The sequence below is a fragment of the Protopterus annectens genome, chromosome 2.part2 (assembly GCF_019279795.1).
Source record: "Protopterus annectens isolate FY-2018-M chromosome 2.part2, PAN1.0, whole genome shotgun sequence".
Lineage (NCBI taxonomy): Eukaryota > Metazoa > Chordata > Ceratodontiformes > Protopteridae > Protopterus > Protopterus annectens.
The window spans coordinates 829,099,144-829,171,232 of NC_056730.1; positions in this window are offsets into that span (position 1 = coordinate 829,099,144).

A 72,089-nucleotide genomic window follows, 5' to 3' on the forward strand; every position below is an offset into this window, starting at 1 on the left:
GTATGCTGTATTTTTGGCTTTAGAGAGTGCAGCTTTCACCAGCATAGTTGTGATTACAGGGACTCTGCATTCTTCCTGTATAGATATGGGCCCTTTAGGGGGTGAGAGAGGAGTAAAGTTAGCACTGAACCTATCTGCCAGGATGTTGGCAATATAAGTTGGTTCTGTAATTTTCATGCCGTTGTGCTGTAACTCAGAGCAGATCTGGGTGTTACCATTGAGATTCTTGACATAGCTATAGAATGCTTTGTTGTTTCCTTAGAATCAGTGGCGATTTTGTTTTTGTAGCTAGCTTTGGAGGATCCTGTAAGGGATCTCAGCTTCTTACTGAGGCTGACCATGGAGCTCCTCCACTCATGGGATTCTACTCTCTTTTGCAACAGTTTCTTCCTTCTGTTGTAGAGTTTGTTTATGGCAGGGGACCACCAGATTGGCTTCCTTTTTCTGGAGGATAGCATCTTGGTTCTGTTTGGGATAGCATGATCCATGCACTCTTGTTAAGTGCTGATAGAGTGTATTTGTGTATGATTCAGAAGTTGTAACTGTATTGTCCATCTGCATGGGTGTCATGAAGTTCGCCACTTCTGTCTTAAGAAGCATGAAGTTGGCTTTGAAGATGTATACCAGATCTGGATAAAATACCTCAATACGTTTGAAAGCCTGTTAATTAATCTACTAAAACTGGAGTCAGTAAATATAGACTTTTACAACCTTCTAGGTATATCGAACAATCTGAAAGTGCACAATGATGCACATGTACACAGTTCCAGACTACATATTAATTTAATCTGAATGTATCTGAGGAAAATGTATGCAGGGGTCAACTGGCAAATAGCAAAATTAAAGCATGCACATACACACACACACACACACACACACACACACACACACACACACACACACACACACACACACACGCACACACACACACACACACACACACACACACACACACACACACACACACACACACACACACACGCACACACAAACAAGCATTTGTACTTATCAGTGAAAGTACTGAAATTAAAGATAAAAGCAGCACATATACCTGCACCACAAATACACCTTTCCCTAGTTCTATTGTTTCTGTGGGTGGCATCTAATACCAAAGCAAATAAAGCAGCTATTTTAACTGAGTGTTAAAAGGGTGTCAGTCTGTCTTACATATAATGCAGCCGATATGTCTATATACAAAGTATGGTTACTGAGATGGAGATGAGTTATGGATGTTAACACCTGCACAGCTATTAAAAATGTACATGATGGAACCAGCAATATGGAGTTTGAATCCCACCACTACTATTAGCTAATATACAGAGGACTGCTGGCTTTAAAGGTGTATGCTAAATGTGCACTGCTGTCTTGCGCTTTTCACTATACTGCTACTGTTCACAGTTATAATCACTGGATGTCACCCACCAGAGGCTGAGCCAAGTGCCTTCCAATACAATCTTACCAATAATAACTAGATCTTCATCAACCTGTTTTCAAAACAGACACACCCACAGCCACCCACATTCACACACAGATACACACACACACACACACACACACACACACACACACTTTCTACAATGGAAGAATATTAATGACAGCTTCACAACATCACTCCCTTTTTGTGCTAATAATACCTCTCAACCTCTTAGAGCAAGAAATCTGGACAAAGCCACAAATAATGAGGGACAAAGTCCCAAAAATAGAGACATTTTTTAAATATTGTTTTTGCAAACTTAGAAAGTAGATAGAACAACAGAATTAGCATTAGCATACATTTTCTGAAGGGAATGAAATCTGAAACTCAATTGACTATCATTATTTTCTGACTTCAATCCTCAATGATTTGCCAGAAAAACACTATTTTATGAGAAACAGACCAAAAATATGAAGCAAAAATCTGGACATTCAACAAAAATCTGTTTAGCTAAGCGGCAGGTATGATATTGATCCTGCCAGTCTACCAAAAAACTTACAATGTAGGAACACAACTTACAATTTACAATTAAATAAGGCATACTTTATTTAAATGGTAGGAATTATCCATGAGCTATTTACCTTCAATGCGTGGATACAACTCATTTGAAAATAACAACAAAAAGCATAAATCTTTAATGCTTTTAACAAATAGCCACAATTATTTAAACATAAATAATATAGTTTTTTACTTAATAAGATAAAGCATTTCTGCTACAGGTAAATGTGCAAACAGTGCAACACTTGCACAAGGAAATAACAACAAGCAAAATAATGGACAGCTATAGTTCAGTAAGCATTAGCTTTGTGCTTACTATCTGACTTTCATAGTCACTGTGAAGTATTACATTCTTTATACGCAGTTTAAAAGTTGTGGTTTGTCTCAAGTGTGTGTTTCAGCAAGCAGACCCAGTAATTGAATAGCAAGATGTTTTCCTCTTTCACAGTTACATAGCCAAAGGAGTAGGGAAAGGTGAAACGCATAGCTAGGATTGGACAAAAGAAGCAGCTGGTACTGCTGCCTGGTGTTAGGAGGCATTATGGGCAGATGCCGGTGTTGGGGGAGTGCATATACCAGCATTCAAAATGGCACTGTTGCATCTTCTGGTCAGATTTGAAGAGCTGAAGTTCATTGTACAGTAGAAAGCTATTTGTTACAGTCACATTAAGCAGCATGTTATACCAGTGGAAAGAAAGGAAAAAGCTTTTTGTTTGTTTGTTTGTTTGTTTGTTTGTTTGTTTGTTTGTTTGTTTGTTTGTTTGTTTGTTTGTTTGCTCTGTGTGTTGTGGATGGTGCCACTTTTGGGAATTGTACAAGGTGTCAGATAACTTAGCTATAATTCAGGGTCAGAGTCATCAAGTCAGAGTCCACATAAGGAAATAACATTCGACCTTTTGCTGAACAGCTCCAAAGAAGCATGGACCTCCCCGTAGTACAGACATTTGTGAAGCAAGGATTCATTTAATTTTTAAACTGTAAGACTTTTTCCAATGGCCTCGTATCTCTGGATCATACCTATTCAACCTGGTTGAGCTTTTTGAAAAAAAATTACTGATAAATATTATTGTACACATCTTTGTCCTTTTAACCTCTGATGCAAAGATAACTGCCAAAGATATATTTTTGGATAGTGTTTTCATAGCCTTGCTGGAGTAGATGTCATATATGTCATATACTTATAATGGAAACCAAATATTATGTAAAATTTCAGACTGCGGCATTAAAATGATTGCATATGCCTACAGCTAAGAAGAAGCAATCCAATCCACATTACAGTACTTCCAAGTTGAAGTTCAGTTTGGTTGCTTGTTTTTAAAACATCATAACCATAAAAATACACATAAATAGGATACACAGTAAAACATCCATAATGTGAGGTAAACAGATATTTTGGTGCCTTTGCATAATTTTGGCCCCTCTACTGACCTTGGAAATTATAGAACAGTTAAGGTCTCTAGTATTATTTACAATGGAATGTATTATAGCTGAGCTAATAAACAATGATATAGGTGGTCTTACATCTCTGGATCATAACTATTCAACTTGGTTGAGCTTCTTGAAAGAATTACTGATAACGCTGATTACAGTCACACAGTCTATACTGCCTACCTGGACCTTGACAAGAGATTTAACAGTACCCACTCTGCTGGGATTATTGAAATACTCTCTGATATTGGCATTAACTATATATAGTGTGCTGGATAGGTAACTGGATGTCTGTTAGAACACATACCAGTATGGTTAGGGCTCCTCACTCTGGAGAGAAATGCGTCACTAGTACGGTCTAACAGAGCTCTGTCCTTGGCCCCTGCCTCTTTAGAATATAATATGGAAGCTAATATCACTGGACTAGTGCTAAGCTAGCTTGTTGATAATTACAAACTGGGGTCAGCTATCACATATAATAAATATATTCAGATGCTCAGGAAAGAAACAGACCAAATACTTACTGTGTTAATCATGGTCTTATCCTAAATGACCAGAAAGGAAACAGATCATTCTTTTGTAAATTTAACATTACCTCTGCTTACTATATGGGTCACATTCCATTTAAATGTGACATAGGCAACAGGGAGATAGGTATGATCATGTACCTGCAGTGGTTACAAAATCTTTCTCCCTTGTACAAGTTATCATTTATGGTATCCTTTTAAGAGCCACCAAAGTTATGGCCACACGTTATTTTCTCCTTATTTGGCCACATATTGAGTTCAATATCTCCTTCGGCATCTGCCATATTTAGTACCTAAACCAACTAGAGATAGCTGGATGCTTCCTCACCAAAATTATCTCAAGCATCACTTCTCCTGTCTACTCTAACCAACTAAAAACCCTATCCCTCTCCTCAGTGACCTCTATGTAGTCTTCCTTTCTATGAATAACACCTTTATTTAAAGATAACCAGTAGTAAAGCAGACATCCACTCTACAGATACCACAGCAACAATGAAAGTTGGTATCACAGATATCTAACCCAATTTACCCCCCATTTCTGGAATAGAATGGCATTACCTATCAAGCAGAGTATTTCCCTAGCTACCTTTAAAAGCAGTCTGAGAGACTGGATACAAGATCACAGATTTTCAACTGGATATGTGTGAAAAATACTTAATGGGGGCTTAGATGTTCTCTCACATGTACAGGGTGATCTAGCTGAACATTTCAATTGCTCTCCTTGACAGTAAGGTTAGTAAGAGCCAAAGAACATATGAACCTCGTCTGACAGGAACCAATTAACTCACAATAAAACAATGCATAGATAAAAACAAAAAAACACAAAAAAACTGAAGAAAATATGGTTGGATAAAACAGAAGGAAATGGACATGCATTTAAAAAGCAAAATCAAATATTTTAAAACTTCTGATAATGTAAGTGAGACAAAGTGGGATGAATTAGGACAGAAATAAAAGAGTCAGATGAAAAGCTAGGGTGGAATGTCATACTTTAAGTAACATAAAAATGTTTTATCAAATATATAACATCAGTTCCCTCTATCGTTGTAAAAGTTATCTAACCACTGAATCTCAAATTGCAATAGCCAGGACCAACCTCCTATCTACTCTACTTTATTCTAACTAATCTTTACAAAACTGACCTTAATAAACTTTCCATCTGTTGCAACAAAATCGCTACATTCGCTACCAATGCCAAATCACAATCCCACCACTGTCTTTCCCTAAACGCCTTGCACTGTCTTGAATTTGTGAACCTATTAAGGTATCATTAACTCAGGCTAGCTAATCTAATCTGTACTATCCCGAGAAAAACCCTGACCTGACTGCCATGCTGAACTTCTACAATTCAAACAGACAACTTTGGTCCTCCAACAAAGCCTTAATCAAAACCATCACATGCAAAAACAACTCTGGAGAATCACTATTTTTGTTTTATCAAATATCTTTTTATTGAGTAATTTTCTTATATAGAATGCAAAACAGAAAGAGTAACAGGTCATAAAACATAAGAAACCAGTGATGTTATATAGTGCTTAACATTTAGCAAGTTATTTAAACTAAGTATTACACATTTCTACTACAGAAATACAAACAAGCTAAGATTACACTTTGGATTACAATGAAGCTATGCTATGTTATGTCATCATCAGAACATTGTTATATTATAACAGTTCACTCCTACCTAACGTTAACAGTCTACTCTACTATACTCTATATACATATGTACAAGAATGTTACTTTAGTCAGTGGTGTTAGTACTCTCAACTCAGAGTTGTGTTTACTATCTATGTGTAATTAACATTGTTTGCCATTTATGATAAAATATCAATTAATGCTATGCAGTAGTTTTGATAATATGTTTGGTTCTTTTGGCTTTATGTATAAAGCTTCTTAGCCAAAATATGTTTTTGGCCACGTTCTTGTATTCTGACCAGGATAGTTTGGATCTGTTCAACCAGTATTTTTGCTATATAAAATTTTAATAAGTTGCATAGTGTTATTGTTATATGTTTGGAGAAACTATTATTCTTACTTTTGAATATATGCAGTAGTGAGCACCATAGTTTGCAAACTGTTTTGCAGTGCTGGAATATGTGGAGGATGTCAGCCTGTTTATTAGGGCAAAAAGGACAATAGGGTGACTTAGATGGATTGATTTTTTTACGGTGTACAGGTGTATGATATGCATTATTGAAGATCATGATCTGGGTGTAAATTAATTTTTATATGACATCAGTTTCATAGTATTTCTAATAGCTAATTCCTTCTGATTGTCTGATATGATGCTATGTTTTCCTTCCCAGAACTTTGAAAACAGTATTGTATTTTGATATTTAATTTTTACTATTAATTTATATGTATTTCAGATAATTTTCTTTTTGTATAAAAGCAATTTTTGGATTTGTTGCACTAGTTTAATATCTTGCTCATTTACAATGATATCTTTGGTTATAGTACTAAGTATAAGATTTGTTTATCACCTTATAATTATTGCTTGCTCTAATTAGGTTCTTGATGTTTTCCAATGAAAAGTTTTGTAGTTGGTAGAAGTCCCATACTGTATAGTTTTTAATTGTGTATTTATTCAGGTTTATCATAGAGTTTGCTAGTTTTATATCAGGGTGGTTATGAATTGGTTGTAGAACAATAATCATGTCTTTTAGATTTATTGATATCAGTAATTTCTTGAATATTCCAGAATTATTAATTAAAACTGTAGTCTTAAGACTTTCATGATTAATGAAGGGAATCGTTTTTTTGGTTAATTTTAGATGTCATGATGTTTTGGTGGAATAATTTAATCCATATTGAGCACTATTCATTACCTATTGGGTCATAGTTAGTTATTTGCATGATGTGACTAGCATTAATAATTTCGTAGTACAGTTGAAAATCAGGAAGGCTTAGACCTCCTTTTTCTTTTGGGGGTATTAATTTATTGTAGCTATTTCTTGTACTTTTTGGGTACCATATAAATGTTGCTAGTCGAACTTTTATCTTGTTGAAGAAGGTCACTAGAACTTTCATGAAAGTGGCATTCAAATGGTATAGAAGCTTAGGCAGTATGTTCATTTTGACAATTGAGGCTTTTTATAAGGTAGAGAGTTTAAGCTTTCCCCATTTGTTAATGTTACCTACTATATTTGTCCAAGTTTTAGCTATGTTATTATTGAACATATCTGATTGTGTATGGCTGAAAACTATACCTAAATATTTCAGAGTATATTGCATTTTATCATTAGTCTCTGGAAAATAAAATTCCTTATGTCCCAGGGGGTTGATTGGAAATATAATTGGCTTATTGGGATTGATTGCATAATTTGATACTAAGGAAAACTTATCAATGGACAATAAGATTTTATTTAAATCAGTGTTGGGATACTGGAAGTAAATATTCAGATCGCCTGCAAAATCTGCGTATTATATTTGGGGTTTAGATACTGAAATAAGGTGGCAATATGTTCTCTGAGTGATTAATAGTAATAATGCTTCTATATAGAAATTGAACAGATTTGGTGAGAGTGGGCATCCCTGTCTGGTGCCATTAATAATTTGTATTGGGTTAGATGTTTTCTTGTTTATATAAAGAGTTGTAGTTGCTTTACAGTATAGCGTTTTGACCATTTTATGTATTCTTTTGGGAAACCAAATTGAAAAAGTATAAAGAGGAGGAATTTTTGATTGACTCTAAAAAATGCTTTTGTTGCATCCACTGATAAAGCGTATTTTGGGAATTTGTCCCTGGCACATAGGTGGGATAGGGCATCTATGGTTAGTGTGTTGTCCCATACTTGTCTTTGACTCATAAAGCCTAGCTGTTCAGGTGCAATTATTACTGGAGCTACTTTCTGTATCCTGTGTGCTAAAATTGTTGAAAATATATTTAAGTCTATATTTATCAGAGCTATGGGTCTATAGTTGTTAGGATTTGTGGAGTCTGTATTTGGTTTTGGGAAAAGTATTGTTTTAGAGTTGTTCAGATAAAGGTCTGATATTCCAACTTCTATTATAAAGTTGTATAGTTTTAAAAGTATTGGTGTTAGTTGTTGTTTAAAATGTTTATAGAATTCTGCCACATACCCATCAGGGCCAGGAGATTTCCTAGGTTTTAGCCTCTCAATAGCCTTTTTCTACTTCCTGTTCTGTTAATGGACTTTTGAGACTTTTAGGTTGTGATTCATTAATCTGAGGGAATTCTAATTTATCCGCAAAGGTATGGAACATGTTGTCATGTATATGATCATGTGGACTGAAAATGGTTTGGTATATTTCTTCAAAAGCCCCTATTATTTCATTATCTGGGCTATAGGTTTTGTCTTTATATTTTATTTCTTGTATTTTACATGTATGGTTCCTGACATTTATAAGTCTTGCTAACATTTTGGAAGGGGTCTGAGTCCATTCCACATATGTGTGTTGCAATCCTGGTTCTGAAAATGTATATTGTTGCGTTATGATATCATTTAATTGTTTTTGTATACTTGCCATTTGTTTCTCAAGAATAACAGTGTGATTTCCTTGTAATTCTAGTTCAGTCTGTCTTGGTTTATCTTCAAGGTTACTTATATTTTCTCTTTTTTGCTTTTTGTAAAATGATGTTTTTTGAATAAGGATACCCCTAGTCGTGGCTTTAAAGGCTGCCCATTAAATATCCAGAGGAGTATACTTTTTGCAAGGTTTTCATTTAATTGAATTAGAGAGTTTATACTTTCTTGCTCCACTTCTTTAATTTTCAACAGGTTTGAGTTTAAAGTCCAGTTTGAATTATCGAGGGTGGTATTTCCAGTTTTAGTTTGTGTTATTTTTATATTTATTTTTGAGTGATCTGACAATGATCTAGGTTCTGAGTTATACTGTACTTCATACATAGCAATGCTTTGAGAAATTAGAAAGATGTCAGTTCTTGACCAGGTCTTATGGTATGGGGAGAAGTATGTGTATCTGTTACTAAGACTTTTGTGTTGTTAAGTTCTAAGGGATCTATAAGGTTGAAGTCTTCAATTAATTCTGACAGAAAAGTTGTGGCTTGAGGCAATTGAGTTTTATTTTTATTTGATCTATGTTTGGATGGATTTATTCCTATGTTCCAGTCTCCACCAATTATAAACAAATGATCTGGGTGCTTTAGTAATACATTATAGATTTCAGTTAGAAAATCCAGCTGATAGGACCATATACATTACAGAGTAATGTTTTTTGTATGTTGGGTGCGAGCAAGTGAAATAACACCATCTACCTTTTGTACCAATACTATGTTTATTTTATTTATTTTATTTTTATTTTACATTTGTTGACTGGGGTAATCCAACTGGACATATGCCCATTTTCAGTGGAGGCCCAGGAAGAAAAGCTCCACACTTCAGAATAGAATCACAACAACATAGGTACATTACTAAGATTTTGCAAATTATAATAGTATATTACATTTTAGGTTATGAGTAAGGAAAAAACATTCCAAGCTACATAACACGTATGGATATACATACAACAAAATATAAGGTAAGTGAAATTGAGCACTATTTGAACTTTAAAAAAGTTATACACACATTAATGTTAGTAAAAAAGAATAACTAGTTTGTGTGAGTGAGAAGATTAGAGTCTGGAGACAGTGGAGGTAGTTAGTCTGGGTTTGCACAGGGGCATAGTCAGTGTGATTTAAGGTATGATTTGAGTTTGGATTTAAATAGGGTAATTGAAGGAAAGGAGGTTAGATCCGTAGGGAGGGAGTTCCAGGTTTTACCCACTGTGTTAGAGAATAGAGAGTCTCCAGCCAGATTGTTGGTTTTACTTATCTTTACCATTAATTTATTAGATGAGCACAGGGTCTTCAGGTTATTGTAGGAGATGATTAGATTAGTTAGTATTGGAGTAGATGTAGGATGAAACAGTATCTTATGGGCAACAGTTAGCTGGTTTGATAGAATAGGATTTGGCAGTTCTAACCATCCTAGTTGATTAAGATTATTACAATGATGGGTTCTATAGGCAGACCCAGTTGCAAATCTGGCAATATTATTCTAGGACCTAGCCAACTTGTTCAGATTGCTTTTGCATAGTTTGGTATAGATAGGGGACGCATATAGTAGGGTTGAGATTAGGTGCATCTGGGCAATGCTGGTCCTGACTAGTGGGGTAAGAAAGAGTTTGATCCTATAGAGGGAACCTAGTTTCTTGTTTACTGTTTTTATAGTGCTGTTAATATGGGGCTCGAAGGTGAGGTTGTTATCGATTAGTACTCCAAGTAGTTTTGTAGTAGAGTCGGGAGATATGGTTGTACCATTGCTAGATGTGACTGTGAAATTCAGTGAGGGGGCTCTGCGGGTGGGAGTAAATAGCATTTTTGTTTTGGTTGGGTTCAGGATGAGACATCTGTGAAGAAGCAAATTCTCTACTGTGCTAAGGGGGTCTTGGGTTAGGAACTGAAGTTGTGATAGTGAAGAGGCTGAGCATATTAGTGTGGAATCATCCACGTATTGGATACATGTAGCTTGAGGTAATACAGAGGGTAGGTTGTTAGCAAAAATAGAAAAGAGGAGAGGACCCAATATGGAGCCTTGAGGGACACCAAGGACAACTGGGAGGTGGGAAGACAAGTTATTCTCCCATAGTACAGCCTGTTGCCTGTTATTTAGATAGGATTGGAACCATTGTATAGCAAGTGGATCCAGTGAGAAGTTTCTAAGTATGGTTATGAGTAACTGGTGATTGACCATGTCGAAGGCTTTTGACAGATCAATGAAAAGGGCTGAGGATAGAGTATCATTATTTCAATTTTTATTAATGCAGTCGGAGAAGGAAAGAAGAGCAGAAGTGGTGCTATGAAATGGTCTGAATCCATGTTGGCAGGTAGCTAGTAGGTTGGTTTCTAGGAGGTGGTTTAATAGTTGCTTATGAATGCACTTCTCCATAATTTTGCCAGTGGGGATAATATGGCTATAGGCCTATAGTTAAAAAAATCTTTGGAATTACCACCTTTATGCAGGGGGATGATATGTGAGATTTTCCAGATTGATGGAATAGTTTCTTCAGAAATAGTTCTGTTAATGAGGATGGATATGGGGTAGGCTATAGCTTTGGCTGCTTTTTGCAGGTTTTCTGCAGGTAGTATATCTGCAGAGAGGGTGGTGAGTTTAAGTTTCTTAATAAGGGTGCAGACAAAGGATGTAGGAACGGGTTGGAAATGAAATATTGGGGGGCTGTTAGGGATAATATTGGAAGGAGATACAGTGTCAGGGGATAGCTGGCTGGCCAAAGATTGAATGGTGTCTGTGAAGAAAGTGTTAAAAGAATTGGCAATTTGGTTAGGGCTGTGGAGATTGGAGCCTGAGGAGGTGGGTGTGATTGAGCAACCTGGATGCAAAAGTTTATTGATACCTGACCAGAATTTTTGAGGTTTATTTTGGTGGGTTTGTTGGAGGTGACAGTACAAGTTTCTTTTATCTGACAATATGGCTTTTTTCATTTTGTTGCTTAATTGTCTAAATTTTAGTTGATCCATCAGGTTTTTGGTTGCATGCCAGCTAGCCCAGAGTTTGTTTCTATGAATGGTTTTTTGTTTGGTCGTTTTGGAGAGCCAGGGGGCTGGTTTAGACCTACTTCTTACTATACAAGTTGAGGCATGGTAGTCTGGAATGGTTAAAAATTTAGAGTTAAAGTATTTAACGTCTTATTCTAATGGTAGGTGTTTCAGGGGTGACCAGTCGCAAGCTACGAGTTCTTTTTGAAAGCTGTCAGGGTTAAAATTTTTATTAGACCTTATTTTCTTATATATGGTTGGGTTTGGGGTGTCAGTCTTATACCTGATTAAGAAGGTGAGTGAGTGATCACTTATATCTTCTGGGAGGGTCCCTACTTTGTAAGAATGGTTTTGACTGTTTGTGAGAATCCAATCTAGGGTGCCGTCATTATTATTATGTGTATTGGTGCTAGTGGGGGCTATAATGGTTTGTGTAAAACCATGTAGGTTGATGTGGGTAGAAGGCTGTTCTGATGTGCAAGACATCCAGTTTATATTAAAGTCACCAAGAATTATGGTTTCTTGTGGGTAGGTGGTGGACAGCCAACTTAGGATAGCCTCTAAGGTGTTGATATTGTTGCCTGGGGGAAGGTAAATACAGTTTATATAAATGGATTTACATTTGTTAAGTTGAACTTTGGAGATAAGAATTTCTGCATTGCTAGTTAGGGGAGGTTTAGAGACAACGGAGGTGACTTGTAATTCAGATTTGTATAAGATTGCTACTCCTCCACCTTTCTTAGAGTTATGATCAAGTCTCAGGATACTGTAACCTGGGGGAATAACTGTAGTATCTTGTATTGTTGGCTTGAGCCATGTTTCAGGGAGGCAGAGGATGTCAAATGAATGTACATCCATGAGGGTGTGCAGGTGGGCAACTTTATTGTTTATGCTTCGAATATTGAGATGGGCTATCAGGAGAGAGTTGGAGGGTCTTTGACCAGATGTGCATTAGTAGAATTTGGGGTGCTAGGCTTTATGGTAGTGGTAGAATTTGGGCCAGAGTTTGGGTGTATGTCACCATCAATTAGGGAGTGGACTTGTTTTGCCAGAGTGAGTATTAAATCTTTACATATTAGGTTCTGGGGTTTTCTAGCTCTAGGGCTGTAGTATGTGATGTGAGTGAGCCTATGAAATTTGGCTGATAAATACTTTGGTGGATAGGATGTGTAATTGTGGCTATGAGGGATGATGACTATTTGTGTGGAGGTTTGTTCCATGGGGTTATGAAAGTGTAGGTAGTTGAGGTGTTCATAGAAAGTAAGTAGATAGGGTATAGCTAAAACAGGTAGGAGTGATAGTAGGAGTAAGGGTTTAAAGTGTATATAGGTAGTGTTAGGTGACATTGTAGAAGTATTGTGTGTAGGTTAGTATACAGGAATGGGTGCTGATAGATAATGAATCGTGTAAGGTAGGTTGTAGCACTTTAAGAGGTTGGTCTATGTGATTGCTTGTATTGATAGGGGATGTGGTTAGTGTGTAAATCTAGAAGCACTGGGTGGTGGGTGGAATTTGGGGGCAGGGTAGGGGAGCAGAGTAAGCCTGCAGGGTGAATGGAACGGGTAGATCCACAGAAGGAGTGAGCCCTAGGAGAACAATCAGTGGAGAGCTGTCTGTTAAGGTAAGTGAAGGTGGAGGAAAGGTGGGAGATGTTAGCCTTGACAGTAGGGATAGAGGGAGTATAGCTAAATGATACAGAGTAAAAAGATAGAGAGATAGAGTAGGACTATAACTCTATGAGCTAGAGATACTATGTTCCTGAGAGAAGAGTTTCAAGACAGAATTATAGTTTTAGAACAAATGCGCCACCTAGTAGCGGCCAATGTCGATTTAGCTACAATAGTTCCCATTAGGAGGTAGCAGATACTGGAATTTGAGCAGGAGGGAAGAATATTATATATTTACAAGGATATAGGAGAGAAAGTGGGCTAGGAAGGAGGAAAGGGATGGTAGTGACTGCTGGATGCCCTAGCAGGGGAGTATACGTCAAGAGCTACAATAAATTATACAATGTTACTTCTATTGTCAGAAGTTGTATAACACATACTTTCTTCAATTGTATTGTCCTTGACAGGCTGTTTCGCAGGGCGAGAGAAGAGGCAAATCCTTAGTTTGGGGTGAAGACGGCAGTTATTGGTAAAACGTTGCTGGCCAACAGGACAGGGCAGTTCCACAGTTATAGTGCCTTACGAACAGGTAGGGCAACTGATTGCATGAAGGGAGAGAGAAACAAAGAGGTTAGATAAGTAGGATGTTAAACACAGATATTAGGTAACAAAACATTTAAGGTAATGCACATATTAGTACAAACAAAAGGTATTATTGGTAGCTATTCTTCAATATATTGAGGTTCAAGTAAAAATACTAGGTCGGGTACATAAATTTACATAGCAAACACATTCCAGTTGCAATTAGCATTGTCATGAAGCCAACACCATAGGATTCTAAAAAGCTGGGCACACAGGTAGTATACATCAGTTATAAGGTCAGGAACAAGGTGTACAGCATGTGTGTGGGCAAAGGGAGGCTCAACTCAAACATGGGACATTCTTATCTAAGATAACATTTGTAACATTTGTAGTGCCAATGTGAGTAAGCCAACACAGCTGATGACATTACCATTTACAGTCTTTTAAATTCAGAATGCCTCATATGTAGGGTGAGAATAGTTAGAGCGCTATGTTAATACTGCATTCCTGATGTAAAGAGGGAACTATTCAGCTTTCACCAGTTTTATCATATACAATAAAGTCCAAAACGCACCCTAATGTGAGTCTAAGGCTAAACAGTACACGCGTTACTGAATCATGGCGTTTACTACATGAAACTCTGTATTATACAAAATAAAGTCCAAAATGCACTCTAATGTGAGTCTAAGGCTAAACAGTACACACACTACTGAATCGTGGCATTTACTACATGCAACTCTGATATCCGACCCAATAAAGTAATCACTTGAGCATTTAATAGGTAGCTACAGATTTGAAATCTGTACCATGTGCTGCATGCAGCCACAGTCAGCCAGTACCAGTGGTAATATCACCGGAACACTCTTGGATCCATAAGGAGATGCTTGCCATTAAATGTATATGTTATCAGGCAATGCGACAGTAAAAATGTTGTTGCAAGTCCTATAAGTATGCCTTTCAAACAACAAAAAATGTCACTGGAACACTGTAGGTGATGCTTGTCACTAATAGTATCCCTTGTTAAATGATTTAACAGTAAAGAAGTTGTTACATGTCCTACAAGCATGCCTTTCAACCAACAAAATATTCCAGGGGTAACTGGCATTCAAATCGCTAAGATCGATAGAAGTCTCTTATATAGTTAGCTGGTACTGGCGGATGATAATGCCGATACACTTTCAGGAGCCATATTTGTTATATCTAACTGGAAAGATACACCTTCAGATACTCTTGCTAGTGAGTAACATATCTAGCAGCGGAAATACATAAAATACATTCCTCAGTCACATTACAAGCAGCAGATGGTCATAAAACACAGTCATTAGTTGCTAACTATACATATAACTGCATATTAAACATTACCAACACAAGCGTAAGGCTTGTTTGGTAGTACAACATACAAAAAATTACCGACACTATATAGAGCCTAAGGTGTGTTTGGTAGAGCAAAATACAAGCACGTGCTGCAAACGCTAACACAGTTAGCTGGTAACAGTGATAAGTATCAGCAGCATATGTTGAAATTATTACAGTATCACCTTTAACTGTGAGCATGCCTTTTCCTATAACTGATTAGGCAGCCAGATTATTTAGCAAACAGAGTAAAAAATCAATAGGCGCTACTTACGCAAAATTTGTACACCGGTGCTGGGGACTCACAGCAGCCAAGGGGTAGACTGGGGTATAAAGATGGCAGCTCATGAGGAGAGGTATATTTATAAGGTAGGTGTTGTTCTATGAAACGAAGGGGAAGGTAGGGATAGGTGGGGTCAAGTAGTGACCAGAAGTGATGAGTGTAACACAGTAAGCAAGGAGAGCACAGGGTGGTTAGTACTAAATCAATATCAGTAATGTTATACTGCCAAGCCTAAGGAAGAAGGGAGTGATGAGTAAGTAAAAGAAGGGACAAAGGGGGGGGGGAGTGGATAGGGTTAGAAGTAGAGTATTGTTAATCAAATATGGGGGAAGGATATTAACCAGGGTTAGAAAGCAAACCAAGAGCCACAGAAGGAGTGAGCCCTAGGAGAACATTCAGTGGAGAGCTGTTTATTAAGGTAAGTGAAGGTGGACAAAGGTGGGAGATGTTAGCCTTGATAGTAGGGATAGAGGGAGTATAGCTAAATGATACAGAGTAAGAAGATAGAGGGCTAGAGTAGAACTATAACTCTACGAGCTAGAGATACTATGTTCCTGAGAGAAGAGTTTCAAGACAGAATGATAGTTTTAGGACAAAGGCGCCACCTAGGGCCAATGTCGATTTAGCTACAATAGATCCCTTTAGGAGGTAGCAGGTAATGGAATTTGAGGAGATGGGAATAATATTATGTATTTACAAGGGTATAGGAGAGAGAGTGGGCTAGGACGGAAGAAAAGGATGGTAGTGGCTGCTGGACTCCCTAGCAGGGGCGTATACTTTAAGAGCTACAATAAATTATACAATGTTACTTCTATTGTCAGAAGTTGTATAACACATACTTTCTTTATTTGTATTGTCCATGAGTGGCTGTTTCTCGGGGGGGGGGAGAAGAGGCAAATCCTTAGTTTGGGGTGAAGACAGCAGTTATTGGTAAAAGGTTGCTGGCCAAAAGGACAGGGCAGTTCCACAGTTATAGTGCCTTATGAGCAGGTAGAGCAATTTCTCCAATTGTATTGTCCTTGAGAGGCTGTTTCTCAGGGCGAGAGAAGAGGCAAATCCTTAGTTTGGGGTGAAGATGGCAGTTATTGGTAAAATGTTGCTGGCCAACAGGACAGGGCAGTTCTACAGTTATAGTGCCTTACGAGCAGGTAGGGCAAACAAAATGTGTGCACTGGAGCTGAGGACGCACAGCAGCCAAGGGATAGACTGGGGTATAAAGATGTTTATTGAAGTATCCTTTAAAAGATTTTTTAACTATTGTAGCTGTCCCTCTTGATGAGGTACTGTCCTCTGCTGCTATTATTTGTTGAATCCATTTAGTGTTTTTTCTGTGTCCTTGTCCCATTGTTCCATAGTCATATGAGTTTCCTGCAAGAAGATTATGTCTGACTTCGATTTGTGTATGAGGTGCATAATTAGCCTTTTCTTTTTATTGTCTTGTAAGCCATTTATATTCCATGAGGCTATGTTAATCATCTTAGTTTATAATTAATCTGAAAGCCCTGTAACTGAGTTATCTGTGAGTGCTATAAGGGGAGTCATTGGCAAAGCATTGCAAATAGTGATTGGTGTGTGTTGAGAAATCATAACATGAGAAGAGTTGGTGAAATAACACTCTTTCAGAAATTCTGTAGTGCCTAATCACTTCTCACTACCCTCTGAAAGAGAAGGATTAAACCAGTAGGCAAGTAATATATACATCTTCCTAACACTGAAACAACTAAAAATATATACAATTTTGACTATCTTACAATAATTATTACGCACTCCAAAGAGCATCACCTCATTGCTAGGGTAACCAGCACCCAGCCAGCAACTTAAGTTGTGAGTAACATAGGTGTTGCTAACCCAATTAGGCATTGGGGTACCTTGTAGCTTGCAATGATCCTATTTCAATATAATATAAAACCTTGTATTAAGTTCTAAATGAATAGTTGTGTTCTTTTATCTTAAATCTTCTTTTGAGTAGCTAGAAATTACAGGAATTAGAGGAAATCTTAGTATAACACTGAACTCATTTACTATAGAAAGTAATAGACAATATGGTATGAACATATGTTCTATACTACCATTCTTATAATTAGCCTGTATAAGCAGATAAAATATAAGACCACTATGTGCTTCATATTAAAATGCAACTAATATATCATATTATTTTGTGGCCATCTATAAAACTCCAACTGCTAATAAGCCAGTATGAGAGAAAAAAAAATCTGTTGAATGGATATAAAGTCAGGTTTATTTGTAAGAGTATGGTGACAGAGTTCCAATGTTGTAATTCTTCTTCTTTTCATGAGCATTCTCATTCTGCAGAGACCACTTTAACTTTAGTTTTTTTCTTACTATTCTTGTTTAAATCTTGCTTTCTTTCTTCCCATCATCTAGGCTGTTACTTATTAAGTATATATTCTTCTTCTATATCAGTCTTTAAAAACCTACTGTTAGTTGTTCATGTAAAAGTTTGCAGTACCTGTGAGATTTTGGGGCTAGAAAATTATTCCAGTTCATTAGATGTAGTTGTCTCTCGTTTTTCAGCTTTGTAATACAGCAGCTTACTTCCTGGATATCATTCTGCTGGAACTATTTGTTCTCTTAGTGTATTCACAAAGTTTTTTGAATCTTTTTGGGACTTCTTTGCTGCCGTAGACTTGATTTGGCTCTGACATCACTGCATGAATTATTTCACATTTGTGACATGGGGTCAAAGGTCACTGGACTTCTGATGTGACTCGGCTTCCTGAAAAAACAGCTTTAGAATGTTGCAATGGAAAGGAAAGCTTCTGGGGATTTTTCTTATAACATAAAGGTAAGAAAACTCAGAAACCTCAAAATAATGCATAAAAATACTAGCGACATCTGTATTAAGTCGGATTTAGGTCATTTTACCATTTAGCTGCATTTTAAATGCTGATAGAGAGAGTAAAATTATTATTTACATTTTGCTGTTTATTTTGGCGGGATCTCATTGAATGCTTTAAGGAAAGCTGAATTTGCTTCATCTTTACATTTTGCTTGCTATTTAGATCCCTTGTATTGGAATTGTAAGGAAGCAGGATACTTCATTTGAAATTTTGTTTTGTTTTTTATTAAGTATGCACAAAAAGGTGTTAGGGTAAGTCCTGTGCAATTGTTATTTTATTTCCCTTCCAAATAATTTGTTTTTTAGTTTTACCAACTTGTATAATCATATTAGCATGAGTAGCATTTAGTATTCTCACACAGACTTGCCTTGGGGCATCAAGAGTTTGTGATTTTCTTAAGGCTCTGTGGAATCTCTCTATTGTAATATTTTGCACTGCAGCATTGTTATCTAAGAGTAGCTCAATGACTTCTTTAATGGCTGTATGTAAAAAAGTTTGTTCATAGGTTTCAGGGATACCTCTACTGAGCACATTATTTCTTCTTGATCTGGCCTCTAAGTCTATTATTTTTTGTTGGATTTCAGACTGTTATTTCTGGTAAGTTAGTTCTTCTCTGGGTCTCTTCTATTTTATTTTTATTCTCTACAACTTTTTTCCTCATTTGTCTCCAGTCTAGTTAGTATTTGATCTATATTTTTTCCAAAAGCATTTAGTTTTGTAGAAAAGGAGTGCATTTCTTCTTGTAAGGGAGTTAACGTTGCCTTGTGTTCTTCCATAAAGAGAGGTTGCTCTGTCTTTGTTTTGGCAGCCTGTTTTTGTAAGTCTGTTTGCTGTTTTACAGTTTTTTTTCTCTGTACAAACTTCTTTCTCCAGTGAGATTATTTGTGAAAGTCTTGTTTTTGATGAGTGAGCTTCAACTGAGTCCATGGCTCAATATTTATTGAAAGTTTTTATTTCTTTATGTAGCTTCCTGTAGTTTATCATTGAGGCCTGAAATGCTTGCAGATATTCCCCACTCAGCACATGTTGATCTTGCAGATAAGTATATAAATTCTGTATATTTTTACAAATCTGCTGAAAGGATGCTTTAGTATCTAGTATATTTCAGTATTCTTTGTTTTTGATGATTTAGCAGAAATGCTGGAGCCCTGATTGGGTTAGATTGTAGATTTTTGTTAGGAGCTGACTGAGAAGTGTGCTTCTTAGCTGTTGGCCATCTTGGAATCTCTGGGGAATCACTATTTGCCCATGAAATAGCAAAAATATGGAACCTGACCTCAGACTACAAAACTCCACACCCTCCTTCAAAAGCCTACTTAAAACATACGTCTTCACCAACCATCTAAGCAACTGTAATTGACCTCCTGAAGCCTCATCCACTCATTATTTCTACACCCATCTGTCCTGGACAACACAAACAACACATTCTAACTATACCTAGCCATGTGTGAGCAATAACCTATATATGAGTGTATGTACATGAGTATGTAATGCTCTTACATGTATATTTGCTTGAATGTATAAATGGAAACTTAAACATTTATATTTGGTTATTCAGTTGTGAAATATCTTGCAATGCTCTACCAGGTTCTTATCTACTCCCATTGTATATTTTATACACTTGCATTTACAACCAAAAGGGACAATATCCTCTTATTGTATACTAACTGCTGTGAAGTCTACAGTCTGTATGCTACTACTCTATAATATCTCTTTTGTAAAATTTTCTTTCTGTAAACTTATGGAGTTTTCTCCCCAGGACTTTACTGAAAACGGACACCTGCTGTCCAGTTGGACTATCCTGGCAAACAAATGTTAAATAAATAAATAAAAATACATTTATTTAAGTACATATCTTATTTATCATGCTCCTTGGAGCCCAGATTGTGGCTGAAAAGAGTAAAATGACACAAACCCAGTGATCAAACAGACATTGGTAAATAAATACTATAATAAACTAGGTAGAAAAAAGACAAAGAAAAAAATCAGAACAGAATATTTGGAAACTGAGCTACTCAAAACACCATAGAGCTTCAGTTCTAGACTTAGAGCTGCCACTATATCTTAATCTTCATTTTGACTGTAACATATTGCCCTTCTCAACACATTGAATTTACGCTATATGTTTGCAGCAAAAGGAATGTACCTTATTAAATACAAGATGCTAGTTTCAATGCTGTAATGATTTAGTGCAAGTACTTGTGTCATGAGAAGTCATTTCCTAACCTGAAGTAGAAACTGAGCATAATGTACCTATATATACTGTGATACTGGAATAACTGTGCATGACTATGTCCAAGAAACAATATTTTAGCCAGGTGTGTCAGTTCTTATTAAATTTTCATGGAATTTACCTTTAAAATTCATGTGTATAATACACCTTTCTGCCAGCAAGGGTGTCAGTAAATCTGAATTCTGATGTTGGGTACAGCACAGTGCTATTTTCAGCACATCAAATTAGACCATGACAAACCTTCAGAAGTGTTCCCTTCTTTTGGTGAAATATATTTGCTTTTTACTTCTGTTATAATGACAGCTTTATGCAGATATATTGTGGACATCTTTTGAAAGCATACTTTTGGAATGATCCATATACCCACTCCTAGTAGCTGCATGATTCCAGATATGTGTGAATCCATTTATTTATTTATTTATTTATTTGCTTATTTATTTATTTGCTTATGAATAAAAATGCTTGAAAAAACTGAAACAGGACAGGTACAAAAATGCACTTATGATTGCTGTTTCCTTAAACAATTTCAGCATAGCTCTGAGATGAATATAACTGAGGTGTACAGTCCCACTCAACAGATGGAGCTTTGGTCATGCTAATTCTGCAGTCACACAAAATGTTATCTGCCTTATGAAACAGACATGCTTTTACTTCAGATTTAGTGATACATTCTAAATACAGGCTATTGTCCTCCAGTTCAAACAACAGTCACAGTTGGCATATATAATGCAATTTGCTAGTCTGCCACTTTCTAATGGCAATGTTGGATTATGGACGGTCCTATGAATAGAGGGAGTTATATCTCTTATGTAGCAGATTGACATTTTCTAGTACATTTATGACAACACATCTCTATATTCAGTTTAAAATGTAGTTGGCTTGTACTTTTAGGTATTAGAGGAAATCAAGCAGCTGCTTGCTGAATTTCTGAGTGCCATGTCCAGAAATGCTTTCTAATTTTGTTTCTGTATTAACATCTCACATATTGGGAAGCATGACTTTCAGACCCAAAAGACTGAGTGAGTGTATACTGTATACTCTAAACCAACATATACAAGGTGATCTTTACTCATCTGTAGACTAGAAGCACAAAATCCTGAGAGGATTTGAACTCAAAACCTTCTCCACTGACATTCTACTAAGCATTTAGTTTGCAAGCTGAGGAATGTAAACAGTGACACTGAAGGTGTTAGTAAACCACATAGTAGATGATTGCATCACATTTACAGAACAGAAGCATAAAAGTCACAAAAAGCATAAAACTCTGAGTGGTATTGAGCCCTCTCCCATCTTTGTTAGCATTTTAAATGTCACTTCATTTACACAACAAGCAATGCAAGAAATCACAGCAAATAGTGAGCTTTACTCTATTTTGCATTTTTGCACTGCTACACCATGACAGTCACCTCATTTATGTGATCAATGGCACCCGAAGCAAATTTGTATAGTAGATGACAGTGATTGGACTTGATTGCTGCTATACAATGAGCAGTAAGATTCCTCTTTGATTTTACATGGGCATCAATGATACTATGCACAACCCATTACAAACAATATGATCAAAAAAGACAACTTATTTAGAAGCCCTATACAGGAATATGTATAGTCTGGTTATCTATTTTAAACCCCATTAAAGGTTGGAAATGGGGGTATAAGAAAGAGATGAAATGTGGAACAAGCAGAGAATAGAACAGAAGGAGAGTAAATAAGGAATGAGCAGCATGGAGGTGGGGAAGGAGGACAATACTTTTTTGTGGGACTGGTGCCCATTTTATATTTATGAAAAGAAGGATAAGTTGGGGAAGGAGAACACAAGAGGAAGGTAAAAAAGTTAGACTAAATATCAGGGAAGATAGACAGACATGATTAACAGGGTGTGTGGTAACACAATAAGGGAGGATGAAGATGGAGACCTTGCCACAAATGACTAAGCCAGTGCTGGACAGGAATGCCACTCAAAAAGTCACTGAAGAAGATTTTTTATTTGGCTGAGTTGGGGAACCAAGCTCCTCTATATGATATTTACCACAATTTCTGCCAGTCAATGGACAGAGGCATCACCTCCCCTTGGTCTGCTACTGGTAAATACAACTCTTATAGCATCTGGCTCAAGGCCAGCTGAAGTGGATTGTGCAGGTAGGGCAAGAGGTGCAGAGACATCTGAGGTAGGCTGGGACCCAGATGTGCTGTATGCTTCTGGCAGTGATTGTGGTGATGGTGGTGACACTGCTGTGGCCACCTGTGAGGGACCAACATGCCTTGCTGGTGGGATTGGTGCAGGTCATGATGCTGATGCATATAATAAAAAAAGAAAAGGAGGGAAACAAAGCAGTAAACAAAATAAATGGATGTAACAGAGAGGACAGTGACAGGGGTACTATAAATATAATGGAAAACTGAAGTTCTCACTATGTGACATGAAGTCTGATAGATACAACATCAATGTTATGAGCTGTTTAGACAGACCTACAGGTGTATGTACAAATGATGTCTGAGGCAAATATAATTATTCAAAGAAAAAATGTGTCCAGACTTAAATGTCCTCACAGGTGGCATGAAAAAGGAAATGACCTTCTCTTTCTTTATTGAAACATCCCCACTCAAGTAGTAATGATGATCTTACATGTTTGGTCTGTATAATGCTGTAATAATAATAATAATAATAATAATATTAATAATGGTTCATAAAAAACAAACCTTAACAATTCATCAAGATAATTCAACTATGGTGGAGGGATTGAGCCTACAAGCATCCTCACAATTGTAGGACGAGGGCCTTGATTTCTTGACCCACTTGTCCACAGATACAATAAGATGAATGCACAAACACGCCAATAGCATTTAATAGTCATACTGTTAATTTTGAATTATGGCAGTACTGACAGACATGACACTGATATATGAAATGTGTACATTTTTGGAATTAATCCTTACTATGTTGTTACTAACATTAGGTTATCATGAAGCAGCCATATTCACCAGGGCACTCATTTATGTGCTGCAATCTTCTCATGTGCAGCTGCTTATTATTTTAAATATTTTCAAGGGCTTTACACATAAAAGAGCAGTGTGTAGTTTATCTGCATAGCATGCAGTGTCAGTTTAAAAGTGTAGCTATCATAAGAGGTCTATTTACAGTATATAGGTGGTATTTCATCCACCCATTGACATGGAGAACAGGATTTGGCACCTCATGTCACTGCAATGCTCATGACAATGCTCCCAGTGCATGTAGTACCAGTAGCATGCGTGACAGCTTAGATTAAACTATTCCAGGCTTCAGCTTTATACTGAGGCCTTTTATATCTCTCCTTCATAAGCCTCCAAATGCAATCCTTACAAAGGAGGTAAAAAAATATCCTTGACTACTCCTCACACCACCTCTGTGCTCTGAATGGAGCACTATCCACTCATTCTCTAGCTATAATATCTTACCTTGAGGAATCTAAAAGAAAAATGGCAGAATACTGACACCCAAATGAGGCCTTACATGTCCTATCAGCCTCACACAGATGATCAGCAACATGCAACTTCTTGGTGCAATACATAGCAAAATCAGAAAATAGAAGTACTGTATTACAGTAGGTACATACAATACCTTTTCTGACTCACCTGCCAGGGGTGAGGAGACCATCCATAGGCACAGTCATCTGCTGCACCCACAGATGTCGGCCAGTGTTGCCACGTGTGACAAAGATCTCACTTCCATAGTAATACTTGTTGTGGAAGTGTCCACTCCCATGAAAGGCCATCTTACCTCTCAACCTCTTAGCTCAAATCTGGACAAAGCCTTAACTAATAGGGGACAAAGGCCCGAAAATAGGGACAGATTATGAATATTGCTCTTATAAACTTTAAAAGTTGCTAGAATAACAGAACTTGTGTTAGCATTAATTTTATAAAGGATATGAAGTCTGAAACTCAAATGTATGTCATTATTTAATGCCTTCAGTCCTCAGTGATTTGGCACAACACCAGAAATTTTATAATGAACAGACCAAAAATAAAAGGCAAAAATCTGGACATAATGTGAAAATCCAAACATTCGAGAGGTATGGAGGCCATCACCATGACTGTGAATGTCATCATATTGGCACATCTACTAGCAGACATCTCTCAGTGTCACACAGCATGCCAGCATCTAGCTGGCATCATGGTACATTCAATGCAACTCCTGTTATAGCTGGCTCTCGTGGGTGAGGTGTGCATGGGATTCTGATCCATCTACCAGACATGTCCTAGACCTGTCAAGTAGACCAGGCCGCAGTGTTGCAACTACAGCTGAGGCTGTATCACTGCAGATCCACATTCTTGCCTCTCCATCACAACCCCATCACATTACACACCTTCGCTGACCCTTGCCTTTCTCAACATTAAAGCCTCTGCACAACAGTAGTGGCATTTCACATAACGGCACTTTTTTATTTTTATACTCTCAGCACTTGGACTCACATCCTCCCAGTGAAAGTATGCAGTTCTGTGCTCCCTTCTCCACTTGTGCAAATAATGAAGTCTGTGCCCCACCATTTGTTCATCGTGACTTAGGTTACCTATGTCTGATACACAGCATGGCCAGCCTATGCATGGGTGAGCACAGCCTGGTGTTGGTTGTATATGATTGCTTTTACTGTAGTTTACCTTCTTACCCCTTTTATACTATGTTGTATATGTGCAATCCCTGCCTTTTTGCTAGTGTCACAATAAGTTATTCCTAACTCTGTTTTGGAAGATCACCCCCTATTGGTGGTCCCTTCTCTGATTACTTGGTTAACTCAGGCTCTACTGCCTGTCACGCTGAGAATTGCAGTACCTGCCAGTGCCCATTCAATTGTAACAGCTTCCTAACTATAATATTGTGTAACACTGCACACCCATATATGGCAGGATCATACTGCAAGGCATCACTGAATGAATTCAGACAGCAAAAGTGTGCCTCCAGCAGCTCAAGCACATGCTGAATAATACTTTTTGTCTGTGATTGTGCCCTGGTTGCACCCATGACCTCTTTGATTTTGTGAATGTCTTATGGGTAGCATGAGCCAAGGTTCAATGGCATATCTAGCATCACCAACAAGATGACCCTGTGGGAGATCACTACTTACAAACTATTGGGACAAGTCAGAGGTATGTCATATGTAATTGCCTGGCTAGAATGCACAGATATTGTAGATGATACCCTGTACATTGCAGACCACTTAGCAGGTGATGGATTGATACCCTTTGTGGTTCACATAGTTCTTTTCTACTTCCCCAAGTTGCACCTTTATTTTAATGTGGATACATCGATGGCCACCAATATATCAGAGAAATTGGAAATGTTGGAGAAATCCTGCATGGAGTTGGCTGCATCTTCTCAGGTATGAAGGAACCACATTTGCTCCCCCACATGCTGAAAAATGGCATCAAGAGACTGATGGAATATTTTCAATGCAGATGCCTGAGATGCCCCCACTATGCCCCAGTAGGTTGCTGAAACATTCCTCTAGTTTATATATGTATACACACAAATACACACACACATATCTATCTATCTATCTATCTATATATATATATATATATATATATATATACAGAGAGAGAGAGAGAGATAGGTGCGTGAATGTATGTGTGTGTATATATATATATATATATATATATATATATATATATATATACACATAAAGACACACACACACACACACATATATATATATATATATATATATATATATATATATATATATATATATTAAAGCTATGACAATCCCTAAAATTATATTGTCATTTATTAAGTCTGAACACAAGCATTTAGTTAAATTCAAATATACAGTGGGAACAGCTCATTTACACAGCATTTACAAATTTCTGCATTGCTCTACCAGTTTGTTTTACTTCATTATCATATGCAACAGCTCAATGTACAGTCATTAGCTTACACTGTCTTCTTGGGGAGCCCATGTCATGAAGCTGTTTTTTCTGTCTGCTTGTCATGCAAATTTGCTTAACAAGATACAGAAAAGTTTTCTGAATCTGGGCCAAAGTGTCTGCTTTCACTGATGTGTCTGGTCAAATGGCTGTACATCACTGGTTAAGTAGCGAAATCAGTTTCACAAAAAAGGTGGTAACAGTGCTCCCCTGACATAGCAATAGGTTGCAAAATGAATAAACAGGATCCTTTCATACATGACGCAGGAGATGTGAGACTGCCCCTGGAAAAAAGCAATTTCATTTCTGTTTTTTGATTTTAATTCATCCTTCTTAAAGACTTAATCCCCTAATCAAATTAATTACATTACCATCCCTGCAGGTTAGGACAGTCTGTTGACTTTTTTTAAAGATTTTTTTTAAAAGTCCTAAAACAAAAATGATATATGTACATATGTTTGTATATATGTGTGTGTATATATATATATATATATATATATATATATATATATATATATATATATATATATATATCTGGTTCCCCTTCAAAACATCTAATTCTCATAACATCGAAACTCAAAACACTGAGACCATAACATCAAAGACCCAAAACACTGAAAACTCATAACAATGAAAACTCAGAACACCGAAACTTTGCATCATAACATTAAAAACTACAAAGCACATGTAAATAACATCCCCTCCACCTATAACAACACCAACTAACAAACACACTTTTTAATACGTTTCTGGAGGGGGGGTAAGCCCCCCTGCACCCCACACACACCACCGTAAATTAAATATACCAACTCCGAGATCCCACTACAGTGGAAACAAGTTAATTTTCTAATCCCACTGTATCACAATCACCGTACAGAATGCACACACAGTGTCTAAATCACTTACCTGTATGGCCTAAAAACATGTACAGATTGGCAAAATAAACACTATATAAATTATATAAATTTCTACATTATATAAATAACCATATAAATAAAAAGTACATCTTATAGTGATACCACAAGATTAATAGATTAAACTATAACATTTACATGTTTGATGATACACTACTTGATGTTATACATTTTCAGTGTTATGAAATTTGATGTTATGAGTTTTCAGTGTTTTGGGTTTTCAGTGTTATGATCTTAGTGTTTTGAGTTTCGATGTTATGATAATTAGATGTTTTGAAGGGGAACTATATATATATATATATATATATATATATATATATATATATATATATATATATGGATTCACTTCATAATCTCGAAATACTGCAATCTCGAATTTCAGTATCTCGAGACCATAGAGCCGAAAATCCATAAAGCCGAAACCTCAGAAGTGCAAAATTTAAAATCGCTACTTCTGTACTAAACATACCGCACACAGACACAGACATACACCTCCCTATACATACAAAAACACAAACACCTACCCGACATACAACCAGGGGGTTGCACCCCCCCACACCACCCTACTTAAATATACTAATTCCGAGGTCGCACTACACAGGCAAACACACAAAAACACCAATACACAAGCGACATTACCTTCCTGCACACATACACACATCACACTAGCAAAACACATGGATACAAACTAAAGCCTCTACCCAAAACCTGTAAAACACAAACACTTACCCACATCTCCAACCATCCACTCACAATCTAATTCAAAATCTCCGAACTTCGGGATTTTGAATTTCACGTTTCTGGGGTTTCAGTATTCTGCACTTTCACCTTTCTGGTCTCGGGCTAGGATTCTGAAGAGATCCTATATATATATATATATATATATATATATATATATATATATATATATATATATATATACATACATACATACATGTAAATATAAATGCAGACCAATAAAAAAATAAAACAAGTTATGTCAGCATTTCTAATCTTGGTCTTTGCTATTGGTACAAAGATAATTTTCACCATTTATAAAACTATTAAAGCATTAGATAGATTTTTAAATTGTGAGCCATGATTGCATACATTCCAAAGCATAAATGTAACTGGGATAATATATGCCTGCATACGTTTTATAAAACTGGTAATCTGTTCAGTCAATTAGTGAGATGAAAAGCAGTTACAAAGTTTACAAAAAAAAAAAAATACCTTAAGATTTATTCACTTGCATAGAACACTAAGTAAGCAAAGGTATACCTACTTGTTTAGTTCAGGGTACCTGGTGAATGGCCATAAACTGACAAGTAAGGATAAACACACACACACGCACACACACACACACACACACACACACACACACACACACACACACACACACACACACACACACACACACACACACACACACACGTATGAATCTATGCCAGTTGATCAAGTTTTCAGAAACTTGAAATTCATATCAGCGAGATGATATGATCAAATTTCCAAAAACGTGAACATAAAAAAAAAAACAAAAACAAAAGTCTATCTTTTTTTATGTTTTTGCAGGGGAGCAAGCCACCTGCACCCCCCTGTGGGGGGCTGCAACCCCCATAGCCCCTGCAAATTACATATACTAACTCCGAGATCAGACTACATTGATTAAATCGTAAATTTACCAAGAACCAATACCCAGGTAAAAGAACAACTGACAAACTGAAAAAAAAATTAATAATATGATGAAGTCTAAGACAAAAGCACTTAATCCCGTGTGACTACTTCCAACCATTAAAGTTTGTGTTACGTTTATTCTAGCATGGACTTGGTTTTTGTTGTCTTCTGGGTCATTTTTTTTGAATACGTAAATTTCTGGATTCTCACTGTACCATAATAACCTACTTTTTGCTCTGTTTAATGATATAAGCAACACACTACACATCAGTAGATAATTAGAAAATAAACTGGCTAGACTGAATCATTACAGTGAACATGTCTATATATATAAATTTTATATAAATATATATATATATATATATATATATATATATATATATATATATATATATATATATATATATATATATATTTATATATGTATGTATGTATATATATATATATATATATATATATGGTTCCCATTCAGAAGCCTGAAACATCATAAGCCTGAAAATCAAAATCCTGAAACCAAAAGCCTGAAAATTCAGAATCCTGAAAACTCAAAATCCTGAAAGCCCAAAATCCTGAAAGCCCAAAATCCTGAAACTCAAAATCCTGAAAACACACATAATGCTAATATGTCACTATAAAGACACTAATATCTACCAACTGACCCTGACCCTAACCCTAACCCTAAGGTCCGTCACTACCGCACACTCACCTGACCCGCGCCCTAAACCTAACTCACTTAAACCGCCCCTAACCCCAATATTTGTCACTATTGCATACATGCCTAACCTGCGCCCTAACCCTAACTCACTTAAACCGCCCGTAACCCTAAAATAAAACCAACCGCACACTTACCTGACCTCAACGCATGACCTAACACCACAGGGCTAACAATAGCAAAGCCACAATGACATCAGTATGTCTATTTTGTGTTTTCAGGATTTTGAGTTTCAGGATTTTGGTCTTTCAGGATTTTGGGCTTTCAGGATTTTGAGTTTTCAGGATTCTGAATTTTCAGGCTTTTGGTTTCAGGATTTTGATTTTCAGGCTTATGATGTTTCAGGCTTCTGAATGGGAACCATATATATATATATATATATATATATATATATATATATATATATATATATATATATATATATATATGTATGTATATATATATATATATATATATATATATATATATATATAGATATATATATGTGTGTGTGTGTGTGTGTGTGTATAAAACCCAAGTCTGATAAAGCATAAAAGTTATAATAAAGCATTTTATTAAAACAAACTTTCCATCAAAGAGAAAGCTAGCTCTGGCCTTACAGAAGGATGAAAACCCCTGACTACAGCTAAAATGACCCAGCATTGACTAAGGACTCGGTCACATGATGCAGCAGGCAAGAAAAGATAGGAGAGCCCATCAGGCAAAGGAGGAGGATGGTCCAGGGCTGTGCAATACCACTATCCCTGATTAGCAGTGGCACTGCAGAATGTGATCCTAGTAATGGATATTTGGATACCAAGCTACTTTTGTGGCAGCTGTTAATGTGCCTACAATTGAGGGCACACCCACATCTGCATGGGCATTGTGGTCCCCACAGTAATGTCGATCATCTGACCCCAGCTCAGTGGACAAGTTACTTCTAATAAATATGTATGGGGACAGGACACAGACCACTGCTGGGATTGCTTCCATAATGACCTTCCCTGGCCAGCTCTCACCCTCAATGAGGAATGTCAAAGCTAGTGGAACAAATGGGTGTTGCTGCCAAGGATAGACTTGATGGTTAGGTGAGGCAGTGAGTAAAAGAACAAAGAACAAAGACAAAAAAGGAAAGCTTTCCATTGAGTTTAAATAGAATATATGCTTAATTGTTTACAATTAAAACATGAAATACACAAGTTTGTATTGACTGCTAAATGGAAAAGAAAATTCTAGAAAACAGTGCTGCCACTGAAGCCTTACATTCTTGGATGATAGAAGGGATAAAGGAAGGACAAAGGGAACAACTATGAGATGGACTCAATAGGGGTTCATATTAGAATGACGAAAATGCATTTTGTCTAGTGCGTTTTCGTCGACACATGTAGTGAACAGGCAAAACAGCGAAGCGGCTGTTAAGCAAATTCTTTCCGTGGGAAAGAAGTCGCTTGACAACTTCGTTGCTTTGCCTGTTCTGGAGTGTAGTGTGGTCCCTTGTCTGGCTTAGCTCCCGAGCGTGATTGTGCAACAATTACTGACCTTAGGGTTAGGGTGTGGGTTAAGGTAAGTGCATATGTATGAAAGTGTTTACTGTTTTTTATTTTGCGTTAGATGCATGGTTGAGTTACGTGTGTGTGTTTTCAGCTATTTACTTTTGTTTTGGAGGGGTAGGATTAGGGTTAAGGTAAGTGTGTTTGTGTTTGAAACTGTTTATGTAAATGTGCGAGACTTACTGACCTTAGGGTTAGGGTGCGGGTTAAGTTAAGTGCATACGTTTTAAAATGTTTACTGTTTTTTTTTCATTAGCTGTATGATTGGGTTACGTGCATATGTGTATTTAGTTGTTTACTGGTTTTTGGGGGGTATAATTAGGATTAGGGTATGTGTGTATGTGTTTGGAAGTGTTTAATGTTATTTTTTTTTGAGGGGTTTGGAACAGCGATTTCTTTCCCTAGGAAAGAAATCGCTGTTCTGTGGTTTCGTCATTTTCAGCTTTCACTGAATATGTGTCGATGAAACACCGTTTGCTGTTTTCAGTGTTCGGTGTTATAATATGAACCCCTCAATAGTCTTCAGCTGATTAGTCTGCAAATGTAATTTGCATATTGTAACATCAAACAAATGGACTAAAGGTAGCACAAAACAGGCTGATAACAACTGATAAAGGTGAACTATTTTGTGTATGTATGTGAGTGAAATAGAATCGGTCATAGCACACATTCGTTGTGTGCTATTTTTTTGGCAATTTTTTTCAGCTTTTTTAATTCCTCCAAGTCTTTTGGGTTTTCAATACCATGATGGGAATGGACCCCAGTCCTATGTCAAAGTATGATTAAAGTTCATGAAATTAGTATTGTTTCAATCTTTGATATCAGCCAGTAGTGCTCTTCACAGCACTTGCAATGTGCCCAGTAATTACTCCTTCTGCAGTTTGTATGGAGTTACATGTATTAGTAACATATATAAATATGATTGTAAATTATTTTTTATAAGACCTGTTGCTCCTACAACTATTGGAACTATCTAGGTATCTTTCTTCCACATTGCTCTCATTTCTGCCTGCAGATCCTGATATTCTATGACTTTGTGTCTCTCTGTACACAAGACACTATAGTCACTGGATGTAGTGATTTCAATGATCAATGCAATTTTTGTCTTCTTTTCTTGGACCACTGTATCCGGTTTTCTAGCATCTATCTTTTGAACTGCTGGTAATGGATGATCCCATGTGATGTAGACTTCATTATTTTCTATGATGCTTTGTGGCTCATGTTTCCAGTGTTTTTCAGCCACTTCAATACCATAATGTTTGCACAATCCCCAGTGCTACAGTCTCGCCACATTATTATTATGATGCCTTTCAATATACAGTCCTTTTGCCATTAGTATGTCCCAGCCAACTACGAGGTGTGCAATTGTTTCCAATTCGGTTTTACAAAACCTACATTTGTCTATTTCTCCCACATGTTTAATGGACTTTATAAACCAACACACAGGCAGCCCACTATCTTGCGCTGCCAATATTAACATTTCATCTCTTGGTTTGAATTTGCCTCTCCTTAAGCATTCCTGTGTTCATTCCCGATCAACATGAGGTTCTTCCAGAAGTTTTCTATACCTGCAACTCTATTTATGCTTCTTCCACATTTGTAGACCTCTCATCTGATCCTTCACCTTATATTCTTTCTTTTGTTTTTTGGCACAATCATTTGCTGTCTGATTTTTATCTACTTCTGGTTTGATTTCCAATCCTGCTTGACGCCGATAAACTTCTGCTAGATTAAGCAGTGAAGTCATCTCAGATTTATTCTCCTCATGTTTCAAAGCATTCACTATGTTTGGGTCTTGTGAGGTCAGCAGATATGTGTGGAGTCCCATGATTGCAGATCTATACCTATAATCAATTTCATGGAGGCCCATCCTTCCTTCAGAATGCAGAATATATAATCTTGGTATGCACTGATTTTTTATAAATTATTTGGTGAGCATGAAGCATCCTTCTTGTGTTCCTGTCTAATCTATCCAGCATATTTTGTGGCCAGTCAATTACTCCAAAACTGTAAATTAGGACAGGAAGAACAAACTAGTTTATAGCTTGGATTTTGTTCCTAAATGTCAACGCTGTTTTCAGAATTAATTTAAGTCTTTTAAAGTATTCCTTACTAAGTTTTATTCACATTTGATCTTTCATCACTTTCTAAGTATGTATGCACTCCTTCTTGCTTAAGTTCTTCTATATCACATTTTTTTGTTCCAAACTGATGTTTTCCTGGCGTTGCAGTTTTCCTGCTTTAAAGGTTGCTTTTGCACATTTATCAAGACCAAATGACATTGTTATATCATCTGAAAAAGTTTTGACAACTTGCATTTGTGCTTTCAGTTCCTCATCTGATGAGCCATACAGTTTTAAATCATCGACAAAGAGAAGGTGAACAGTCTTTACACTTTGTTATTTTCCTAGCAGCCAGATTATAGCCATGGCCTAAGCTGTTGAGTAAACAGTTTAATGGATTAAGGGCAAGGCAGAATAGTAACGGTGACAGAGACTAACCCTGGAATATCCCCCTTTGAATTTTTATCCCTGGGATAACAATGTGCCCTTTATCATGGCTTAATTGCAAAATGGTCTGCCACTGTTTCATGGTCATTGTAATGTAATCGATCAGTGTGGGGTGTATCTTACACATTTTTAAGCACATTTTTATCCATGAATGAGGGATACTATCAAATGCTTTTCTGTAATCACTCCATGCCATATTTAGATTCTTCCCCTTTTTACAGTCCTGCACTATGACTTTATTTAAAAACAGATTATCCTTTGTTCCATATGACTTTCTTTTATTGCCCTTTTGTTCTACTGCCATAATTGAGTTTTCTTCTAAATGACTGTCGGCATCAATTCCCATGTATGGTTTATATGTCATTGGAAGGCAAGTTATTGGTGTATACTTTTTAAGATAGCTTGCAGGTTCACTCTTAAGTAGGAGGATTGTTTTTCTTGTTTAGCAGGTTGGTGCCTGTTCTGGGTGTGCATATAAGTAGTTCTTACTCATGGCTAAATCTTCGTGCAAAGATGTTAATACTTTTAACCAGAAGTTAAGTACTGCATCTGAGCCTGGGGTTTTCCAATTAGAGGCTTTTTTTAACTTTGTTTCCATCTCTCTAGCTGTTACTTCATCTCATTTCATACCCGGTACCTTTAAACTTATTTTTTCAGCGATGTGAGTGTTTGTATTATATTATAGTCAAAATATACTGTTTGAAACAATGCTCTTTCTACAGGGTTGTATGACTGTGGCGTTAGCATATTTAATTTCTGTAGGTGTGGGGCAGAACACCTACATGGGGGGGAGTGAAGTCCCACACATAAATGCAAAGTCTCTTTGTTTTTTAGCTGAAAGTTATCGACAATTAATTTTTATGACTTATTTACTCTCTATGAAAGTTCATCACTGATGTAGTAACATGTAATCATACATATGTATATATTGCTCAAAACAGATGACTGTTGTAGTAGAAAAAGGATTCTCTTGCTTCAGGAGTTAGGTGGACATTTCAGCATTATTATATGAAAGGCTTGTCTTCAGGTGGTATAACATCAGATTAGTATTTAAGACCTGCTGTATCCAAACAGTCCTGCATCAAGTATGGTTGCATATTTCCATTTCCCTGTTATTTCTTTAATGGGTTGGATAATATTGAGTATATATTCATATTTCAACAGCAAAGAAGTAATCCACTGTGGAACAAAGGGTCTGTGGAAGTAACAAGAACACCAGAAAAACAAAATAAAATAAAATTTTCAGAACCACCACGTCACAGTAGGATAAAATGCATAGTTTAATATAAGGTTAGCGCTTTCATGCTCTCAAGTACTTCTTCAGACCATTACAAACATAATTAAAACACACTCCACTTAAATACTAAAAAATCATTATCACATGACCAATAATGCATTACTTAAGCAAATTGTTTCAATAAATTAATTATTTAAAGAAGGTCCATGGCTTTAAAATGGGCTTTAAAGGAACATGCCCATTCAACCCTGGATGTACATATGCCTGTAGTCTTGCTATCCACCCTGTCTCTCTCTGTTCCACTGCATTATTAACATCCCCCAGTCTGATGCTTCATTCTGCCATATCCAATGCCCTAAAACTAAAGGCATGAGTATCACCTTCCTTGTAAATATGCTTAGCTAAAGCATTCATCAAATCTTGACTCCTGATAGCCTGTAAGTGTTCCCTTATTCTCTCCCTTAACATCCTCACCATTTTTCCTATATAAAAACATGAGCATAGTTGACATCTAGTCAAATAAATGACATTGGTGCTATTGCAAGTGACACCAACATTCAGCCTATGCTGTTGGTTTGTTACAGGATGCACAAAGACACTATTAGCATCTATAAACTGGCAAAAATTACAGTTTCTACAAGGCATAGTTCCTCTTACAGTCTGTGGATTTTTTCCTTTCCTTTTTTCATAACAAAGAAGTCACTTTAACGAAGGTTTATTCCTAAACACAAAGTGTGGATATGGTATTACAGCATTACCTATTTTGGCATCTGATAACAAAACCGGCCAATTCTTTTTATTATATCACAGAAAATACTGTTGTCATTGGTATAATGCATCAGAAAACTAATGCAGTTCCTCTGAGTAACATTGTCCAGTTGTCCCTGATTTGACTCTGTCTGTCTCCTGGAGAAATATGGTCGGGCTGCACTGTTTCTTAAACATCAGACTTCCCTTGCCATACCACTTACTTTACCTTCCCTGTAACCTTTATCTCTGAACTCTTGTGTCAATATAGTCAAATCTGATTCAAAAAGTGGTTGTAGGCTATTCAGTCTCAAAGTCCACATCCCCTGACCTTTTAATACATTCTTGAATACTCTTGTTGGATGCATACCGTCCCTTCTTAACGTGGTGTTTACTCAACAAGGTTTTCTATATAGTTTAGTAGCTATGCCCCCATTCTCTAACTTAAAAACCTTCACATCCAAAAAATCCATTCTTTTATATGAATATTTATATGTAAACCTGAGAAAGCTTGCCGTAGTATATAAGTAATCTACAAATTCAGCGATCAACTCCTCCAGTCCTACCCATAATAAAAAAAGTTCATCCACAAATCTTTTAAACAGAACAATATATCGGGAGAACCTATTATTATCCAGAACGAATACCTGTTCCCATTGGGACATATCCAAATTTGCATAACTGTTTGCCCAGGGTGTGCCCGTTGCTTCACCCTGCTTTTGCCAATAATATACACCATCAAACAGAAATAAATTATATTCCAGAATAATACTAACAAGAGAACAAGGCTTTCCTCTTCTTCTTCTTTTGGCTGCTCCTGTTAGGGGTCACCACAGTGGATCATCTGTTTCCATTTCTTCCTGTCCTCTGCATCTTGCTCTGTCACACCAACCACCTGCATGTCCTCTCTCACCACATCCATAAACCTTATCTTAGGCCTTCCTCTTTTCTTGTTACCCGGCAACTTCAACCTTAGCATCTTTTTCCCAATATACGCTGCATCCCTCCTCAGCACATGTCCAAACCAACATAATCTTGCCTCTCTGGCTTTGTCTCCAAACCTTCCAACCTGGGTTGACCCTCTAATATACTTATTCCTAACCCTGTCCACCTTCGTCACACCCAGTGCAAATCTTAACATCTTTAATGCTGCCATGTCCAACTCTGACTCCTGCCTTTTTGTCATTGCTACTGTCTCCAACCCATATAACATAGCTGGTCTCACTACCCTCTTGTAGACCTTCCTTTTCACTCTTATCTGTATTCGTCTGTCACAAATCACTCCTGACACTCTTCTCCACCCACTCCATCCTGCCTGTACTCTCTTCTTCACCTCTCTTCCACACTCACCATTACTCTGAACTGTTGATCCCAAGTATTTAAACTCATCCACCTTCGCCACCTCTGCTCCCTGCATCCTCACCATTCCTCTATCCACCCTCTCATTCACACACATATATTCTGTCTTAGTCCTGCTCACCTTCATTCCTCTTCTCTCTAGAATATATCTCCACCTCTCCAGCATCTCCTCCACCTGTTCCCTACTCTCACTACAGATCACAATGTCATCTGCAAACATTATAGTCCACGGGGACTCCTGTCTGATCTTGTCTGTCAACCTGTCCATCAGCATTGCAAGTAACAAAGGGCTCAGAACTGATCCTTGATTTAATCCTACCTCCACCTTAAATGCATCCATCACTCCCACAGCAGACCTCACCGCTGTCACACTACCCTCGTACATATCCTGTATCACTCTTACATACTTCTCTGACACTCCTGACTTCCTCATACAATACCACACCTCCTCTCTAGGCACCCTGTCATATCCTTTCTCTAAATTCACAAAGACACAACGCAACTCCTTCTGACCTTCTCTGTACTTCTCCATCAACACACTCAGAGCAAACATCGCATCTGTAGTGCTCTTTCCTGGCATGAAACCATACTGCTGATCACTAATCATCACCTCCCTTCTTAACCTAGCTTCCACTACTCTTTCCCATAACTTCATACTGTGACTGATCAGTTTAATCCTCTATAGTTACTACATCTCTGCAAATCACCCCTATTCTTAAAAATCGGTACCAAAACACTTTTCTCCGTTCCTCAGGCATCCTCTCACTTTCCAAGATTTTATTAATAAATCTAGTTAAGAACTCCACTGCCATTTCTCCTAAACACCTCCATGCTTCCACTGGCATGTCATCTGGACCAACAGCCTTTCCATTCTTCATCCTCTTCATAGCTATCCTTACTTCCTCCTTGATAATCCACTGCACTTCAAGATTCACTATCCACACATCATCCAACCTTCTCTCCCTCTCATTCTCTTCATTTATCAACCCCTTAAAGTACTCTTTCCATCTGCTCAACACACTCTCCTCACTGGTGAGTATGTTTCCCTCATTATTCTTTACCACCTTTACCTGCTGCACATCTTTACTAGCTCGTTCCCCCTGTCTAGCCAATTGGTACAGGTCCTTTCCTCCCTCCTTAGTGTCCAACCTTTCATACAACTCTTCATATGCCTTATACTTAGCCTTCACCACCTTTCTCTTTGCCATGCACCTCATCTCCTTATACTCCTGTCTACTTTCTTCATCTCTGTAACAATCCCACTTCTTCTTCTTCACCATCCTCTTTCTTTGTATACTCTCCTGTACTTCCTCATTCCACCACCAGGTCTCCTTGTCCTCCTTCCTCTGTCCAGATGTCACACCAAGCACCTTTCTAGCCATCTCCCTTACTAGCTCTGCTGTAGTTACCCAGCTGTTTGGTAATGCTTCACTGCCACTCAGTGTCTGTCTTAACTCTTCCCTGAACTCCACGTCACAATTACCCTTTTTCAATTTCCACCATTTGATCCTTGGTGCTGTCTTGCCATCACTAAAGTCAGTACATCCTTGGAGACATTCACAGAGTATCTTAAGACCCTCAATGTTTAAGAAACAGTGCTGCCCCATCATATTTCTCCAGCAGACGGACAGAGTCAAATCAGGGACAACTGGCCAATGTTAGTCAGAGGGACTGCATTGGTTTTCTGATGCATTATACCAATGACGACATTATTTTCTGTGATATAATAAAAAATAATTGGCCAGTTTTGTTCTCAGATGCCATGATAGGTAATGCTGTAGGACCATATCTACACATTGTATTTAGGAATAAACATTCGTTAAAGCGACTTCCTTGCTATGAAAAAAGGAAAGGAAAAAATCCACAGACTGTAAGAGAAACTACACCTTGTCGAAATTGTAATTTGCCAGTTTATAGATACTAATAGTGTCTTTGTGCATCCTGTAACAAATCAACAGCATAGGCTGAATGTTGGAGTCACTTGCAATAGCACCAATGTGGTTTATTTGACTAGCTGTCAGCTATGCTCATGTTTTTATATAGGAAAAATGATGAGGATGTTAAGAGAGAGAATAAGGGAACACTTACAGGCTATCAGGAGTTAAGATTAGAGGAATGCTTTAGCTAAGCATATTCACAAGGAAGGTGATACTTATGCCTTTAGTTTTAGGGTATTGGATATGGTAGAAGAAAGCATCAGACTGGGGGATGTTAATAATGCAGTAGAACAGAGAGGGACAAGGTGGATAGTAAGACTACAGGTAGATGTACATCTAGGATTGAATGGGCATGTTCCTTTAAAGCCGATTTTAAAGGCATGAACCTTATTTAAATAATTAATTTATTGAAACAATGTGCTTAAGTAATGCATTATTGGTCATGTGAGAATGATTGTTTAGTATTTAAGCAGAGTGTGTTTTAGTTTTGTTTGTACTGGTCTGAAGAAGTGCTCAGGAGAGCATGAAATTGCTAACCTTATATTAAACTACTTATTTTATTCTACTCTGACGTGGTGGTTCTGTGGATTTTATTTTATTTTGTTTTTCTTCATATACTCATATTTGACATATCTCTATCTATCTATGTATCAATTTATTTATTTGTTCATTTACCCTGGGTTAGTCTTACTAGGCTAGACGCCTCTTTTCAAGGGACACCTGAGGTGGTATTTTGGTCAGGGCATTGAGGAACTTCACCTGTTCTTTTCAATAGATGCCAGAGCATTGGGGAACTTCACCTGTTCTTTTCAATAGATGCCATGGTATTTTTTACATCCATCTGAGCTACCACCAACTCAGCAGATTGGGCCTCAGTTTAATGTCTCATTTGAAGGACAGCACACGGAGTAGTACAACTCCCCCCCCCTTATGCTGCATTGCAGTGTCAGAAACTGATTTACCTGGTATGGGAACAGAACCTAAAGTGAGTGTGCTACCTGTTGGACAACGATACTGCCATTTATCTATCTATCTATCTATCTATCTATCTATCTATCTATCTATCTAAAACAATCATTCCACACTGCATTGGAACACATTTCAATGTAAAGAAAATGACAGGCATTCAGGTCATCAGTACTTCAACATGCATGTTGCAATGCAAAAGCAGGGAAAATAAAAAACTCAAATTGTTTTTTTTTTTCCAGGGTGGGCAAAAAGTGTTCCAAAAAGACTGAATGTTGTTCAGTGTTGCACGAATTTTGCACTTGGAATGTAAATGATATCACATGTCATTGGTGACCTGAAATCACTGTGTGATGAAGTGACCTGCTCAAAGTCACACAGTTGGCAAATGGAAAGTTATAGATTACAGAAAAAAATATTTAAATTGCTGTTACAGTAATTGAAATAATTTTGAACCAAGCCTTTAATAGTTAACAAATGGTTAATGAGAGCAAAATAAAAACATTCATATATGTTAAAATAAGATACATAGCCAGATTCAGTAAAGCCTACACAGGTCGGTTTATACAGTGTGTGTTTCACTGTGAGGCGCACACTGTAGCACAGTGTTTTGGATTCAGTAAGCATCTCTGCATGATGTGCAGAGCCACACATAGCCACGCAAACAAGGCAAACACCACGGCATGCAAATTACAGCATAAGCACCTGAGCTGTATGCTAATCAACCAATCCAAGATAGAGGAGCTATTCAACAAGCTATAAAGCAACCATGTAGACTCAGTGCTGGTTTTCCCTGCAAATTCTAAAACCTATTAGAATACAGCTTTATATAAGTAGTCTACACAGAAAGAAAGTTAGGGGCTGCTGTTGCTTTAATTCCTGTGTATGTACAGCAGGCTAAAGTCTATGCCATTGCTGCTGCTAATAGTCCAAGGCCAAGAAGCTTTAAGAGTTTTCAGACCATGGGTAACTTATTATAATCTACATGACATGGAAACTGTAGAGCACTACAGAGTGTATAGAGACACACTACTGGAACTCTGCATCCTCTGTTATCCTCAACTCAGAGCCAGGGCAAACTGATGTGAACCCATCCCAGTGGAGACAAAGGTATGTGTAGCACTTACAATCTTAGTTGCAGGCACCTTTCAGAGACCAACAGGGGACATGCTGGGGGATTCACAGGCATCAGCATCCAGGATCCTCCATCAGTTCTTGAATGCTATGCTCCAATATGCTAAAGGCCACATATATTTTCCCCATACTCCTGAGGATAGGGCCAGAAATATGCAGGAGTTCTACACTGTAGCTCATTATCCTGAAGTACTGGCTTCCACAGATGACACACATGTAGAAATTAAGGCACCATTCTGGGGAACAGGGAAGGCTCTCTGTTAATAGAAAGGGTTTCCATGTTATTAACTGCCAAGTCATGTGAAATGCCAAAGAAATTATCTTGAATGTGTGTGCAGGAAACCCTGGCAGTCATCACAACTCACATATCTGCCACATCTCCCAAATGTATCAGATGTTCACTAGGGGGGATATCCTACAGATCATTTACTGGGGAATGCAGGTTATGCACTGGAACCATGGCTGATGACACCATCAGAAATGCACATACATCTGCTGAAGAATGCCATAATGCGATACACGCTCAAACCAGAAATATGATAGAGCATGTGTTTGGGCTGCTGAAGTTAAGGTTCCAGTGCCTGATTCATCTGATGGAGCCCTGCAGTACAATCCATGGACATCTACTGAAATATTCACAGTATGTGCCATGCTCCCCAACATTATCCTGAAAAAAACAGCTTCAGTAGGATCAACAAGGGGAAGGAGCACACATCCCACCACCAATGGCAAGGTCACCACAGCCACACACAGGTGAGGAGTCAGATGGGGTTGCAGCAGCTGATGTGGGTAGAGGCAGACATAGGCATACTCAATATGCCCTCACATTGACTTAGAGACAGCACATAGCACAAGCACTCACTACCTAAGGGACTAAAGCCTTCCTCCTATGCACATACATATAGGAACATTGATGCCAGGTAACTGTCAAAACCTTTACCTCCCCATGTATGGGCCATGTACTACTTGCATCAGACAGAGTCATCTGTGAACTAAAACTGTTGCAACTGCTGGATTTACAAGGTAAGTTTTGAACCTGGAGTGTTTTGTATATTAACATGAATGACTGGCATATCCTGGCATGTTGTTACTTGGTTGTGTAAGCAAGTAAACGGTCAGAGATTTGTATAGAAATGACCTTAACATGTGACAGTATCGACTTATTTGACTTATATGTGTCTATTATTAAGTAGTAAGCCTCAGGCATCAAAGATTCACACAGTTGTACTTCTCAAAAGTAGGGATGATCACAGCATGCCCTCAATTTACCACCATAGGTTTGTACTGGAAAATCATTAAAGAGAGAAGTTTGAAAGTAATAATACACAGTGCAGTTTCAGATTTCACAACCTCACAAGATCATTAACAATAAAGATGGAAACTTTTGATGCTATCAACTGTCTTAACTGTCTAAGACCAATATAAGTCAAAGGTACAATTACCAGTTCAACATCACAAATGCAGATATACTAAGCACTAAGTCAGCTATGCACCCTGGGCACCAGACACAAAACGTATGTATCTCTGAATCCAAAAGATACAAAACAGGGATATGATACAGTTATCATCACTTGCACAGAGTGTTGTGGGGGGGGGGCTAGGCTGACACAAAAGGTGTGTGAGGAGTGTGTGTGTGTATGAAAAAGAAGCAGGCAAACATTTGGATAAAGCAACAAATGGCAGGTGAGACAAAGGGAGTTTTAAGCTTCCGAGCTGAACCATGTAACTGCAGTGTGTATGTCTGTATTGGCCCTCCAGGTGAAACTTGTGTATAAGTGTCTGCAAGAACACAGCCAAGCTCTTTGTTAGCTCTACATCATGGTATGTCAGACAGGTGTGAGCTGTGCATGGTAAAAGTGACAGCTCATCGTTGTTATACATGACCATGAGAACTGGTTCTCCCAGGAGATGCACTGGCATATCCACAGTCATATGCACTGCAGCTACCTGAATGTAACTGATGTCTTCTGGATGAGCTTGCCTCATGAGGATGCCCAGGAGCATGACCCCATGGCCTGCCACCTCTGGGTGTGGACAGCTCAACCACTGACAAAGCAGTGGAAGTACTGCCACTATGGAAGAGTGATTGGGCATGGCCACATTGGCTAACAGCAGGTGATGTTGTTGACCTATGCCCATGAGAATGCCATCCTGTCCCAACAGGCATTCCATCACATCCACCACTCATTCCAATGTGTCATTCATCCGATCCATTGAATCAGCAACATGGTAGAGGTAGTCATACATGTTAGCTTGTGCCACATCTATAACCCTAAGCATTTCTCTGGAGCACCTATGGAACCATGGCTGTGCCTCCTTGATGACCCTAAACATACATTGAGTGCATGGGAAGAGACACATGGATAAGGTGGAGAATGGACAACAGGCCTCCTCCAAGCACCCCAACAACCCTCCTGCTGACATAAAAACTGTTTTGCTTAACATGCAGATGATGATATGCACTGTATGCCACATGGTCCTTGTAGAAGTTAAGCAAAAGGTAAAGACAACATCATCACAATTAACAGTAACATATGGAGTAATACTTTTTCCCCTTTATGTCTGTTAACTATACTTTCAACAAGAACTTGGATGACAAGTCCAACCTATGCCAATGTATAATTAATCAGAATGTGCTGTTAAATGTAACAGTCTTCAATCCCCATCCCCCTGAAAAAAACTCTTGTGAAACAGAACTAAGACATTGATTTAAATTGTTTTACTATACAACGGTATTTAGCAATTGAGATACAAAAGACTACATGGAAGCTCCTCCTGGGACATGCTTGCTGTCCCTTGAAACAGTAGCACCAATATCAAGCACATGGTGTTCTGCACTGTCCTAGGAACTGTCTGGATACTTGACAGTGTACAGGAACTATTCATTTGCTGTAAGCAGTGTCCCTGTAGCAGCCCCCCCCCCCCGGTACCTGTCCGATCATGGGCTACTGCAGCTGCTCTCCTCTGTACAGAGAAGATCATGTCAGTGGCCCTATGGTGCACCTGGTCGTATGTCCTGCTGTGGCATTAATGTCTGCAACTATCTGCTGTCATATTTGCATTTTGCCTAACATAACTCCATGTCCCCTCTCAAGCAGGAAGGCACCATGTCACCTAAAGGCTTCAGCAATTACCTGATTCTTAGGGTCAGTGAAGGGTGTTTATTGAAGATTGAGACACCTGGGTGCAATAGTCCTAGGTGTCCTAAATGACAACAGAAGGATAATGCGCATTAGTATCATATAACTGCAAAATAACTGTTCCCAGATAAAACAGAAAAGATAGCATTTCAGTATTACCCACTGGAGAAACAGAACAGTCTAGACATTTGAAATATTTTTATTTATCTTTATTTAGTTGATATTTGTTAACCGGGTTAAGTTGACTGGGCAGGAAAGCCCTATTTCAGCACAGACTGGAGGAGAAAAGCTCCACACATAATGAGTATGAACAATACTGAGAAGTTAAAAACAGTACAAAAAATACATAAGCAGAACACAAACATCATGTAGGCAATGTTAACTGTAGAAAGACTGCTGGCCAGAAGTCTTAAGATTGATATATGCAAACAGAGTATGCGAGCATGGTTCAACACTAGGCAGTTAAAGAGACAAGTTAAAATATGATATGTAATTAAATTCTACCTTTTGATGACTTTGTCTGCTGGAAGTGAGACTGTAAGATGGGGACCATGACAGAGGAATAGGAGAGAAAGGATGAAGAGTAGATATGTCAGGTTGGAGTGGGGCAGGGGCTGGACCATGTTTTGTGCAGATAATCTTTTAGAATTATTTTGAAATGGAAAATGTTAGTGACAGCTCTTGTGTCTGGTGGTAGTTTATTCCAGGGGTTAGCAACTGAGTGACTATACAGAAGTTTTCCTATTTGTTTATGGGGATTATAAATGTCCAGGAGATGTTGGTTGGCACTATGGAGGCAGCATTTAGGAATATAGGGAGAGATTAGGGTAGAGAGAGCAGGGCAGCAGGAGGGATTAATTAGGGTTGAGTGAGTGAGGCAAAGCTGTGGAAGTAGGAGTTGGTTGTGGGCTGTAAGCGATAGAAGATTTTGTAGGGCAGTTCAGTGGTGGGATCGATAGGGGAGGTTAGCAGCAAATCTAGCAATTTTATTTTAGGTGGATTCGAGTTTAGCCATAAAGTTGGATTGTAAGTTAATGAGTATTGGTGCAGCATAAAAGAGAGTAGGCAGTAGGTAAGCTTGAGCCGGGGACCATCTATTGTCTTTAGAGAGGTATTTTCTATTCCTGTATAACAGGCCTAGTTTTTGGTGTGTTTTTTTAATGGTTTGTAGAATATGAATATCAAACGTAAGCTGGTCATCAATAACAACACCAAAAGAGATGGTAGTATTATTGAGAGATGTGAATGAGAAGGAGATTTTACAATGTTCCAGAGATTTAAGGAGGAAAAGAAGAAGTTTTGGTTTTTTTTGGGATTAAGTAAGAGTTCATTGCTGTTTAGATAAAAGAGAATCATGTGTCAGGGAGAGAAGGTGGGGAGATAATCAGTGCAAGATATAATGGTGGAATCATCAGCGTACTGAGATTGTTTGTAAAGATGTTAAAGAGGAGGGGTCCTAGTATTGATCCTTGGGTTACACCAGTATGAATGGGCAGGAAAGGAGAGCAGGCAGATAGCCATCTGACAGACTGGGATCTATCAGAGAGGTAGCTGGTAACCAGAGAATAGTGGACTGCGATAGATTAAGATTTTTTTAGTTTAGATAGGAGCAGGCAGTGGGAAACAGTATCAAAAGCTTTAGATAGCTTGAGGAAGAGACTAGAAATGAGTTTATTTTCATCATGTACTTTGGCAATCGTCTGAGTGAATGTAATGAGAGAGGTTGCAGTGCCATGTTGTGTAGGTGTAAGGAGTTTTTCTTGTAAAAGGTATTCATGGATTTGTTTATGTACTAATTTTTTCATTATTTTGGTGAGGTGGAGAGAACATCAATGGGGCGATAGTTTGAGGGTTCTGTAGAGTTACCTCTTTTGTGAAGGGGAATAACATAGAATTTTTTCCATATTTTGGGTACAGTATTTTCAAGGATGGATCAATTGATATGTATGGATATGGGGTAGGCAATAATCTTGGCATCAATTTTGAGAAATTGAGGTGGCAAGTTGTCTGCATATGTAAAGCATGGGGTAAGTTTATTGAGAAAAGATCTAATATATGCCATGGGGGGCAAGTTTCAGAGAGAAAGTAGAAGCAGGTTGAGTGGGATTGAGATTGGTAGAAGAAAGATTTACAGATTTTATTTTTAGTGAGGTTTTTGATAGAGTTGAGGATAGGTGTCTAAAAATATCAGTATCCAGGTCACAGCTATTTGGACGGGGATTAGGTGTAGTGGGCTTACCTGAATATAGGAGTTTATTAATATTATTCCAAAATAATCTGGGATTAGAGTGAGGGTTATTTAGTGGTTTATGATAGTATTGTCATTGTCTATGTGTGTTTTTTGGTATGGTTCCTGAGTTGTTTTTAAGTTTGTAGATGGGTTGGCTGATTTGTTTTTTTTCCCATATCTTCCAGGCTCTGTCCCTCTGTAACATAAGGTTATGTATGGGTTGAGATAGCCAAGGTGAGAAGGTCGAGTTTAATCTAATTTTTCTGATAGGGGCCAATGAGTTTAAAGTATTAAGGAAGAGTTTGTTGAATTTAGAGACAGCCTCCTTGAGGGGAAGGTTGTATAAAAAGGTCCAGTTGAAAGAGGGAAGTATATTGCTGAAGGTAGCTGGTTTGAAATTGGAGAGTTTGTGACAGTCTTTCAGATGGTGGAGTCTGTGGAGTTGAGGCGAATGTCTGTGGACTAAGTTGACAAGATGGTCACTGTGTGAGTCGATACAGGGATTGTGATAGAGGTTTGGGTTGGAAGTGAGAATCCAGTCAAGAATTGTACCAAAGTTCGTATGTCTGTTATATCGAGTAGGAGATGAGATGAGTTGAGAGAAGCCATAGTGGTTAATGCAACTATGGGGAGAAGAGAATTCAGTATTTGTCCAGTCAATGTTAACATCTACCAAAACAATGGTTTCATAGGGGATGTTATCAGTGAGCCAGGACAGGAATTTCTCCAGGATAGGAATGTTTTTTCCAGGGGGGATGTAGACAGCAGCTATAGCAAGTTTTTTATGATCGTTGAGTTTTCAGTTTACTATAAAGGTTTCAGCAGGGTAGAAGTTTGGAGGCATGTGGTAAGGGGGTAAAGGGAAAGTTCTTCAGTTACAAAATGGCAACACCTCCCCTTTTTTAGGGTAACATTCATGTAAAAAAATATTATAGCCTGGGGGAAGAAAGTCTGAGTCAGAGATATGTGGCTGGAGCCATGTTTCAGAGAGAGTAAGAATGCCTGGGGTACACTGAGCTTATTTTATTGTTTATACTTTGTATGTTGAGAGACATTATAGTTATGTATTTGGAAGGTGAGAAGAGTGGTAGAATCTATGGAAATGTCATATGGAGAACTAGTAGATAGAATAGAAGAGGATGGAGAGATATTAGGGTTGTCTGTATTGCTGTGTGTTGGAGCAGAGAAGAGTAGCCCAGGGTTGGAGTGAATATCTCCATAGCATAGTAAGTTGACTAGGAAGAAAACTTTGGAGATTTTAGGTTGGTAATGGGTGGGTACTTAGGTCTCATTTTATAAGATGAGAGTGGGAAGATTTTTAATTTATAATAGGTAGTTGTGCAATTTGAGAATAGTGATGGAGCAATAGAGTAATTGATATAGGTTTGGATATCAGTGAGGAGATAGAAGAGGGTAGGCGATAACAGTTGTGGGTGAAAAGCTATAATAAGATGTAGAAAGTGTTAAAATAAGTAGGTAGGAGGAGAGAAAGATGAGTGAGAACATGTTTGTAGAGGGGTTGGTATGTAGTCTTGGGGGAGTGGGTGTACAGTGAGATAGGTATATGGGTTAAGGGAAAATGTGAATGTGAAAAGGGAATACTATAGTGAGAGGAAAAGGAACAGGCAGGGAATACAGGAGAGGGAGACAGTTGGATTTTTTGTGAAGGGATTGTAAAGAAACAAATAAATAAATAAATAGGTAAATTAATAGTGCTATCAAATTAACTGTCCCTAAAATATGTCTACAGATTTAACACAGAACATTCCATGGTAAGGTATTGCCAATCACGTATACCTGTGAAATGCCCTGGCAAATATGCCCATGCCATCAGTACACTTCTAACTAATGCCTACAGATAAAAGTGTAAAAGCCTTTGCTAATAAAAATATATAAAACTATTAAATGGATTTTTCTTAATTACATTTCAGCATATGCAGTATATAGCTGACAAAATACAAGCATACCCTCTCAAGTTCAGTAATCCTCTGTGCAGATATATCCCAAAGTAATAGCCTCTTTTTTGTGTTCCCCAAATAAACAAGTCTCCTCGCCTTCAGTTTCCCTAGCTACATGATTGCCTTTCTGTGGTGTAGAATTGGGGATGTCAGCATGCTGAAGATGCAAATGATAATCCACAAGGAAAACACCAGCTGTTGATGAAGAACATGGCTTTAGTATGCAATGACTAACTATGACAATTTGTTTGGACACATTGATAATGTGTTTGCTAATATGTTTTCATGTAAAATGTCCAAAATTAAGAGAGATTTATCTGAATATGCTAATGGTAAAGCTTATCCTGTGTCAACAGGTCGTCAAGGTAACAAGGAAGCTACTATAAATCATGGTGAGCCTGGGAGCAATGGGGTGAGATCAGCACCTACATCAGGAGATGACGAGGAGGAAGTCATCCCTTTTAAAGCTGAAAATAAGGCGGTCAGAGATGTTGAAGAATCAGGGACCGTGTTTCATCTAACAGAGTTATGGTGCAAACAACAAACCCAGGGATTTTGTTTATCAGGGGGCGAGACCAAAACAGACGAACAATGGAGGTTACCAGCGGATGAGATGATGGATTTGGCCATTAAATTTATGAAAGGTAACTAGAATGTTTCAGAAGGTATGGGCAGTTTGGAAGACATTACAGATGACTGTTTGCTTTCGGACCATTGTTCCATGTTTGTTACACCTATTTGTGGTGAAACTAATGCTACTGGTGGGGATATAGTTATTGTTTCCCCGAACAATGATTTTTTAACAAATATTTGTATTAATAATGGTGTAAATGAAATGTTATACAGCAAGTATACTATAGGTGCTTCAGATAGTGATTCTCAGATTAATAGCATTTTAGAAAGCAATGCATCTAGTAATGTTTTACTGAGCATCATTCTTAACACTAGGGGTGACTTAAAAGTATATAATTATTCTTGTAAAAACATTACTACCCCTGTTTCTGATTTATTAGCAAAAGGGTACACATATGTACCGAGTAGAAGGGGAAGAGTAGTGTATACTTTATTAGATTTAAAAATGTTCATGAGGAAATTAAATCTTTGTGTATGGTTTGACAACAATGCCTGCAATAATATTAACAGTTGTGGTAATGACAATGTTTCGAGGTTAACGAGACCTAGCACATTTAATCCTCCAGTGTGTAATACTATTATCACATTTGAAAAAATGTGCGAATTGGATTTTAGGGAAGTTTTCAAGGGTAAATGTAACATCATGGGTGACAATTTAACTAAAATGGAAAAATAGATGTTGCAAGACATTTCTGAAGATGGTGATGTACGTTACATGAAACCAGATAAAGGTAATGGTGTGGTGGTTATGGATTGTGTAGATTATTTCAATTATATGTCGGGTCTATTAATGAGTGATACCTACAAAGAAGCATCGCTGAAGGAAATTAATATTCCATATCGTAAATTAGATCTAGTTTTGGAGGATATGTTACTGCAAGGACAAATTGATTTAGATTCATTTAATTATATGAAAAATGAATACCCGGTGATTGCCAATATTTTTGGTTTACCCAAAATTCACAAAGGGCTCAGTAATTTGAAATTTAGGCCCATAGTGGATGCAAAAAGAGGTAAAACATGTTTTATAGGGAAATATTTAGATTTTCTTCTAAAAGGAGGGCTACAACATTTTAAATATATTTGCAAAGATTCATGGGAATTTTAACGAATTTGAACAATTTAGTTTATGAAAATAATATGTTATTGGATACCATAGATGTATGTAACCTTTTTTCAGTTATACCCCAGGATGATGGACTTATTTGGTTTGAATCTCAGTTACAGGCAACAGGTATGTTTGAACAAGATGACATTAATGCCTTTATGGTTTTAATGGAAATGGTGTTAAAACACAATTTTATTAAATTTGAGGGTCAATACTTTTCTCAGGTTACTGGAGTAGCAATGGGGGCAGCTTGTGCTCCCATTTCTGTCAACTATGTAATGTCATTCTGGGAAGATCAATTCATATTTAAATCTAAATATATGCAATATATAAAATATTTTACAAGATTTTTGGATGATATTTTTATGATATGGATTGGTTCTGTTGATTTGTAAAATAAATGTTTTGTATATATTAATAACACCTTAGATTGTTTTAAGTTCACCCATGCTTTTAATGACAGTATTACGTACTTGGACGTGGAGTTAAAAATTGATAGGACAGATAAAAAATTGATTTCAAAGATATTTAGAAAGCCAACATTTACAAACTCATACTTGGAATTGAATAGTTGGTATCCCATTTTTCAGAAAAGATCTATTATAAAAGGACAACTGGTGCGTGCCGCCAGAATGACATCCCTGGAGTGTGATTTTATTCAGTAAGTGGAATTTATTTGGAATTGTTTGAGCACAGAGGGTACCCCTGAGACTTATTGGATAATGTAAAAGCGGAGGTAGTCATTAAGCGGTAGAACGGTTGGTTCGTCCCTATTTTAGGTAATAATGTGGAGGGTAATAATGCCACTGGCCTCTTGAGGGATAAGAAGGATAACAATAATTTTTCTATCTTTCCCATTTTTGTTATGACATATAATATGGATGCACACATGATTTGCAAAATTACTGAAAGAAATTGGGAATTGTTATCTGTTGTTAAGAATTTGGCCAAGATGTTTAATAATAAACTAACAAAGCTTACATACAGAAGAGATAGGTGTTTCAAAGACATCATGGAACAGGAGGGTAAGGGTAGTAAAAATATATGTTTTTCAGAAAAAGTGGGTAACACCAAATGTGATATGTGCCCCCAATGTTCCTTGAGTTTAGTTACTGGAGATACCTTTATTTTAAATTTTAAGGCATTATGTACTAGGGGTAATTTTAATTCTCAAAGTGAAAATGTTGTTCATTTAGCAAAATGCTCTACATGTCCAGTTTTTTTTACGTAGGAAAAACCTGTAGGAAGTTTAGATTAAGGATTTATGAACACAACTTGGATATTAAGCATGGTAAAGATTCCAATGCCCTCATTAGACATTTAATGGAGTACCTGGGTCATTCTTTTAGATTTTTGATATTACAGCAGCTACAATCAGCTGAACAGCGTAGTACACCTAGGGAGGCCCTTGATGTTTGTGAATTGAGGTGGCAACTGATGTCGGATGCTACCAGGTACCCTGGTATCAATGAGGCAGTCAACATCAGCTGCTATTTAAAAATAAAGAATATATTGGGTTAACATGTTAATTTAACAATTCATAATTTTAATGTTTATGGTCATTTTTTATCATTTTTTACTATTAATATAGGAAAAACTTGACATGCATTTATACATTTTTATAAAAAAAAACTTTTAAAATATTTAAAAAAAACATATATAAAAAACATTTGATTATTTTTTGTTCACATTGGTGTCTTACGCATTAGTATTAGTTAAATACCACGTTAGTTATTTATTGTAGTTTCACTTTAATTGGAATGCTATAAGAATGCTCGGAATGGTATTGGGAATTGTTCTGAAGACGTCTCCAGACAGGGGATGAAAGCACTTAACCGGTGTTGATTTGTTTTTATGCTGATGGTTATCTTCTGGTTTATGGATATTGTATGCCAGTTTTTAAACTGAAGTTTTATCGTATATTTGTTCTGCATAATAAAGCCATGTTCTTCATCAACAGCTGGCATTTTCCTTGTGGATTATTGAGTTTGTGGCTTTTGATTCTTATTTTGAAGATGCAAATGAGGTGTGACCTCATTAGAATTGCTGAATCCCAAACACTTGGCTCCGTGTCATGGAAGTAAACATAGTGCAGGAACTCCTTCAGTGTTTGTTTTTAATGGATTGCAACTGTGAATGATTACTGGTAGGGAGAAGAAGAACACAGCAGCAATGCAGACTGCCCTACATCCAGTGGGTGTGCCAAGTTAGATTTACAAAGTGTTAGATATAATTTTGTCAGGGTTGGAAATGTAAGTAAGCAGCACACAATTCACAGGTTCTGTTCATTGACATCCAATCTCCCCTTCATTTTGGCAACAGCATGCTATATTATTGCCATTTAATATCCTCACACATTTTAAGGATGGTGATATAGACTTACGGACTGCATGTCTCAGATAATTGGTCAGATAAGAGACAAATGAGCAACAATCCCAGGGAGGTAAGACAGGGCTGAATATTTGCAAGCCATACTCACAACTGGTTGTGTGATCACTTAGTGCACTACATCCAAAAATAATAAATGCACAAATAACACTTGTATGGTTTCATATTACTATAGATGATGTTGCAGCTGGTTGTATGCAGAATCATTTCAAATCCTTGATGCAAAGGTTTTTGTGTGGCAAAGAGGGATAAGGCACCCTTACTCTGTTCTGAAGGTTCATTGGAGTGAGAGTTCAAATCCAGATTTATGTAGAAATGTCTCATGTGTACTAACATTTTGTGCTGTGGAAGTCATAGATTGTTTTTCCTCATTTCAACTACTTTCCACTTTTTTCCTTTTTGGGGGGAGGGGGCAGTGTTTGCATGATGCAATGCTTAGCACAAACATGGGAAATTGAGAAAATGAATGTCAGGTTTGGCTGTGCTCATCTTGTTTGCACTAAGCGCAGCAGTGTACAAACTGAACTAATGGCTCACCCAGGAAGTAGGCAGAACACCTGCAGAACACCTGCAAACAGGGTGTCTGTAAAGAGCAAAAGTCAAAAATAATGCATTGTTGCAATTTATGTCTTCCATCACACAACTGTGCTTAGCGGCATTGTGTGGCAGTTAACAAGGTTCCCTAGCAGCTGCAGCCATTGAACACCTACTGACAGGACTCAGACAACCAGTAAATGAAACCAGATAGATTCAATTAATTCAATTGAGCACCAAGTGAACCCGGTAAGCGGTGTTGCACAGAGGTTAACACAGAGACATTAGGAATGATTATTAAATTAGAAAATGTCCTGTAGCTAGTCCTGTGGCAGCAGGTGTAAGTGTAGAGTTGGAGAACAGATGGTCCTGGGTTATAGTACAGAGAGTGCAACCTATTTTTACTGTTGTGACAGTGAAGTTTACAGCTAATATACTGAAAAATAGACAAATAATATTTCAACATTCTTGTGGCAACAGGTGTAATGTAAGACTGACATACACATGGTCCTGGGTTTTAATACAGGATATTCCATACAATTTTACTGTTATTCCACTTCCCATTATATTCACTCTCACTTATAACACTTTAGATAGTGCAGGTGATATGAATTATACATATGAGGGATGAGACCATTATTGTGTTTTCAGATGTATGACTGATGGTATGCTGTCTACTATATTTCTGTAAGTATACTTCTGCTATAGTTTGACGTGAAAGAGTTGAAGATGTTAAGATTTGCACTGGGTGTGATGAGGATGGACAGGATTAGGAGTAAGTATATTAGAAGGTCAGCCCGGGTTGGAAGGTTTGGGGACAAAGCCAGTGGGGCAAGATTACATTGGTTTGGACATGTGCTGAGGAGGGATGCAGAGTATATTGGGAAAAAGATGCTAAGGATGAAGCTGTCAGGTAACAGGAAAAGAGGGAGGTCTAAGATAAGGTTTATGGATGTGGTGAGAGAGGACATGCAGGTGGTTGGTGTGACAGAGCAAGATGCAGAGGACAGGAAGAAATGGAAACAGTTGATCTGCTGTGCAACCCCTAATGGGAGCAGCCGAAAGAAGAAGATACTTCTGCTATCTGGACTTGCATGGGCTTTACAATTACATAAAATACATACATAACTGGATCTATATCCAATAACCGTATCAGGTCACACACATACATGCATAAGAACTCAAACTGTCACCTACAGTTATGTATGATTCATGACTATGTCTGAGCAGCACTTCTTCTGTGGCAAAGATGGAAAATCAATGTTGTGGAAGAACACGTTTTGTCCTTTATGCCTAGGTTTGAATCCTAGAGTGTACAAATCAAATTTCATTAGTGTATAAAGGCAAATGAAATGTGCCAGGTCATTACATGTATGACTCCAGTGCATGTCTGCAAACTTAGCTAACAGTTACCTTTCAATTTCCAATATAAAGTTATAGGCTACATCAGTAGACACCCCTAAAACTAAAGCCAAGTGTCAGATTAACCTTGCAATTTCAGTTATTTAATCCCTCCTTACTTGGCACTCCTGTGATTCCCTTAATATCACGCAAACACAATTAGCATCATTACTCAGGTTTGAGCACTGCCAGTAAATGTGATAACTGAAATTGGTGGGAAAGCATCAGTTTCCATTGCTGTAGTTTGGCTGGTTGAAATGTCTGGTGTTAGAGAGGAAGGTGCCAAATTTAGAGCACACAGGTGGGGTGTCCAGGAGTCCAGGATATTTATTGGACTCCTGGTAAAGTGCCACAGCCAAAGGCTTCTGCAGGTGGACTAGTCTAACTCCTAGTGAAACTCTGAGGTGTGGAATAGAGTGGGCCAGGCTGTATCTTGTGCCACTGGTATCCCACACACTGGAGAGCTGTAGGCATCATTTTAATGATCTACACAGGTGAAAGGTTGATAGTCTCAGCTGTTGGTTGCATGAGTTTCCAACTGTGGACATTCCACGGCTGTGTTACTATGACATTGAGTACTTGTAAGACTTGGAAAGCTAAATATAGACAAGACTGATATGCATAATGCTCTTCTGTTCTTTTTTGTTTTTTCCCTAGCTCCCACTGAACACAAGTTCAATTAGCAGGCTCATGTTACTCAAATGGAGAGACAGTGGGAAACAAGTGGTATGTATGCAGTAGAAGAGAAGTGTTATTGTAGCTTTAAAAGTTAAAGATAGCTTTTTGGTCTTTTATAGAGTTGTATTCCAAGAGCATGTATATTTCAACTGTAAAAGCAAGTATGCATGCAGTAGTCTGTAGCACAAACCAATTGTAGCAGTCTAATACTTGACTATAGTCAGAGGTTGTGGGTTCAAATACCACAGTTCACAACTATACAGTACTGTTATTTCTTCACTAATATTTACATTAAATTAAAAACTCTATACCACTGGCACAAATGCCCTGCTGTAAACTGTAATCTGTATACCTGGAGCACACATATGTCCAATATATGCACATTTCAAGTGTGCATCTTTTAGGATGTATACTTAAATGTAATACTTCCGATAAAAGAATTGTATGATTGTATTACTGCATTGAATGCCACATATGATGAAACTAATTATATCTCATTTTTTCTCTCACCCCAACCTGTATATCTCTTTTTTTTTCCATTATGTGTTGTCAAAATGTCTCAATGTCAGCCTTGTGTACCATATCACTAAATGCTACACAGGACAGTGAGGTAGGCCAGCCCCAGTGGATCAGCCTGCCTCCACTCCACTGGCTCCAGCACCAATGCCGAGCATGTCTGGGAGCCAACCTGGCAGCACTGCCTCTGCTGCTGCTGCACTACCTGTGACCTCAGGTAGTATTTCCCTGGAAGCTGCTGCAGTGGTACCCTCTGGTAGCAGTGGCAGAGGTGGTGATTTCATTACTTGATAGGAGATGTCTGGGGGTTGGTGCATAGGGTCATGCACTGCACCATTGATGTAGGCCTACACTGGATGGAGAGGCTACTCTCCCTCATGGTCCATAGGAAGAGAAGGTGTCATGCACTACAGCCAGCAGCAGAGTAAAGGGACAGTGATGGCAATCCAGTGGGTGAGGACTTGACTCTCATTGTCTCCAAGTTGATGAGCATGAGCCTGAGTTGTCCCCTCTCTCACCAAAATCATGGTGTCCCCCACCTTTTTGTGTCTCTCACTGTCCCTGTCTCTTGTCTTGTTTGTCATGTTTATTTGCATTTGCTTCCTCCCCTACCAATTTACCTGTCCCAGGCCTACCTATGTCTCTTATCCAGCAGTCCTCTCTTACTGAATTAAAAAAAAAATCATACCATACATAACTTTTCATTTCACACACGTCTTCTTGACACACTTGGTTCAGTCCAGTTGGTTATACAACATGATTATGTTGCTGTCATCCCTCTCTCTAGAGGTGACAGTCAAATTCAGCTAATATTCTGCACAAATGGTCAGTTTTTACTGTTGAAGAAATGAATAGCTATGGTTCTTTCCTACTTCCCTCCTGCACAATCCTGTATTGCTTTCCCTTTGTTCTTCTGCCTGCTTGCTCCTCATTTCACCATTTTCTTATCTACCCCATTTTAACACCTATAATATGGTCAAAAAATAGAATCACACACAACACACATAAGTAGCAGAAAAAGCAATGGATCCCTTCACTGTTTGGCCTCTATGCTTGCACAGAGTTCAACATTGTGCAGCAATGTCAAGCAATGGTGAGCAGCGGTGCAATGCTGTGGTTACTCTGAGCACTCTCGCTTAACCCTGCTGCATTATGCCAACATACAACAGTACATGTACTATAAAGAATTAATATAATTGCATTATCATTTATTTAAATGTATTTAAAAGTATTAGACACACCTAGATTTGAATCCAGTATCATCTGGGCTCAAAAAGAAATGTGGAGATGCATTTACACCTGCTGCCATAGAGTCAGTTAAGCAGAAGGTGTGTTTCATAGACTCAGCACTAACTCTCACACTTTAGCAATGTGGCTTACATTTATGCACTGCTTAACTATGTGCAAACATGGAAAGCATTGTAAATGTGTATCTAGCATGCGCAAACATTTTGCCAACCATCACGCAAACCCACTGCTCTCCACGCTGTGGAAAAGTAAATATTATTATGTATTACTTCTGTTTAATGTCCATTTCCTGCCTATGATATGAAATTAATTGAAACATAACAAATTGAAGGCCTTATCTAACAATATGTTACATATTTACAATATAGCCATGTGTTGCCTCCTCCCAGTACTGCAACTCTGGTGTCTCAGTAATTTTTTCACACATGTACCACCTACACTACAGAAATTAATATCAAATATTTGTGATATACAATGCCATGAATTTGTTAACATGCAGAACTAGAACTATTGGCTCCTAAGCCTAAAATCCCTTACCTGTCAGTCGAAGGAAGGAATCAGCATGAACCTTACCCACAGGGACATAGGTGACTTTCAACACACTTGACCCAACCGATTTTGGTTTTGTCAAGGGTGGATCTTGCTTATTAAACCTAGTGGATTTCTTTGATACTGACTCCAACGACCTCAATGAGGGGATAATAGGACATATTGCCTATGTTGAGTTATCCAAGGTCTTTGACACTATCCCCCATTCAGGTATCATAGAGAAAATGTCCCATCTGGGGATTAACCCATACATTACTAGATGGATAGCTAACTGGCTCACCAACAGAACACATGCTGTCAAAGTTGGGGACTGCACCTTCACCACTAGACAACTTACTAGTTGAATACCACAAGGATCTGTGCTGGGTCCTCAGTTGTTTGGAAATTAGTTCTCTGAAGTCCAGATAAAGGTATATGGCCTGTGGCTTATCAAGTTTGTAGATGACTGTCAACTGGATGCAGTCATATATAGCCCCCCAATGATGTTAACATATTACAGAAGTGGCTGACACAGATGAATGATTGGTGCCAAATTCATGGACTGAACCTTAAAGCAAAAAAATGTCTCATTGTCCCCTTTGGCAGTGAACTACCCCTGCTTTTTATGATACACATAGCACCTCTCTAAACTCAAACGCAGTGTTGTGAGACTTGGGAATACATGTTGATAGCAATCTACACTTCAATCACTATGTGTCCATAGTAGTGAGACACACATTCTACATTGTGCACCTCATAAATAAGGCCATCACATCCAAGACCAGGGAGGTCACAACTCTGCTATACTCTATCCTTATCAGACCACTAATTGAGTACAATGCTCCCTTCTGTCTGTACCTCACCAGAAACCTGCAGTAACTGGAGAAAACATAGAGGTTGTGACTGAGAGAATGCACAGCTTCCAAAATACAATATACATGGAAAGGCTAGACAAAGAGTGCTAAAAAATCCCAGTTCTTTATTGTAAGCACTTTCGTTCATCCACACTATACAATGAACTTCTTCAGACCCTGAAGTCTGAAGGCGTTCATTGTATAGTGTGGATGAACGAAAGTGATTACAATAAAGAACTGGGATTTTTTTTAGCACTCCTCAGCTGTGCTTTTGTTACTTTCAGTGGTTTTATGCAAGTGTCCTTTGGTTGATACATGGAAAGGCTAAAAGACTTGCCACTGTACTCAGTATCATGCAGGCTGCTGAGAGGTGACCTATGTCTGGCCTAAAGAGCAGTCTAAGACCCTGCCTTACTGGGAATGCTGGACATCTGCAAATCAAATGGGACAAGAATAACTTGCGCCAGAGATCTCAGCCTAGCCTGTGCAATAAACAGAACATGCTGGGGAGACAGATATATCTCCCAGTAACTGCCACTCCTCTGTAATAAGCTAACAACTGGCTGTGGAGAAGTGCTACTCAATTACCCTATTCAAGCACAGCCTTGACAACTGGATAGGTGATTGTAAAGTCACCGCTGGGTTGTTACCTATGTCCCTCATGGACAGTGCCTGTTAGTGCTGATCACAAAATTGCTTTGCTAACAATGACCATCTAATTATGCTAAATAAGGGTACATCTATTTTTACACTGCTAGGCTTGTAAATGCCTAGGGGCCATTAGGCTAGTAATCTCCTATGAATAAATAAAGCTATGAACCCATGCAGGCCTCCAACATCTTCTCTCCAACATTCCCTGCTGATGTTATCCACTATAATCGACCTGCAGTCTTGTAAATTTCAGACATGCCATGGCGCTTGAATAAAATACTGAGTTTTGTAGTCTGTTACTTTGATAGGTAGGGGTTCTGTACTAACTGCAGTCAACTGTGTGTGTGTGTGTGTGTGTGTGTGTGTGTGTGTGTGTGTGTGTGTGTGTGTGTGTGTGTGTATGTGTGTGTCTGTCTGTCTAACGAGAAGAACAGAAGTGTGTATCCTACAGTTACAGCTCCAATCCTATGGATTGACAATAGTGTGATACTTGCATATGCCACCACATCCATTTCATGCAGACCTCCCAACATCTTCTCTCCAACATGCCTTGCTGATGGTATCCACTATGAGTTGACCTGCAGTCTTGTAAAAGTCAGACTTGTGCCATGTCACTGGCGTAAAGTACTGAGTTCTTTAGTCTGTGTACTTAGATAAGTAGGGGTTCTATTCTCACCGCAATCAACTGGTGTGTGTGTGTGTGTGTGTGTGTGTGTGTGTGTGTGTGTGTGTGTGTGTGTGTGTGTGTGTGTGTGTGTGTGTGTACTTGCTTGACATTACAGACAGTCTTTTACACCAGCATGTGGCTCACTGTTATTGCCATATTCTCCTCACCAGACACTGAAGAGATCATTAGCTATATTTGATTTGTGGATGTGCATTATTCCCACTAGGGCAGGGTCAGAGACTGGCCTGGAGGCCAGGCAAGAGTCACCTCATCCTAAGCAATACAGATTACGGTGACATGGATTTCCCTTTATCCACATACATCATGTATGTTTTTATCCATTTTGTTTTCTTTGTGAGAAACTTGTGTGGTCTCTCCAGCTGCTGCATGTGTCTGGTGAGGTACATGCAGAAGAGAGCATTATACTCTATGTTAGTGTTCTGACGAGGTCTGAATACAAAGGTGTGACTTATGATGTGCACAACATAGGCTTTCAATACCAGTGTGGACACTTGGTGGTCGACGTTCAGAGTGCTATGCACATGCATTCCCAGTGGTTGCATCACGGCTATCAGCATAGCCTGACTGTTGTCAATGCTGTAATTACCAGGGAATTCCACTTTGCAGAAGGCCAAAATAAAGACACATTTTTGCATTTATATTTAGAGTGTGTGGCTTTGTCACCAATCATTTGTTTGTGTTATCCACCCTTATAGTATGTTATTATCATCAGTGGGCTCAATGATTTCACCCAGTATACAAGAATCAGCAAATGCGGTAAGCCAAAGGCTGTATACTTTAACCTGAACTGTTGAGAAATAGATTCCAAACAGTAAAGGACCAAGCACAGATCCTGAGATACACTAATTGTGACAGCTCTACTGGTACAAGTTGATTCACCAACTTTCACAGTATGTGCTCTGTCAGTGAGCTAGTTGGTTATCCATCTAGTGACATGAGGTTTATTCCCAGCTAGGAGAGATTCTTAATAGTCCCTGCATGGAAGATTGTGTTCAAACCCTAGCTCAGTTGAGGATAGCCAGTATGCACTCTCTTACTTTCATTCATTACTATCATACAGAATCAATGGGCTGTGACATCACAGATCACCTATCACATCACTTATCACATACAAGTTCTTGAAACAGTTGAACACACACTTCAACACACCCTCCACACAGACTATATTGCATGCATCTGTGTGAGTTGGGAGGGAACAGCACCCAATGCATGCATGTATAGACACATTCTGACTCTCCTCATCTGTGAGGTAGACCAGCATATCATCATAGACTTTTTCTAAATGGACACTAGTGATATACCAGCTGTGTGCAACAGACCTGTGTGAGTTGTTAATGCAACATTTTTTCTGCCTTTTAAATGTCCTCAAAGAGGTCATAGAGGGCATGCATAATGACAACACTATCAGTCTTTTGTACTTGACAAGCCCAAGGTATTTTACACAAATCCACACTGAGATATTCACTTGGCATTGTCAGAAGTGGCCATATATACCTATACCCTAGTGGGTAGACCAGTGTATCACATACACGGCACCTAACTATGTTGACAAGTGTGAAGTGACCTATATCTCAGGTCCAGTGATTGGTCCATACATCAGGGCAGTCAGGCCCTTTCTTCTCCATTATTTAAGTGATGGACATCACAGATGACATACACACCCTGTGTCCAAACAGCTGCCTGAAGAACTACAGATTGCAGGCAATCATTGACTCCAGTTGTGATATTAGTGTAATACAGACAGTATCAACACACACCAAAGATTGCTACTGCAGCCATGACAACACCTGCAATGACAAAAAAGGGGGATTTGTTACATCAGGAAAACAAACACACAACCCAAGTATAATGTGGGCAGCACACCATATAATCATACCAATAGGTATGTGGCATGTGTCCTGAGGTAGATGGTAAGTGGAACATCCTCCAGCATGTGGTCACAGTGCTGACTACTCCCTTGTATGAAACACAACTACTGAGTATGTAAAGGATATCCTCATCAGAGGCCATAATACCTCCATAGTTCACAGCCTTCATCACACCAATAACTGAGTACAATGTATATATATATATATATATATATATATATATATATATATATATATATATATATATATATTGCATAATCCACACTGTCACAGTGCTGCACAGCACACACAGTACATACATAGGTGCATGGCAACATTAATGGCATAGGTGAGATTTGTGACAGTGTGGATTGTGCTCACTCTCTCTGTCTATATATATATAGATAGATAGATAGCAAAATCCACACTGTCACAAATGTTACCCATGCCATTAATGTTGTCATACACCTATGTATGTACTGTGTGTGCATCACCAGAACAAGTAGCACACATGCGTGTATCTATATATATATATATATATATATATATATATATATATATATATATATGACATGCAGCCCAGTCAACTAGGCTGCATTGATCATAATGTCACATAAAGGTATAGCAGTGTCCCTTCAGCTGATGCTGTGGTGCAAGGACAGTGTGTGTGATTACCCTCATAGAGTGTGGATGTATCATTATAGTTGTACAAGTGTGTCTGTGCAGAATCATCTCTGATCAATATAAATCACATATGTTATGTCAGAGACATGGGATTACTGATGGTATTATTCTGATATTGTACATGATTATGCTTGCTTTCTTTAAAGTTGTCCATGAGCCTTTATCTGTGTCCCACTTGCTGAAAAATGTGCCGAGATTCCATTCATATTCAGGCAAATCAGTTTGCAAAGCATTGTAAAATGCCCCCTGCCCCAGTTGTATGTCCTCCGAATTATTCATGTAAGGATGCTTATCTCACACAGACATCATCCCCATTGTTACATCACCTTGTGTGACAGTCACATAATGCACATCATCACTGTGCAGTCCACACTGTGCCAGACTATGTGATTGGTGTTGCTTCTACAACCATCTTCCATTGATATGCCCTCATCCACTGTACATTAGGTTGTTTCACCTGTCCTCTTTCCCTGTGTTCATTCCTACAATTCATCTGTGTGTCCCTATTCAATACACACACTTCCTTTGAGTGTCTATTTTACTTGGAAGTACATTTACCCTTACAGATCATTTACACAACTTCCGTACAGAATGCCAGGAACGGGATTTCACAATAGTTTGCACGGTAGATGCACTATCCTGTACTGTGTTTGAACCATATACTTAACAATTATACCTCTCAACTGTCCAGATTTTCACAGAATGTCCAGATTTTTGTCTCTATATCTTTTGGTGTGTTCCTTATCAATTTAGTAGTTTTCTGCCATATCACTGTTATGATCTCAGAAGTGATATGACTCAATAATTACTTACATTTGAGTTTCAGATTTCAAATCATGCAGAACGTGTATCTTAACACAACCCCCTGGTTATTCTAGTGCATTTCTAAAGAGCAAATATGTCAAATATGTCCCTATTTCTCTGTCATTACCTCCCTTTATGTTCTTTTTTTGTCCAGATGTCTTGCACTAAAAGATTGAGAGCTATCTGTTAAGCCCCAGTGATCATCTGGCATTCCACGTACAACTGCAAACCATCAGTTCTCTGATTTAAACAGGGTTGCTATCCATGTTTGCTTACATGGCTTCCTAGCTAGCAACCCTGCTGCCAGCCATGAAACTTCTCTTATTTATGTTTAAATGCTATGCTCAGCATAAATATGCAATAAGTACTGCTGCTCAATACAGTGCACACATGTAAACTTGTGTGAATCCTACATGGAGTTTATTGAATCCCAGGGAAAGACTTTGCAAAGAATCAAGTACCTAAATTCTATCCTCGCTAAGATAGAAGACTGAAACAAATTCACATCCATTATGCAACTGAGCATCTGAGAAACAGTCTAGCAACCATCTTCATTTTAACATTAACATTTATAACATGAAAAATGTTTCTTTAGTATGGATTTGAATATTGTACAGTTTTACTCACTTATAATTTGTTGTTGCAAGGTAGTCTACCTATTAGGTGCTATTTTATTAAATCCCTCTGTGTATTATCTAATATGGCAACTGCCTACTTAGGTCAAATTAAATGGTTATCTTAAAGTTATCACACCAGATGCATCTGCTTATCCTGCTAATTGCATACAATATTTCAAGATCTTCAGACAATTTAAACTCATCTACAGTTTCAGCTTCATATGTTCAGAGGTTCAGAGGTGTTTATTAGGGCAATAACCACAAGGGCCTTTATAAGCCTAGCCATGCATCCCAGATCTCTGAAAAGTTCTGATACCCTTGATAAGTGTAAGCAGGAGTTTGAGAGATGAAACATTTCCAAGTAGAGGCCTGGTAGATGAACCATTTACAGGTTGCTTGTGTCCATTAGAGACATAGCTGCTAAATCATGGATGAATTCCCTGTTCCCCATCTGATTGTCCAAGCTGAACTTGAATTGGGTTAGAGAAGAACTCTGTTTCACATATATTGGGAGACTGATCCATAGATGAGGTAGTCCCTGGCATGCATACCTATCTGTCCAGCAGGTCTTATTTATATCACAGGCAAGGTTTAAGTCTTTAGAAAGGGTAATTCCGGTGCTATTTGTTTTGTCGATATGCAGGAGGTCCAACAGAGTGGGATCTGACAATGCCCTGTATGCCAGGCATAGATCTCCCCTCAAAAACCTGTAGAAGACTGAATACAGGGATAGGGGCTTGAAGCTGTCTGCATAGGACATTTTACTTATGCCCTGGATTCTTTTAGTGAGGAACCTCTGTGGACATTCCAGTTGATGGATATGCTTGATTAGGTACATACCAAAGGGGGGCATTATACTCAATGATAGGTCTGATGAATGCCAAACACAGTGGAACAATGACTTCCTTGGACTTAGATGCCATACTTTTGTTTATAAGTTGTACAACATAGAATAACTTCCTCACTACTGAAGACATGTGATGGTCAAAAGCTAGATTACTATCTATGTGTATCCCTAGGTCCCTGACTACTGGGTCAACTCTAAGGGGCGTGTTGTCATTATGATAGTTACCAGGGATGGATGACTTCCCAAAGGATATCATTATGCATTTCTTGGCATTTAGTTTTAGTCCATGGCTCTGACACCAGTTGTTTGCCTGTGTCAGCCCCTCCTGCTGAACATTTGTGTCAGTGTAGGATTCAATGACAAAAACTAATTTGCAACCATCTGCAAATTTAGTCAGCCAGAGACCACTGACATTGGCCTTGACTTCAGAGAAGTAAATGCCAAAAAGGAGCAGTCCAAGGACTGATTCCTGAGGGACTCCACTTGTGACTGGCCTCTTTGTAGAGGTAGACTCCCCAATTCTAACTTCCTGGGTCCTGTCTGTGAGCCAGTTGGCTACCCACTGAGTGACATATGAGTTTGTATCCAACGTCATGAGTTTTTCAACAATGCGCAAGTGTGGTATTAGGTCAAATGCCTTGGTTAGGTCAAAGTAGGCAGTGTGAACCATTTTCCTGCATCCATTGCTTTGGTTACCTTCTCAAAGAAGTCCACCAGGTTGAGTAGGCATGATCTGCCATTGATGAAACCAAAGTGAGATGCATCCAGTGTCTGGAGGTTTGCTGTATCTCTATTGATCATTTCCATGATAATTCTTTCCATGACTTTATATATACGACTAGTGAGATTTATGGGCCTGTAGTTTCCAAGGTCAGTAGATGGCACACCTTTGTGCAGAAGAATGACTGCTGCTGTTTTCCATTCATGAGGCATGAAGCCTGTTTGGAAGCTACAGTTAAATAGAAATTCCAGACGCACTGATAGATCACATTTCATAGTATTTAGAATATATCCTGCTATATTGTCTGGGCCCATTGATGCAGTGTTCTTGGTCTTAGAAAGAACATTAAGGACCTGTTTCCTAGTGATAGTAGGGAGAGCTTTATTTGATGGTAGTTCCTGAAGTAAGGTTGAGGGGGAGAGAGGGGTAAAGTTGGAGCTGAATTTATCAGCCAGGAAGTTTGCTATATCTTCTGTGTCATTATAGGTGCTTCCATTTACAATGAGGTCTGAACAAAATTGTGTATTGGCTTTGAGGTTGTCAACATGGCTAAAGAATGCTCTGTGGTTGTCCTTGGTCTAGGAGTCCAAACTTACCTTAAATTTGTCCAAAAAACAAAAGTAGCCCAAGTGAAGCAGCTGGATTGGACCCACTCACCAAAAATGGATGACTCAGTAATATAAATCACAAAGCCACTTTAATTGAATCATCACATAAATCCAGAACAAATGGATAAGCGCTTTCATCTAGATAATCTAGACTTCATCAGACAACAGTTAAAGCATAGATACTTCCTTTTATACAAACAAAACAGGAAGTGACATAATTCAAAGTTAATTAGGGCAGATAAATGACTTTACATTAAATATTCATGAGATGAATAAAATAAGATAAAATGAAATCCTACATATAGCAACAGACTGCAAGACACAAAACCCCCACAGCAGTATAAATACAAGTTAAATACATGAAATATAAAAAATGAAATTAGAAATTTATAAAATGACTGATGGTATGCAATACATAGAATAAAAAAAGCATTTAAAACCATGTAAAATAACAATATAATATCTCTGTGTGTAACATGGTATATTAAACAGTAATTATTTGGGAGGTCATATTACTTCAAATTTGGCTTTGGTAGACTTTATTTGTCCTTTGAGTTGTTTGTTTAGTTTGATGAGAGTGATTTTATCTTGCTGGGTGCTGCACCTTCTAATTTTTACCACAATTTTCTTCCTTCTTTTAAACATCCGATTGATTTTGTGATTACACCAGGGTGGCTTGTTTTTTTAGTTAGTTTTTACTTCTTCCTGGTGGGTACAGCTGCCTCTATGCAGCTATTAACATGCTTGTACAGGGTTTCTGTGAACAGTTCTGCATAGGCAGCAGTGTTCTCAGGGTTTATGGGGGCTTGATATTTTGCTAGGTTATCACTTAATAGCAGGAAGTTACCCTTGGAGTAGTTCCTGAATATTCCAGGCTTAGCTGAGGGTCCAGGTTTTATTTTTACTTCAAAGGAGACCATTTTGTAGTCTTACCTTATCAGGGAAGACATTTATTTATCTTTATTTATTTATTTGCAATTTGATTACTGGGGAAGTCCACTGGGCCAAATTGACCCATTTTCAGTGGAGGCCTGGGGAGAAAAGCTCCAGGATGCATTATGCAATTTAGATACGACTGATAGTTAATATTAAAGATATTATGTAGAATAGTTACTCATAGATGCATTCAATGCCATGCATAGTTAACAAATTCATCAAGCTTGAAGGTAGGGATCATACAGTTTCATTTGAGGAAAACAGATATGGGTTAGGTGTGGAAATAGTTTACATACAAACCTTTTAAGAAAATGTAAATACACTTTACATACACACATCAACAGTAGAATGCTATTTACAATATTTACAAGGTTGGGCTGTGTGAGGGTAGCTGTAGGAGTTGTTGAGAGCTTAGGGAGAAGCTATAGAAATTGTTGAGAGTTTAGATAGACTCATAGGAAGATAACTATGAGAGTTGTAGAGCTTGGGAACCAGAGCGAGAACCCCCTTGGATTAGGTTGGGTGAAGCCAGGTACATTTCCATTTAGTGGACAGGTGTTTGAATAGTTGGGTTTTGAAGTTTTCAGAGTTTGGTATGGTTCTTAGTGTGGAGGGAAGGATATTCCATTTTTTGCCTAGTGAGAAAGATAGGAGAAGTTCGCCAGCAGGACGTTTAGGTTTATGGATAGTAATTACGTTCTAATTTTCAGATCTGAGAGCTCTGTTGGGTGTATAATGGGGAAGGATGTTAGTTAGAGCAGGATATTTTGTTGGGTGAAATATGAGTCTATGTGCAGTAGTGAGTTGGAGATAGTCTAGGTAGTTTGGGAGTTCAAGCCAGTTCAGGGATTGTAGGGTTAGGCAGTGATGGGTAGTCTTTTTAGATTTAGAGGCAAATTTAGAGATTTTGTTGTAGCAGTTTTGTAGTTTAGAGGTGGTAGAGGAGGACAGGTTGGTTAGGAGAGGGGATCCATATAATAAGGTAGGAATAAGATAAGTCTAGGCCAGAGTTTGCCTGGTAGAGTTGGAGAGAAAGCGATTATTCTTATACAGCATACCTAGCTTTTGTTGGGTTTTCTTAATATTTTGTTGAATATGAATATCAAACTTGAGATGTTCATCTACAGTAATGCCAAGTAGTTTGACAGAGGGGACTACTTCTATAGGTGAGTTGGTTTGACTATAGACTTTGAAGTTGTTTTTATCGTAGGAGAGAGTCTTTGTAGGAGGGAATAGTAGAATCTTTGATTTATTTGCATTGAGAGAGAGGTGGCTTTGGCACATCCCGTTTTTAGTTGTTGAGAAGGCAGTTTGGGTTTTAGTCAGCATTTCAGAGAGGTTTGAGGCAGAGCAAACTAAGGTTGACTTATCTGTGTATTGAATGATTTTAGCATCAGGAATAGCACTGTGAAAGTTATTGATGAAGATGTTAAAAAGCATTGGCCCAAGGATGGATCCCTGTGGTACACCAGTTGGGGTAGGTAGGAGGAAGAGATGGAGTTCTTCCATTTGACTGCCTGTGATCTGTCTGATAGATAGCTGGTGAACCAGGATAAAGCATTATGTGAGGGATTAAGGTTTGAGAGATGACAGAGAAGGTGCTTGTGGGAAACAGTATCAAAGGCTTTAGAGAGATCGAGTAAAACAGTAGAAATTAAGTGTCCTGAATCTCGGGCTTGATTGACAGTTTCTAGGAAAGAGAGTAGAGCGGTTATTGTGCTATGGCCTGAATGGAAGCCATGCTGGGTAGGAGTGAGAAGATTGCTTTGGGTCAGGAAAGGCATAAGTTGGAGGTGGATGCATTTTTCTAGGATTTTTGAGATTGATGAGAGCAAAGCAATGGGGCGAAAGTTTGAGATGCTGGTATTTTTGCCTCCTTTATGAAGAGGAAGAATATAAGCTGAGCGCCAGAGTTTGGGGATGTATGATTCTTTTATGGATCAGTTGATAATGATGCTGATTGGGAGAGCAATGGCATCAGCAGCACATTTTAGGAAGGAAGAAAGAATATTGTCGGAAGCATTAGAGCAAGGTTTAAGTTTGGACAAAAGTTTTTTTATAAGGTTAGTGGAGATGGGTTTGAGTTCAAACAGACGGGGTGAGTTAGAAGGGGGAAAATGTAGAGCAGTTTGGTTATTATTGGGAAATGTCTTGGTGAGGATAGTAATAGTGTCTATGAAAAATGAGTTAAATTCAGAGCCTAGTTCTAGGTCAGATTTACTTGGGTCAGAACAGGGATTAGTCTTGGAGCCTGGATTGAGGAGTGAGTTTATTGAGTTCCAGAATTTTTGTTTTTTTTTTTATTGTTATTGGACTGAAGTTTGATATAGTAGGATTCTTTGTCTTTGGTGATTAGTCATTTTGCATGGTTGCAGAGCTGTTTATATTGGAGCAAGGTACTGGCCAGTTTATTGTTTTGGTAAAGCTTCCATAGTTTGTCTCTGTGGCGCATAATCTGTTTTGTCCCTTTGGATAGCCAAGGAGCAGTTTTAGTTTTTATCCTTTTGTTTCTTAGTGGGGCTAGTGAGTTTAAAGCATCAAAGAAGATAGAGTTGAAGTATTCTATAGCCTTGTCAAGAGGAAGGATGTTTAGAATTTGCCAGTTCATTTGTTTGAAAGTATTTGAGAAAGTAGTTGGGTTGAAGCTACTGAGGTAATGAGTTTGAATGTATTGATTCTGGTGTGGGGAGGAACTAGTTGACTGATGCATGAAGGCTGGGAGGTGGTCGGTAAAGGCATCAGGAATTGTGCCAGAATTGGTTATTTTATTTGGATCTGAGACTAGGATCCAATCTATAGTGGATCCAGGGGGGTTTATTTTGTTAGATCGAGTGATGGAGAGGATTATTTGAGTGAAGTTATAGAGGTTAATAGATAGGGAGGGAGAGGGGCAATTGATTTTATTCCAGTCAATATTCACATCACCAAGGATATAAGTTTCATATCAAAAACAACAGTGAAAGAGAAGGAGGCCACAGCCTAAGAAACAACGCCAGTCCACAGATAAAAATTTAATCCAGCTTAGCGCCTCGGCATAATAGCCTTCAATGAGGTGCTCATTGAAGGCTATTATGCCAAGGCGCTAAGCTGGATATAAGTTTCATAGTTAATTTCAGTAGAGGCCCATAGGAGAATATTTTCGAGTGCAGAGATATTGTTATCAGGTAAGATATATAGGACAATGATGCAGATATTTTTATGTTTATTTAGTTTTAGAATTCCAGCAGTTAGTTCAGTGTTCTAGAATTAAGGAATTGGAATTTGGAGGGGAATTAAGGTAAGAAGGTTGGAGTAGACTAGGGCAGTGCTTCCACCTTTTTTATTTAATTGGTCATTTCTGAGACAATGAAATCCTGGGGGCAGAATCTCAGAGTCAGAGATAAAGGGCTTGAGCCAGGTTTCGGAGATGACTAAGATATCTGGTTGGTTATGGCTTAACCAAGCTTGAAATTGGTGTACTTTGTTGTTTAGACTTTGTGCATTAATTGTAAAAAATCTTTAGGGTGTTGAGATAGGAGGAAGAGGGTAAGGGATGAATGTTGTTAATAAAGGATGCAGGACCAGGGTCAGGATGGATATCACCAGCTTGGACTAGGTTGTTGAAGGAGATATCCATTAGCCATATTGGTCTGCCAGGCATGAATTTTTGTAGATTGTAGATTGGAGCAGGTGACAGTATCTTGACTTTAGCGGAGAAGAGTTTAGGGTGGAATAGGTGCAGAGGGTTGGGCTGAATGAGAGAAGAGGGGATAGAGTGGAAATGGGAGTAAGAGTGAGGGAGAAGGTGGGTTTGTATGGTAGTTGTCTTTGTAGGAGGTGATATTGGACAAGCATAGGTGGAATATGAGCTAGCGTAGTATACGGGATGTAGGAACATAAAGAGGAGGCTGGGGGACTGGAGGGTGTGATAACTTGAGAGCATGTTGGAGCAAAGAGAGAGTGGTATGAGTGGTTAGGAAAATAGAGAAGGCTATGTAGAAGAAAGGGTTTAAAAAGTAATAGAGGTATTCTGGAGATTTAAGGAAAGAGGAGGGGACTATAATTATTGAGTGGAGGACAGATTACAGAGTTTAAGAAGGATGGCTATAGGTGGGAGGAGTAATGAGGGGGGAGCTGGTATTGGGTAATTGTGCTGAGGGGGTGGGGTAAGATAGGAATAAAGCTAGGGGTAATGGGGGTGGGTGAGAATTGGGGGCAGGGTAGAGGAGCGGAGTGAGCCCGTATGGCAAACGGAGTGAGAAAGAACGCTAGAGGTGAGTATGGCAGGAAAAGTAGCAGCAAAGGGCAGTTTAAAGGCTGTAGTTGGAAGGTATGAGCTAAATATTTCCAGCCAGAAAATGAAGGCTGTATTTACAGAAGGTGGTTTAGCAGGGGGAGAAGATATTTACAGTCTAAGGATATTAACTCATAACCAACTGTTTGTGAAAAATTAAAACTTGTTGGGATTATAAAGAATATCTAGGATTTATATTGGTAGATGCTGCCACCTAATGGTAGAAGGAGATAGCAATCAGCAGGGATAGTTGGACCAGTCTTAGGTTTAAATATATTCTAGGGTAGTGATAACAGGAGGGGCAGAGGGCAAACGGTCTGCAGTAGGCTGCTAGAATGCATACACAGGAGGGCAGATTAACTCTATAGATAGTACATCAAGTGTACATTTAATTAGTGTTAAGCAACATACATTTGCACAATCTTGTTTGGTGGGGTCTTCTCAGTAGTATTTTTCTAAGTAACAGGCAAGCTGGCCAATTCAGGGTGTATTCAGGTGATGGCCAGAGGTATTCCTTTTGCATTTAAAGCAGGGAGGTAGCACCTGGGATGGATTACTGTAGAGGAGAGGGAGACAACACTGAGTTAGTTAATATTGCAGATGTAGAAGGGGAAAGGTAGAAGGTAAGAGATGTTTAGAGAAGAAGGGAGGGTGTAACAAAGCATGGTAGTAGAGATATGCTATGGTTAGATGAGGCTGGAGCAAGTATGTAGAGGAAGATTAGGTTTAGGGAATTAACAATGGAAAGCAGCAGACATTATGCTATGAACAATACAAGTTAGGCAATATAGGCTCCATTAAAGAGAACAAAACATTCATTCAGCTGTTCAGCATGCTATTAGTGACCCTAGTCCGTTTGAGGACAGGGTTATACAGCAGTAGAACCAAATATAAGCAGCAGAAAGCAAAGGGTAAATGATAAAGTAATACTATAAAATCTCTAAACAGTGCAATATATAGTGCTCAACAGACTAACACAGTAAACTACGATATGTTCATGCTGTGCAATAACTTGTGCTGAACAGTTTTCACAACAGTTTTCAGAACAATATAAAAGCCATGTGGTGCCCTGATAGAGACAAATGGAAAAGAAAAATAGCTGCTAAGCCAGTAATTAAGCTAAAGGCTCTAGTAGGACCATTGATCCACCTTGAAAGAGAAATTAAGGCCTTCGACGATATATGTTCATTGGCATCCTTTTAATAGTACATCTGGAGAGCAGACTAGGCC